Source organism: Lactuca saligna, chromosome 5 (assembly GCF_052625555.1).
Source record: "Lactuca saligna cultivar CGN05327 chromosome 5, ASM5262555v1, whole genome shotgun sequence".
NCBI lineage: Eukaryota > Viridiplantae > Streptophyta > Magnoliopsida > Asterales > Asteraceae > Lactuca > Lactuca saligna.
Window position 1 is genome coordinate 170431603 of NC_136421.1, and position 72089 is coordinate 170503691.

A 72089-nucleotide genomic window follows, 5' to 3' on the forward strand; every position below is an offset into this window, starting at 1 on the left:
TTGATGTTTGGCAAGGTAATAAGCTTTGCAATACACTAGGGTAGAAACACTTACTAGTTAGAAGCTTGAAATGAGCTAAAAGTATAAGAACACTAGTGTGTGTTCTTGGTGTTCTTGGTGTTTTGGAAATATAATCAAAACAAGAAATTTGATGGATTAAAAGATGTATAATCACTAGTTGTTATGATATAACAACAAATCAAGCCAAGAAGTACTTACGTTTTTAGGAAATCGGGTGAAAACCGGGATGGTAGTTGAGAGTGTTTGGAGTTTGCTCTTGAGATTGTAAGTAACAAATGAGGTATTTTGGGGAGTAAAATCATGTGTAAGGCATGAGTTTATGGTTTTGGAATAATTTTCGGCCCAAACATAAAAGTTTGGCCGTGAATTCCTTAATTACGTGGTACTTGCGGTTTTGGAATTTCAAGACTCGAGACAACACTTTCTTTCACTCGTTCGTTTAAAGAATAATTACTAAAATAATCAAACAAACTTTAAATTTGCTAAAAACAAATAAAAATGAACTTGACTTATCATTTGAAATGATTGACTTTAGGGTTTGAGCGAATGAAAATTTCGGGTTGTCACATCATCCCCCCGTTTAAGGGAATTCGTCCTGAAATTAAATTTTAAGCAATTAATTTATTACAAATAACTAAGTAAAAAGATGAGGATATTTCAGTTTCATCTGATCCTCTTTGTTTCGTTTTCTTGACCTCTCGGTCCATGATCTCTACTGGTTCTTCCACGAAGTTGAGGCTCTTGTTGATCTCGATCTCGTCGAGTGGGATTACAAGAGTCTCGTCGGAGAGACGTTTTTCCAAGTTCGATACGTGGAAGGTAGAATGTACGCAACTGAGTTCGCGCGGTAAGTTAAGTTTGTAAGCTATAGGGCCGATTCTTGCGAGAATATCGAAAGGCCCAATGTACCTTGGATTTAGCTTTCCATGTTTTCCGAAGCGTATCAAGCCCTTCCATGGTGAGACATTAAATAGAACACGGTCACCCACCTGGAACTCCAATGGTTTCCTACGTTTATCAGCGTAGCTTTCAATCTCTGGAGGCTTTCAATCGTTCACGGATCTGAACGATCATCACCGTCGTTTCCCATATGATCTCCGGACCTGTGAGAGTGCTGTCAGGAACTTGTCCTTTAGCTAACTGGGTATCTCCCACCTCAACCCAGCACTAAGGGGATATACACTTTCGTCCATAGAGGGGCTCAAATAGAGCAGCCTTTATGCTCGTGTGATAACTGTTGTTGTAGGAAAATTCAACAAGGGGTAAATGAGTATCCCATGCTTTCCCAAAGTCGATCACACAGGCTCGCAACATATCTTCCAAGGTTTGGATTGTTCTCTCACTTTTCCCGTCTGTCTTTGGGTGGTAGGCTGTACTTATGTCCAACCTAGTTCCTAAGGAACTTCGTAGCGACTGCCAGAACCTTGAAGTGAATCTACTATCTTTGTTCGAGATAAGGGATAAGGGAACACCGTGTAGTCGTACAATCTCCCTAATGTAAGTTCTTGTAACCTTCTCCATCTTGTCTGTTTCTTTCATCGGCAGGAAGTGTGCAGACTTGGTCAATCTATCGACGATGACCCATATGGTATCAAGTCCACCCGTTGTCTTGGGCAACTTGGTTATGAAATCCATAGTAATCCGCTCCCACTTCCATTCCGGTATCTCCGACTATTGTAGTAGACCGGAGGGTTTCTGGTATTCGACCTTGACCTTGGTGCAAGTAAGGCATTTACTCATGAAGATAGCAATCTCTGCTTTCATGTTAGGCCACAATTATAACTTTTTAAGATCCAGATACATCTTATCTGAACCTAGGTGCACATAATAACGAGTGTTGTGCACCTCGTTCATAACCAAGTCTCTGAAACCACCTAGTTTCGGGTTCCAGATCTGGTCCATCAAATAATAAGCTCTGCCACCCTTAACCTCCAAGTTCTTATCCATCCCTCTCAGGGATTCACCCACCACGTTTTCAGGCTTCAAAGCGTCGAGCTGAACCGCCTTAATTTGTGTGGACAAGTGTGAATGGATAGTCATAGTCAATGATTTGACTCTACAACCAGAATATTCCTTCTGACTTAGGGCGTCAGCTACTACATTCGTTTTACCTGGATGATAACGAATTTCGCATTTGTAATCAGTGAGTAGCTCGACCCACCGTCGTTGTCCCATGTTGAGCTCCTTTTGATCGAATATGTGTTGCAGGCTTTTGTGGTCTGTAAAGATAGTGTTCTTCGTACCGTATAGGTAGTGTCTCTAGATCTTCAGAGCAAACACAACTACTCCTAGTTCAAGATCGTGGGTCGTGTAGTTGACCTCATGTGTCTTCAGCTGTCTCGAGGCATAGGCGATGACCTTACCTCGCTGCATCAGAATACATCCGAGCCCTTGATTCGATGCAGTGCAATAGACTACGAAGTCTTCTATCCCTTCAGGGAGGGATAGTACTAGTGCGGTGCACAAGGCTCGTTTGAGCGTTTGGAATGCTCTCTCATGCTTCTCTTCCCAGTCAAAGGCTACACCCTTCTACGTCAGTGTTGTAAGAGGTTTCGCTATGCAGGAGAAGTTCTGAATGAACCTACGATAGTAGCCAGCGAGGCCTAGAAATTGACGAATTTATGTAGGCGTCTTCGGTGCTAACCAGTTCTCAATGGCTTTGATTTTGGAAGGGTCCATGTGTATTCCCTCTTCGCTAACCACGTGCCTTAAGAATTCGACTCGTCGAATCCAAAATTCGCATTTCGAGAACTTCGCGTAGAGCTTCTCTGAACGTAATGCTTCGAGGACTTGTCACAGATGTTGACTATTCTCCTCCTTACTACAAGAGTAGATAAGTATGTCATCGATGAAGACGATGACGAACTGATCCAAGTAAGGACGACACACCCGATTCATTAAGTCCATGAATACTGCGGGTGCTTTTGTTAATCCGAACGGCATCACTACAAATTCGTAGTGCCCATAACGAGTTCGGAAGGTTGTATTTGGAACATCCTCCCCTAGCACTCGTAATTGGTGATATCCAGATCTTAAGTCGATTTTTGAAAAGAAGTTCGCCCCTTGAAGTTGATCAAATAAGTCGTCGATTCGAGGCAACAGATAACGATTTTTGACAGTAAGTTTATAGAGCTCCATGTAGTCGATGCACATACGAAACGATCCGTATTTCTTCTTGACGAACAAGACTGGAGCTCCCGAGGGTGAGAAGCTTGGTCTTATAAAGCCCTTGCTGAGCAGTTCGTTAAGTTGACAGCAATTCTTGCATCTCTGCAGGTGCTAGACGATAGGGCGATTTAGATACGGGGGTAGCCACTGTAACTAAGTCGACGTGGAACTCGACTTGACGTTGTGGAGGTAATCCCAGGAGATCTTCTGGAAAGATGTCGGCAAAGTCGCGTACTACTGGAATGTTCTGAATGTCCTTCATTCTTGGCTCACATCCACCACATGAGCAAGGAGTGCACGACATTCATTTCGCAAGAATTTTTGAGCTTGGATGCTCGAGATGATACGAAGGTTCGCGTCGGGTTTGTCACCATAAAATATTAGGGTTTCGCTAAACGGTAGATTTAGGCGAACAGCCTTTTCATAACACATGATGTTGACACGATGAGAAGTCAACCAATCCATGCTGATAATGATGTCGAAACTTTTAATTGAGAGCGGCATGAGATCGATCGAAAATGAATGGCTATCTAAAGTTAGGGTACACCCTATGAATATGCTGCTAGTGCTCTATGTCTTGCAATTAGCCATTTCTACAGTGAACGGTTCTTTAAGTGCTCGTGATTTTTGCTTAAGTAAATGAGCAATTTTTGTTTCACGAAACTTTTCTCCACTCCACTATCAAATAGAATGCATGCATAAGCATTATCGAGGAGAAACGTACCAGTGACCACTGTGGGGTCGGTTACCGCTTCCTCATTGCCTATGGCCAGAAGTCGTTCCACTCCACCGAAAAAACCTACCTTCAGGAAGTTCCTTTTGTAGTGGACTACCTCGCCATATCCGTTGCAAGCGTGGACCACTCCTGCACCAGGGACTTAGTTGATTGGCTTTGCTGGAGCTTTACAGAAACGGGTAGTGTGCCCCCTTCTGTTGCAGTTCAAACACTGCTATTCCCAGCAGGCACCAACGTGATGGAAGTTGCATTTGTTGCGCTTGGGCAAACTTCCATCATAGTGCTTTACTAGAGCAGCAACGGCAGGTGCTATCGCAACATGTACTGCCACGACCTACTACTTTTTGGCAGACTCTGTCTTCTTTTTGTCATCCTAAAACTTCCGCTTGGAATCAACGGTTCTTGTGGGTTCTGAGATGGCCAGGGTAGCTGTTGTTGCGGTCGGGGTACAAACCCCATGGTCTATGAGCCGCTGTGCCAATCGCTTGACACTATCAAATGTAGTGGGGTGTGATGCCAAGGCATTTCCCTGGTACGGTGGCACCAGCCCCCATATGTATCTCTCGATCTTCTTTCCCTCTGTATGGACCATGTTGGGACAGAAGGCCACCAGTTCATAGAATCTAGCGATATAGGCGGTTACGTTGGAACCCTTCATTGTTAGGCTCCACAGTTCTTCCTCCAGCTTCTGGATCTCGCCCCTCGGGCAGTACTCCTCAATCATGAGGTCTTTGAAGGTATCCCAACCCATAGCATTAGCCGCTATGAGAGATAGCGACTTAACATGGCTATTCCACCATGTTAGGGCTTTGGTTTCAAAGGTGCAAGCAGCGAACTTGACCTTGCTCTCCTCTGGACAAGAGCAGATTTCAAAAACCGATTCAGTTTTCTCGAACCATTACGAGAGGGCAATGACACCGCCAGTCCCCTTGAAGGATAATGGCTTGCAATTGGTGAAGTCCTTGTAGGAGCACTCTTTCAAGAGCACCGGGATTTCACCATGAGTTGACATGACAGGGGTTCCTCCTCTAATGGAATCTGATGAATGATATTGAGCCATGGCTGTAGCCATAGCCGCAGCTACGACAACATTTAGAGCTATCGTGTCGAACTGAGGAGTAGGTGGTTGAGGAGGTGGAGGAGGTGGTGTTTCGTTATTAGGGTTTCTCCTTGGATTTCTGTGAGGCGGCATCTTTGATCTATAAGTTTATGAAGATGAAAACATTGATAAGAATTTAAGGGAATAATTGATGAGAGTGACTCATGGACTAACTCCTCATAGCCCAGCAATGCGATTGAATGTAGATTTAGAACTAATAGATTATCACATTTGGATAATAATTCCCATAAGATTAGGTACCTGCCACTATTACTAGAATTATAGATGTAACAAGTTCGGGAAAAATGGCCAACAGTAGGAGGCCTTACATCAACCAAAATGGGAAAATTTTGACAGAATTACAACCTAACCAAGACCTAACAGGCCTATGATTTACAAAGATAAGGAATTAGACCAAAGTTTTACATAACTAGGTTATATCCAAAAGAGAGAAGTTGATAAGAATCTATCGGCAACGAGAACTACCAGAGTGAGTTCTTGATCCCGACAGGAGACGTTCTATGTCGCTCATGCGCCTAGTAGCTCTTGCTTGCTGAGCTTGAAGTTCTCTGATTTCAGCTTGGGTTTCAATGAGTTCCCTTCGAAGAGCCGCATTGTGAACTAGAGCCCTTTTGTGAGCAGACTCTAGTTGGCAAATGCAGACAGTGTTTATGCCAGAGTTGGCGTCAATCTCCAATACTCGATTGATAGTTGATTGACCCAATATTATGTTCCGAGAAATCCTACGAACCATGACAGGTAGGACCCTGTTAGCAGAACCTCCCTCAGTGAGGTTGTAGAAACTTCTATCTCTATTGTAGGGAATGGGTTGACCTTGTTCCTGGCTCCATGTATTCAAGTGTGTTGCCCATATAGGTGTGGGTCCTTGAAATGCGGGTTGGGGGTTGTTATTCGGGGCTTGACCTAGTTGAGGTAGGTTGTTGACTTCGGGCTCGGAGTCAGATCCATCCGAGAAGCCTTCTGCTTGATGATCATCCAAAGGGATTTGATGCTCATCATCGGACTCTGCCTCAAGCCATCCAACATTGTCGTTGGGTGGAAAGTACGGGTCATCATGATGATGGAATCTAGCCATGTTATCTATGCGAGAAAAGGGGTAAGGAAATAAATTAATAGACGAGCTAACTAGACAATTATAAGGTGATCTTTATTAGTTACTCCAATACTTTTGTAGAGCATACCAATAAAGACCTTTAGTTTTCAGATAAGTAATTATAGTAACACAAAATACTCCTATAGTATTTTAAGTTTAATGTTATGTTCTTCTATTCTTATTGTGGTAGTGTTGGTAAGTTTTTAGACTTGTTACAACCTCACAACCATCCTTAGGCACATGCTAGTCACTCCTCGGATAATGTAGTTGATCAGGCTACATCTTCCCAGGGTTAACCATATGTCTCTAAGTCTACTTGTGCTTTCCAACAATCGTAATACTTTTGTTCTGTCCTAGTGACACTGATTTTAGTATGAATGCAGGTATGTATACTTAGTTAAATATTTTATTATTTAGAGTATAAACTCTTTATTAGAGTAATTTAATCCCGCTTGTGTTTATAGTTCGCATATCTTTTATGGGTTGATGCACTCAATTCACTATAAACAATGCTCTGATACCAATCTGTCACACCCCAAAACCTGAACGACGTAATTGTTCGGGGGTGGAGGATGTCATGTATAATGTCACAACAATGCACAGTAGTAAACAAGCAACAACATCATCCATTTCATTAATAATACAATTGCATACAAGTGTGTTCTCTCAAGTTATATAGACACCAAAAAGTACATCAAAATAAAAATAGGAGTCTTGAACAAGCTCCATTTTCTAAAAAACCTGGCTCCGGTATGTGTCTACTGGTGACCTGAGAATACAAGTTATTTTGAAAGCGAGTATCAGCTTTAAAGCTAGTGAGATCATAAGTATATTAGTGTCTGAGTTTGTATGAAAGCATTTGTATGATGTTTGTAATATGTAATGTATATGTTTTGTAAAGTTTGTATTTGTTTGAACTATCTTAGAAAAGCCTATGTTTCCTACTAAGAGTAGCCTTCTACTAAGGGATCTACTAACTGTGTGCGTCTCTTGTAGGAGTGTGTAATTTCCCAAATCCGACTATCATTATCCAAAAATATAGTTTTTACATTACCGTGCATCGTGTGAATGTTCACGAAGTGAATGTAAAGGGAAAAATATTATAGTAATGTAGTGTTGTATTAACTAACTATTTCTATACTAACTACCTTAAACCAATTGTTATTTAAAGTACCATGTGACCAGCCTGTACCCTGCTACCGACTCCATAGTAAAACGACGATGTAATACGTCGTAAGAAATGACATTTGGCACCCGTAGACTTGCAATTCCCACTATAGCAAGCAACAAGGTGTAGGATAGTCAATCAAGTATAGGTATATACGCAAACTCATACGCTCCCCAATTAAGGAGATTATGGATAGAAAAATGGTCATGGCAAGTAGTGCCATGAACCGTTTAATGGCTCACATAACTGAATGTAAAGTATATGTAATGTATGTGCTAGTTGGATTGTGTGTTGTTTCTCTGTCTAGCATGTATGTTTGTTTCTCATCACTATGTATTATGTTTGCTTCTCATCACTATGTATTACGTTTTTTTCTCATCACCATGTATTATGTTTGTTTCTCATCACTATGTATTATGTTTGTTTCTCATCACTATAAGTTATGAATCATGTATGAACTGACTCCTTGTATGATTCATTGTTCTAGTATTAGTATTAGTAAAACCCTAAACTACGCCTATTGTAGTTTACTAGTAATATAACTTCTACGTATGAACATGGGAGAATACCACTGCTACCCACGGTATTGAATTGACTGGAAGAACCTTTATTACTATATATGTACACATGATATATCATGAATAGTTAAACGACCTTCGGACGGTTACCCGATATCCTACCAGACCACATCCCAACGGGGAAAAGGAAATAAGGCGGGTTAGCCTTCCTAAGTCCTTCAAACATTAATTATATAACTATACATATCTAGGCATGCAATTGAAAATATAAAAGTATAAAAGAAGTTTCGTAAAATCATTTGATATGTAAAAGAGTTTTTAAGTCAGTTTGAAGTAAAACAGTTTAGTAAAACAGTTTGAAAGTAAGAGATTCACTTGTTGATAGATATTAATCACATGTGATTGAGATAATAACTATCGTAACTTTACTTATATTCCCCCATAAAAACATTTATAAACATTTAAAAACATTTAAAAGGTTAACAAAGGGGTATGAACTCACATGTAGTGAGTGGATTGGAATGAAGTGTCGGATACGATGCTAGGTGACAAGTGGGGACTTGTACACACAACGAGCCTAATTATCATATAATCAATATATATATATATATATATATATATATATATATATATATATATATATATATATATATATATAACTAAGAAAAAATTGCAAAAATGGTCCCTATAGTATGCATTTTTTTGGGGTTTTAGTCCAAACCCCGACTTTTTTGTTTTTGTGGTCCTTTTGTGCTAGTTTGGTTGCGGATTTGGTCCCTCAGTAAACTGAAATGACATCAATACCCTTGGGTATTTGTTTTCTATTTCTAAAATCATTTTTTAAAAGTTTTAATAGTTATTTATTTATTTTAATAATTAAAAAAATGAAAGGGCTCTCTCTCTCTCTCTCTCTCTCTGTCTCTCTCTCTCTTCCTTTTCACAAAACAAGAAATTAAAAATCAAGAAGTAATCACCCCTTTTATCTTCCGGTCTTCAAGAAACAATCAAACCAAAAACTAAAAAGATGTCTAGAATCATATCCATCAACAACAAGCATCTGAATTCTTTTTTGAAAATAATCGTTCCTAGCATCATAAATCTAATTTCTCCCTTCTCAAACACTCAATTCATACAACATAAATTAACTCATACACTTCAAAATCATGTCATTGGGATGAACCCACCAGGAAAATCAATTCTGGATCAACAATTAAAACCAAATTTCTCAAACTCATAGGGTACAACCAAATCCTGCGACTCAAGTATGTGTGTGAGTGAGTTTGATGTGAACACAATCAAGAAAAGATTCAGATTATCAAGCTTACCGGAACTTTGATCTAGATCTCGGTCTCCCCTACCTCGTTTCTTAGGCAAAGATTCTGATTATCGCCACCATCTTCATAAAAATACCGGAGAAGACGAACCAGATCTTCAACTCCATCATCGTCATTCCCACCACTACCACCGGAGAAGAAAAAACCTTAAGCTCGTCACCGCTACCAGATCTGAAAACGAGATACTCGGATCTCAAAACGAGGTCCCCAGATCTGAAAATAATCATCTCCTTGAGCTTGTCTTCACTAAAAGAGAAGAACTACCAGGCGGCGGCGGCGTTAGGGCTTGCTTTAACAGGAGGAGCTTGTCATCCGATCCGAGGAGATCGGAGACCCACGCACTCAATCTGGTTTTTTTCTTCTTGAAGGTGTTCATCTAAAAATCCTTCATCAGATTTGATTTCGTGTGTGTGGAGAAGAAGGAGATGGTGGAGGATAATAGAAAGAGAGACAGAGAGACAGAAAGAGAGAGAGAGACAGAGAGACAGAAAGAGAGAGAGAGAGACAGAGAGGTGGGATCATTTTTTATTTTTTTAATTGTTAAAATAAATAAATAAATATTAAATTTTAAGAGTAATGAAAGAAAAATGAAAAATAAATACCCCAAGGGTATTATAGTCATTTCAATTTTCGGAGGGACCATTTTCACATACAAACCACTCCAAAAGGACTACGAAACCAAAAAAGTCATTGTTTGGACTAAAACCCCAAAAATTTGCATACCACATGTACCATTTTTGCAATTTTTTCTATAGCTAATTAGGCACTTTATCTCTAATAAATTAAGTTAAGACACTCTAGAACATGGGAACACTTTGTTTCAAGTGTTAAAGATCACAAGGGTTGCAACCAAGTGTTGTAGGGCATAGCTAGTGTGTTTGGGGTTCAAGGAAAACTCCCTAAGGGAGTTTACAGTTCTAAGGTCCTCCAAAAAGGAGTTTACAGTCATAAACTCATGAGTTTACGGCCGTAAGCTCATATCCCCTTGACCACTTGATGTTTTGAGGCTTTACAAGACCCTTAGAAGCATTTCTACTTGATGATTAAGCCTTTGGAAGAGATTGGGGCACAAATCCCCCCCTTTAAAGAGTTCACGGTCCTAAGACCATTTTCTTTTGGGTTTACTTTCGTAAACCCTTAAGGATTATGGTAATTTGATGTTTGCTAGTCCTAAACATAACAAGGAATGATTCTAGGTTAGGTTCCAAGGCTTATGAAGACTTAAAGCACACTTTGGAACTTTTGATTAGGGTTCACGGTCCAAGAACTTCTTGGGCCGTGAACACCTTACTCTTGGTGTTCTTAGGGTGTTTTCTTGATGTTTGGCAAGGTAATAAGCTTTACAATACACTAGGGTAGAAGCACTTACTAGTTAGAAGCTTGAAATGAGCTAAAAGTCCAAGAACACTAGTGTGTGTTCTTGGTGTTTTGGAAATCTAATCAAAACAAGAAATTTGATGGATTAAAAGATGTATAATCACTAGTTGTTATAATATAACAACAAATCAAGCCAAGAAGTACTTATGTTTTCTAGAAATCGGGTGAAAACCGGGATGGTAGTTGAGAGTGTTTGGAGTTTGCTCTTGAGATTGCAAGTAACAAATGAGGTATTTTGGGGAGTAAAATCATGCTTAAGGCATGAGTTTGCGGTTTTGGAATAATTTTCGGCCCAAACATAAAAGTTTGGTCGTGAATTCCTTAACTACGTGGTACTTGTGGTTTTGGAATTTCAAGACTCGAGACGACATTTCTTTCACCCGTTCGTTTAAAGAATAATTATTAAAATAATCAAATGAACTTTAAATTTGCTAAAAACAAATAAAAATGAACTTCACTTATCATTTGAAATGATTGACTTTAGGGTTTGACCGAATGAAAATTTCAGGTTGTCACAATCGGATTCGATAGATTTTAAGAATCCGATTTTGGTCGAGGTTAAAAATATTATAAAAAGATAACAAAATAATAGACCTTAGTCTAAATTAAAAAACGTCATCAAAAGTGATTTTCGAGGTTCGTAGCTATTCCAAACGAATCAGTGCACGGTTTGATTCAGGAAAATTAGAAAAAATACTGATTTTTGTAACTTTAAAGAGGCGTAACTTTTTCACACGACCTTCGTTTTGGATGTTCTTTATATCCATGAAGTCAGGAGAATATAATCTATTAAAATATATTATCCATAACCCTTAGAAATATCTGGTGCAAAAGTTTATTTTTTTAACGCCACAATTAGATTTAATCTGTGTTAATTTTTGATTTAATCTTCAACGATAGGCAGTCTGAGCAATTTAGGATGCTATAAAAGAAATTATAAATATAATATATTTAATATGCATTATAAATATGAAATTACACGTAATTGTTATTAATAACTAGCAGTTCACGGTGGTTTGACCGTCGAACTCCGAACAATTTTTACCAATTGTTACAACAGGTTGGTGTTCCCGATGCGTTTCCAGTATTTCAACATTCCATAATTTGAGTTCTTCTTCAATTATCCTTTCGAGCACATGGAAATCGTTTTCAGCACCAAAATCCGCTTCTTCCAGTTTCTCCAAATCGTTTCTTGGTTCACTTGGTTTTCCCTTAAATTCCCCATCTCCTAGCTCGAATTCCTGCACTATTTCCTCAAGAAAAGCATCAAGATCATTCAGATTCAGACGAGACGTAACAATATAAAAACTAAAGCCTAAATTATATATAGAATTTAATCAACAAATAAATAATCCGAACTAAACGCAACAGTTCTCCCCGACAACGGTGCCAAAAACTTAATGTATATATATATATATATATATATATATATATATATATATATATATATATATATATATATATATATATTAGATTTTAAATTTATAAATCGTAATCTATCATAGCTAAACTAATACAATTACATGCACTATACCTGATCGTGTAGCAGTATAGATTTGGTAAGACAATGTGCCAAACACATGGAGAATGGGTATTCAATTTAGCTATATTAAAATGATTATTAAACTATAAACAACCGTTTTTTTTTATTCAATTCAACTAAACTAGCAAAATGAAATAGATTTAGAGATAAAAGAGATAAAGATGTTTTCACATAGATTTCTATTTCACCTTCATATATGAACGATTCCAACTGAGTGCATTGAATATTGGTTATTATTTAGTGATTTCTAATGTATTAGTTAACTTGCTCAACTATCTAAATTGTATAATTATAAAGATAACTAATAAAATAATAATGAAATTAACTATATAAACAACTATAAATAAGTTCTTATTATGAGAGATTTGATCTTCGAATTAACTTCAATGGCCATGATAGTCGATTATTAGCATAAGTATTTCACAAATTCTTTCTTGTACATTTTGGTTTACGGTTTTCTTACTTACCCTAGGTTTTGTTAAACACTAGTCCTTACCGTTTATTGTTGATAAATGAGTTAAGATCCAAGTTAATACAACTAGACCAGATTTATAATTTATAAATGACTCAACAATAGATAACAAAAATAAAAAAATTTAACACATAAGAATTTTATCAAACAAACATAAAATATTAAACAACGCCAATATTCAAACAACTGAATCACACCAAACCATTCGGTGAGATCTAATCTAGTGAAATGTTAGGGTTTTGTCCCATAATCGATAAAAAAAAATAGAAAAACATATTAAACGTTTTACAAAACGCGATCATTAACCAAACCGATTCAAATTGCTAATGCTTCTTCCATCTATTCTTTAAATGTTCGCAACAAATTGCTTCTCCACCTTCAAAATTAACCCAAAAGGGTTTTTGGATGATTAGAATACCTTTTGACCTATTGGGGGTAGCCGCCAAAGGTTTTACACAAAATTAGGTTTGTAAAATCGTCTATTTATTGGTGTTTAATATGACATAATTTCACGACACGATGGATAAGTGTTTGCGGAAATAAACCTAATTTGCATTCAAGTAGGTCTCGATCTTCTCTTACAAAATCCGATTTTTTAAATTTTGGGAAATCGTGGCGCTACCAGGTGCTTGTTGCGGCGCAATTTTAGACCTTTTACATTTTCGTTCTTATTTGCTGCATTTCAGTTCCAAATTCTTTTTTTCACACCAAGCCACAAGTTTACCTATAATTATTCAATTCAAAGCATTTTAAGTGTCTTTTATGTTTAATTATATAAAATAATCCCTAAATATTAAAATAATTACCCTAAAATGTAAGGCTAATATAGGAAATATTATATTGAATCACCCATCATTTCTCAACACACACAGAAATAGTGTGAAACATCTTTTGGAGCTCTAGGACTATGTTCACAGACGAGGCAAGCCACTTCAACCGGCATATTGAGAAAATAATCGTACTTGTTATTTTTAGCTCTTGTTGTGTTAGCTAGATGAGCTTCAAGGAGAAGTTCCACAATGGCTCAACTTTTCATAGCAAAATTTGAGTACAATTCTCAAATTCTAATGTTTGTCTATATTTTGAGCCATTCAATTTATCCTTCAAGAGGATGGTTAGAAGTGAGAAGTTTGAAGTTGAAGACTTTCCATTTAAAGACGTTTCGAAAAGAAATGTACTTATTAATGATTTGTTAATCATCCATTATAAAATTAATCACACAATTTTTTTTATCAAAGGCTAAAATCCATATTTTTCTTCTACTTGTGAAAAGGTATGTTGACATCATAAAGATAAGTTATTTAAGTAGTTAAATTTTATTACCAATTCTAATTCCATTCTCAACGAAACGCTTACATTCTTGTTGGATTTATTGACTTTTATAAAGTAAACATTAGCATGTGTGATGTCCCCAATTTTACAATCAACTTAAAACTTTTTCTTTATGCATATTTAAAATAAAGTATTCTTCAATTACTATAGAATTTGTCCTAAAAACATTATTAATGTGAAATGATATCAATATCAAAAGCTTCTAGTAGTATGAGCCTCTACTACCTTTCATACATACTCGTCCCAAAACTTGCCTTGCTGTCCCTAATTCACTATATAAGAAGATCACATTGCAGGTTAACACATTGAATAATGTAACATATTTATGGATTTTATAACTTCTGGAAATGATTATAGTAATTTACAAGTTCCCTATACTCTATGATACTTACATCATGCTAGATAACATAATACTATCTATAGGGGATGACTACTTCATATTTTGAACTTCGGATAAGCAACTTTCTTTTCTTAATATGCTTTATCTTCTGCTATCTCAAGGGCCATCTGAAATTCCCGTGCCTTTGGTTTTGGTGGCTATTTTGCTTTGCAACTTCTATTTTATTTTGGGCCATCGCTCCTAAGGTGCCCTAGTTCTCCACATCTATAACACATGCTTTGGGTGCAGTTTCTAGCATAGTGGCCAGTCTTTCCACAGTTGAAGGAAGCCACATTATTGCTGCATCTCCTAAAGTGTTTCTTCTTTCAGTTTTTACACCGCTTCACCTCATTGTTATCCCTATACCTATTGTTGTTATGTCTAAACTTTGAGAATTTACTCTTCTTATTAGATTTAGAGAATCCTTCACCATTTCTCTTCTCGCCAACTTTAGCCTTGTCAGCAGTTTTTCCCTTGATCATGTCTTCAACATATTTAACAACCCAGATGAGTGCCTCAAGAGTGGGTTTCTGACATACTTGCACAAAGTACTCGCATGGTAGTCCCTTCACATACTTATTGTTTATTATTAGATTTTTGGGTACAAGATGCAAATTGAACTCCATATTATTTGTGAAAGCATTAGTATACTCACCAATGGACATATTGACCTTCTTCAGTGTCAACAACTAGTTCTACTAATCTAGCATCTTTTGAGCTGAGGAAAACTGACGTTTGTAATTAACTAGGAACTCTACTCATGTAATCTACAATGGCTCGTTAGGGCTTATGATCTTTCCTAACGTATTGTACCATCAAACAACCCCACCCCTAAATTGTCACACAACATAAGTGGTTTGCAACTTGCCCTTGCAACCACACATTATGAAGGCTAACTCCATCTAAAAAACTCACTCCATAACTACAATTGGATCTTCATTTCTGTTAAAAGTCGACAGATTGCAAGTCTTAAAGTCCTTTTACTAGCATTCACTCCTATGGATCCCTTCCTCTGGATGATTCCTTCTAACCACTAGTTGTTTAACAATCAGTGTAGTGACTTCTCTCCTATTCCTTTGGAGTAGTTGTTTGGTCTCCTCCATTTTCTCAGCTAGAATTTCCTGAATCATAGCTTGAAATCCTACCATCGTGATCAACTCGGTGGCTGGCATTACTCCTGCTGCTTGCTCAATCATATGTTGAGGTTTAGGCTATTGATTTTTGTTATCATTTCTTAGTTCGTTACGTGTTCTCACCATAATTATTTATACACCAAAAGCAGGTGTTTAGTGTACGAAGACACAAGTATATTATGATAGAGAAGGGTTTAGTTATGTTTAGATGCATAATCCTACACACATAAAATTTCCAAATTAAAACTATATGCCATTTCTAATACATTAATTATACATTTAGAATCCTACACACATAAAATTTCCAAATTAAAGTTAGCAACAAATCTTAGATGTAGTCATGTAATAGAAATTTAGGTAGGCAACCTAATACATGCAATAATATAAATTTTAAGGTCACACCTTATGATATGATGATTCAAACACACAACACACTGTCTGATGCCAAAACCATCATCAGCTTGATCAACGTCAACATGAACCTAGTGATATTAGTGATTATATATATATTAGGTAGATATACATTGTATATATAGAATAGATGTTTGATCCATAGTCTTTGTGATTTGGATTAGACCTTTACATATATTAGTATACATCCCCAAAATAGTGGGATGTCCTTTTCTAAAACAATATATATAGTTCTATTAGGCTTAGTTACTAATAGAGCTTGGTGATGTCTTTGTGACTTGTTCTTTTTGTAAGAACCCTATTTCTTAGTAAAGGTGTCTTTGTCATCATTTTATTCTTTGTTATTTTTTTATTCTTCATTATTCGTTCTTGAGTGTATCCGATCGATACATACCTTCAATTCGTATCAGAGTGATTTTATGATACATTCAAGTTATTATATCTTCCTCTTATAATCCAAAGTCATATACTGTTTGCAACATCCCTCCTTTCGATGAACACAACTTCACTGCATGGATATCAAATGATATGGATGTTCTCAAGATCATGGACTATGACAAGCTTGATATCAATAATAAGGGTCCCATCCTCTAGATGCACTAACCCTCCAATGACAATGCATATTTTATTGGACTAAAGTACAAGTCTGTGTCGGGATAGAACAAGGAAGAGAAAAAGTATTCCTGTAACAACCCGAAGTTGTTCATCGCCAAAACCCGTTCTACCCGAAAAATTTGCCGTTATCAAATTCGTTTCGTTTTCACTTTGGGTTAAATTATTTAAACTTATCTGTTTATTATAATTTAATGAGTGTCTAAACCACTTAGGAACTCATGTAATTAGCCCAAAATATTAAATTCATAAGTTTTAGAAACGTCCCCATCGAGTGACGGAAACTTAATCGAGTGCGACCTAAAGCTATGTTTAAGGCCGGTATCGGGTAGAATTCTACCATGTCCAAGTTTTAGGACCTATATAAACGTGTTTGAACACTCATTTGAAGCTTTTTCTTCCTCTCTCTACTCTCTCTCTAACCTCTCTCCTAAATCCAAGTTTAAGGGTCCAAAACTCAAATTTAAGGCCTCAAATCCCTAAGGTACCTTCCTAACCTTAATGTATAACATATTTGGCTTCCAAATTAGGGGTTTAATCATGAATTAAGGCCTTGCATATGAGTTTACGGCCCAGAAACATGATTAGGCCGTAAACTCATAATAAGTGGGTTTTTAAGCCCTAAAACCCATCCTATGCAAATTTGGACTTTAGATATGGCTTAATGGCTTCATGAAAAGGACTTATAACATTTAAAACATGAATTTTAAGACATTTGAAGGAGTTTACGGCCAAGGCACATGCTTGGGCCGTAAACTCATATATATGGGGTATTCTTGACCTTAAACCCCTCCAAATCACTAATATGGCATAGATATGAATTATAGAATATTGGTATAAGCATTTGGACACTTGAAACATGATCTTTGAGGGATTATTGTGAGTTTACGGCCAAGGCTTGTGCTTGGGCCATAAACTCCATGAAACATGGTGCAAATCCATTTCTAAGGTGTTAGAAAGCCATCCAACACCACCAAAAGCCTTGGAATAAATCAAAGGACCAACCAAAAATATTTTAAGGACTTTAAACATAACAAAACCACACAAATGAGAGTTTACGGCCATAGAACATGCTCCATGGCCGTAAACTCCCAAAAACATGCCAAATGGTGCCCAAAACTCATTTCTAGGCTTGTGGGAATTTTTAGAATCACATGTGATTTGTCTTAGCATCATTTAACACCATTTTCATGAGAATTAAGGAGTTTACGGCCAGGAGCCTATGCTAGGCCGTAAACTCCGATAAATTAATCATTTTGATGATTTAAATCCATTCCAAGCCTTTAAATCCAAAACTAGAAAATTCCCTTAAGTGATTTGAAGCCATTTTTGCCCTTAACTCACCCCACCATGAGTTTACGGCCGTAAACTCATGGGTAGAGGGTCATGTGGCCGTAAACTCCCTAAGGAGTGTTCCTTTGATGTCCCAACTCATTATCCTAACTATATGTGTCCCTAAACGCCACCCGGGTCCCTCCAAACACTTGTATCGGGGTGTTTTCGCGACTAGAAACAATTGTCCTTATCAAATAACCAATCTATGTCCTAATTAGATACAAATGTGTATCTTTTAGGAACCTCGTGTATTTACAAGCCCCGGATCAACTCTTAGCATACAAATCGTCAAATTTCTCGTCCGGTGAGTTCATACCCCTACCCTTTTTCACTGTTTTCTATGTTTTCAGGGGGGGAATACAAGCAATATGTACAAGTATATTTTGTACTTAAAAATGATTTTCAACTTAATGGTTTTAGTTACGAAATATCTTGACATTCCAAATAATTGTGATATCTAACGTTTTGAAATGCAGGTTCAATATAGATTTCTTTAAAAGTGTTATAACTATGTTCTTTTTAAATAAGAAATCATACTAATCTAGTATGCATACGAATACGAATGTAATCTAATACGAATACGAATATGAATGCAATCGAAGACGAATGTAATCTAATACAAATGTAATCCAATACGAATACGAATACAAATACAAATGTAATCTAGTACGTATACGAATAGGAATACGGCTACGAATACGACTACGACTACGAATATGAATACGAATGCGAAAATACACCTCTGGACCTCTACTGAGTTTCGAATATATCCGCCTCAGAATGTCGACAGAGCTTCGAATATACAAATAATGTACTCATTTGGAAATAGCAGAACTTCAAAAATACTGTAATGTACGCTTCAGTTTGATTCCAAATATTCGAAAATACAACTAAGTTAGTAAATAATAGTCATTTGAATGTAGAATGACTAAGGGTTTAGAACGCGTAACTAATACTACTCACATGTTAATTACTATTACTTCGAAATCAGACCTAGGAGCCAACCACCACACATAGGAAAATATGGGATTTTCCTGGGTTAACATAACAGTTAATAAAGAATTTAGAAACGAACAAACAATTCAACATATAGGAAAATATGGGATTTTCCTGGGATAGCATAACAACCAGTAACAAACTTAGATACAATTAGACAACTCAACACATAGGAAAATATGGGATTTTCCTGGATAGTACAACAACACATAAATGGATAAAGTAACAAACAATTCAAAACATAGGAAAATATGGGATTTTCCTGGAATGATACAACCAACTGTTTTCGAAATTCTAACAAAGGATAACCAAACCGTCTTCATAAGAAAATATGGGATTTTCTTGATCAACAACTTTTTCAGAAAGCAAAGGAAACTCGTTCTTTTCAAAACTAAACTGCTTATGAACTCACCAGCTTTATGCTGATTTTCAAACTGCTTGTATTCTCACGTCAGCATTAGACAGGTACATCACAACGTTTTGGAGAAGACGGAGCGTCCCGAAGACTCGTCTTTACTTTTGTTCATATCATATATGTATAAAACACTTGTACAACTTTACTTGCAAACAGATGTAAACAATATTATGTAATGTAATGTTTTGTGATTACTTCTTTACTATGTGCATTGTATTTGATACTCAACTTGGAGTCAACCCCGGAAACGTTTCCGCCGTAGGTTTTCGGGGTGTGACAATTCCAAACCTCGACGTGAAGGAATAGATTTCTATTGGAAACTCTCTTCCATATTATATGTATTGATTGGTTCAAAGATGCTCAACTGCACAAGAGATGATGAAGACCTTATAAGCTAACTTCGATAGGGAAGGGATTTCTGATGATGAGGTTACCAAAGGTAAGTGTCTTATTGCTCAAATTAACAAGTCTCATGATGAAGTATCAGGGGACAACATCAATACTTTTGATGCTAACCTATCTCAAGCCATAAATCATTCTAAATCTTAGGACTGGGACTCAGCCCCAATGTATTAGGTAAAAAACATTGCGAACTACTCTTCTATTGAAAAAGTTGAAATGTTTGATCATCTGCATCTTGATCTTTCTATCTCTAACAAGGAATAATCTTCTCTCAAATTTGAACTAAAAGGGTCTTAAAGAATAACTCTCCTTTTCTAAGAACTCTCTTAAACTCTTGAATAAGGAATATTCTCGAATCTCACTGACCAATAACTCATAATGTCAATATTTAAACTCATGTCATGACAAGCCCTTGGTTACATTGTGAGAGCCCACTCGGCCTGATTCTAGCTTATATCGACTCAACTCAACCAACTAAGACATGAAGATTACTAGGGCGGACCTCATGATATTAGTAGCCTTCTGTCAAGTCGTGATCCCTAAAATCTCAAAAGAAAATAGGGTTGTCCATTCTCACATCGTGAGACTTATGTCTCACATCATGAGCACAGTCTGAAGCAAAAAGCCAAATGTTTAGGTCCTTAGTGAACTAAGTCTTTTACATTAACTTTCCAGAAGGTCTACTACATGTCCAAATCTCATTTGGGACCAAAAAGGTATAAAAGGACATCCAAATTTCATGCACAGATTCAAAACCCAACCATTCACTAGATCTAAACTTCATGGCACTCTAAGGACCCTTGAAACCCATAAATTTGCCAACTTTGTGGTTTCCAATGACTCAAAGTTGCCCAACAAAGAGAAAAGTGGGATAAAACTTAGATCTATCCATATGAAACTATAAAGGTGGAAGTTTTGACACTTACAAGGGTCTAAAGATAATATGAGGTGATGATAATGTTGATTCCTTACAAGCTCCACCAAAAGAAAACTTTCTTGTTCTTATTCTTCTCTTCTTCTTCAAACCAAGAAAAGCTCTAAAAAGCTCAAGAATCAAGCAAGCAATGAGTGTTAGGGTTTTTGGAGGTGAAAGAGTGTTAGTGGCTGAAAATGAACCCCTAGTAATGGCTTAGAGAGGATTATATACAAAGGAAACCCTAAAGGATCATAGGTCTGGCCTGCTTCAACTCTCATGTCGTGAGTCTATATACCTCATGTCGAGAGATCAGTCTCGGAGACAATTTACACTTTAACCAATGTCATGTCATGACCACTCGAAGGTCACGTCATGAGACTCTATTTCTTCCAAAAATCTACCTTTTTCCCACATGAAGCCCTAAATTGGCCCATCCAAGAAAATAAGTGTCACAACAAACGTGGAAAAGTTTTCAACGACTTGTTCATTAAGAAATCAAGATCTTAAATTATCCTTGGTAAAGTGTATGTTGATGACATCATTTTCGGATCCACTGATGAGAAGCTGAGTTCTGATTTGTTGAAGTAATCACCAAGAAAATTGAAATAAGCATGATGGGTGAACTAACTTACTTTTTCGGTTTGCAGGTTAAACAACTCACAGATGGAATCTTTTTTTCAAGCAAAATACATTGTTCATATACTGGAGAGATTTGGTTTTTCTGATAGCAAACCAACAAAGACTCTAATTTCCTCATCACCATCTATATCTGCAGATCCAACTAGCACTGATGTGAATGCAACCCTGTATCGAGAAATGATAGGATCACTACTGTATATCATTTCCAGTCGCCCTGCCATCATTTATGCTACCATATTTTGTGCTCGATATCAATCCTATCCAAAGGAATCCCATCTTCTTGTTGTAAAAAGGATCTTTCAATACTTGAAACATACACCAAATCTTGGGTTATGGTATCCTTGTGATTCTGATTTAAAGCTTGTGGGATTTACTAACTTTGATCATGATGGGTGTGGCATTGATTGAAAGCGTACCTCAAGAGGAGCTCAAATGCTAGGAAATAGACTTGTGAGCTAGTTTATTAAGAAGCAAATATCAGTGGCTTTCTCTACACTAAAGCTGAATATGTAGCTACTAGAAGTTGTTGTGCTCAGATTATTTGGATCTACAATCAACTCTTAGATTATCGCTTCAATTTCTTAGAATCCCATTTTCTATGACAACACCACTGTCATCCAAATGAGTCAAAATTTGGTGCAACATTATAAGACCAAGCACATCAATATTTTTCATCACTTTATCAAGGATATTGTAAACCCAAATTAAAAAAAAATCACATTTTAAAAACACACACATTCATTCATAATTGTTATAAAAATATCATTGTATCACATAACAATCCATAACATTGCATCCCACGATCATAATATGTAAAAACTCCTCATGTGTGTACTAATCAAGTTGGCACCTTCCCGCAATCCTCATTGGTACCTGAAACACATAACACAACACTCTAAGCATAAATGCTTAGTGAGTTCCCCAAAATACCACATATAATACATAATAGCCACTCGAGGCCATAACTCTGTGGACCCTTCGGTCCTAACTTTGTGGACCCTATGGTCCTAACTCTGTAACTCTATAACATACATAGCATAAACCACATAGAAATCTCATCATGCAAAAACATACAATTACTCTATCACATAACTCTAATTAGCATTCTAATAAAGTATAGTGAGAAGACTCACCTCGGGTAACTCGGTAATCTCAAACTCGGTAAAATTTGGTCTAGCCTCCTCGTAATCACATTGACTTAGCACTCTAATTAATACAACTCTCAAGGCTAGACTATACCCTCTCTTAGCACTCTTAGAAGGGTAAAAGACCATTTTACCCCTCTCATGGCTCAAGGACCCTAACATTGACCAAACCCTAAAGTCAACAAAAGTCAACTCTTTGGGTTACGCTGCGCGTACCAAACCTATACGCTGGGCATACCCGGTGACCTCACAGAAATGGGGAACGCTACCCCCTACACCATGCGTACTGGGATTACGCCTCGCGTAACTCCCAGTTTCAGGCTCCTTCGCTTTTGGGGTCTTAAACAATTAAGACACGCGTCCAACCTTTAGATCTGACAATCCCTAAGCCTCTTAATGCATAAAGTTGGTGACTTTAAGCCTTTTCATGGCTTGACAAGTCACTAACACCCATAACATTTCATTTCCAACCCTCGAAAGCTCATAACTCAAGCATGACCCCATAACAACGACCAAGTTGGGATTTTTATGGATCTATAACACAAATATCACTGAAATGGGACAGATCTAGGTCCATGGAGTCCATTACACTCATAAAGTCTCCACCTTTGGGACTTTTAACCCTAGAATGGTCCATGCAACATCAACCAAATAAAGAGGAAAGTTTTGAACATTATACCTCTAGATGAAGCTCCTTCCTCTGAAGATCTTAGATCCAAACTTGCACTTCAAGCCCTAGCCTCCACAAGCTCCTCTCCTTCTTCTTCACTAACACACGAAGCCACTTTTAGCTCCAAAACACTCACACTTAAGCCAAGGACGATGGAAGGCTCTCTTAGGGTTTCACTATCTGATATGGTGGCTGTGAAATGATCCTTAGCATCCCTTATATAGTGCACAAGCCAAATATTAGGGTTTGCATCTGGGCTTGCTACGCCCAGCATAACCCTATGTACGCCCAGTGTACCCAGGTGATTCCGCGTCCAACTTAAGCGCATGAGTAAGCGCAACGTACTCCCTAGTACGCCCAGCGTACTCATTTGCTACAAGAACTCACTCAATGGACTAATCTTGACAACTTGACAAAAGGGAAGGGTTAAATAGCTTTACCTGAATTTCGGGATGTTACAGATATAGTTCAAAAAGGCAAAGTGGAGCTGTTCTACATTCCATCTACTGATCAATTAGCTAACATTTTCACTAAGGCATTGGATGAGAAGAGGTTGAATAAATTGATTGTTGATCTTGGCATGCTTTCAATGACATAATTTTCTTTTTGTTTTCTTTGAATATCTTGCTTTTATTTTCTTTCATAAACACCAAAAAAGTACAAGTACTATATTTATTTTTCTTTTACCAAAGGATTTTACATAGCTTGCTTAACTTTTATATCAAATGTTTACAAGTGTTTTCTTTCCTTTCTCTCTCTGTTTTTCTTTCAGGTCTATCTATTTCTTTTCTACAGTTGATTTACATCATTATTTGTATGAAATTAGAAAGAGCTGGGGCCTTGAAGAATGTTCTGAATGCTATGATTGTAAAGGCGGAAGTTGGCATCAAGTCTTCTTCTTGTAGCCAATACCCTCTTTCTCCTCCACTCACTCTTATGGATGAAAGAATTCATCATCAATATAATGAGTCTTGATTCCATCTATTGAATCATAATCTAGTAAAACCTCGAGCGCCTTCATGTTAATATTATCAACTTGATGGTTACACATATTAGATCCCATTAACTTGTTGGTTACAAATACTAGTTCATGTTCTTCCTTTGTTTTTGGTAAACATGAAGCTTAGAATCTATCTACAATACTTCATCAATTAAAGAAATTCACTCTCTTTGTATATTGTGAATTGTGTTTTGTTTTAATTCTTTTTACTATGTTTGTGTATTCTTTTATAGAAAGTGTTTAAGGGTAGATATCTTGAAGAAAGGAAACTGATTCATGAGCCTTTAAATCAAAAGATTTTTAGTATCGCTTTTTAGGATTCTCCTGAAAAGGCTACATCTAGGTCTTCTAAAAATATTGTAGATTCCTTATTTTAACTATTCATCTGTTGACCATTTCTCACGTTATCATCTCGTTACCATTTTTGTCTTGTACCATCTTAAAATGAATTGGTGGTGAATGTTAAATTAGAGACTGCAACTTAACTTTATGATATAGAGGATAAACCACTTCTCGTTGATAAGTTTATGTTGTTTCCGGTTCATGCTGATCTCACCTGAGCATGATTGAAACACCCTATTATCTCTTTTAACTTCTTCTCAATAAAACTTAGTGATTCATTGTGATATACCACACACTGACTAGAGTTTCAATTTTTTTTGATGGTGGGTAGTCTATATAATATAGGCTATCACACACATTAATTCCATTTTTCCCTTAAATTCTTCTTAAAAGCATTATGATTCAACTTAACATACCATACGCTGATGAGATATTGAAAAATCTATGATGATGGTTAGGCTATGTACCATAGCTTATCACATCCAACAATCCATTCGCACCATACATTCTTCTTTAGAATTTTAAGATTTAACGCATGAAGCCCGACGCTAATGAGAATTTGAAAAACTCTATGCCGATGGGTATATCATGTCCCGTGATTTATTACATGCAACTACCCATTCTCTCCCAACAATTCTTCTATATAATGAAGTTGATGATTCACTGTATTTACCATACACTGATAAAACTTTGACATTCTTTTCCGATGGATACATTATGTACTGAAATGCGTTATACATATCATCCCATTCTTGCCATTTATTCTTCTAATAAATGAACTTAAGAATTCAGCGTATGAAGCCATGCGTTGATGAGAGTTTGCAATACTATGTTAGTGAATGATAGCAAAAACACAAGTTATCAGGAGACATTTTAATCTTACTTGTTCACCAGCTGCAACCTTGATCTACTAATAATGCAACTATGATATGTAGACCGTTTCCTCTCATAATACAATGTTGTTGATGTTAAAAGGGGGAGAGATCATATTATCATAAGTATTCATCTTCTCAGGGGGGATATTTTCAAGACGCCTTCATTTTCTCAAGGGGAGATAATTTCAAAATGTCAGAAAATTCTTATTCTCAGGGGCAGCATTCATTATCTCCTTATTCCAAAAGCTGAAAAGTTTTCCAATGATGATTTTGATAATTCCCTTGAAGATTAGTTTTGACTTCGTCATATAAGGGGAGATTGTAAGGTCACATCTTATTATCTGATGAGTTAAACACACAACATGCGCTATGCCAGTACCTACATTAGTATAAGCTTGGTCATCGTTAGTGTGTACCTAATGATACTAGTGATTATATGTATATTAGGTAGATATATGTTGTATATATAGAATAGATGTCTAATCTGTAATCTTAGTGATTAGGATCATACATTTACATTGATTAGTATACATCCCTAAAATAATGGGATCTCCTTTTCTATAACAGTAAATATTGTACTATTAGGGTTAACCCCTTATAGAGCTTGGTATCATCTTTGTGAGAATCCCCTTTATTAGTGAAAATATATTTGTGATCATCTTGTTCTTTGTTCTTTGTTTGTTCTTCATTATACATAATTGAGTGTATCCGATCGATACAATCCTTCATAAATCCTTTTATACACAATAGCAGTTAAGGCACATATCCTAAAGTATTCTAGTACTTGTGTCAATTTAGGTATATAACCTAAAATAAAATAGACACATACCTCATGATCATCACTTAGCATTCAAAGTTGAAGTCTAGAATTCCTCAAAACTCCAAGCTCATGTAAACTAATGCTCTGATACCAACTATGATATCCTCAATTTTACAACCAATTAATTTTTTCTATATTCTTATTTTAAAAGAGTATTATGTTATTAGTGCAAAATTTGTCCCCAAAACATTATTAATGTGAAATGATATCAACATCAAAAGCATTTCCAAAAAAACATTTTTCATTAATATTTAAAAGCTTAGGAAGTCATAACTGATGCAGAAACATAAGCATAAACTAGTCTTTTCAGGCCTTACACAAATTATTTATTGGCCTAAATCTCATTAAATCTCTCGACAAATTGAATCAACAATATATCCCAAACCTTCGTACCATTACATGTGATACAAAGAAACTAAGGGGATTAGGCTTGGGAGCCTCTTGAGTACATAGGATTTTAAACCTACAATATTATAATTAATTTGTATGTATATTTCTCTTCCAACAAATTACCCGATTACCCATTCCAGTTATTCTCACCCCTAATCCTAAGATGATGATCTCATGGGACCTATCCTAAAGGATCACTAAGTAGTCAATATCGCTTTAATATTTCCTTACCAATATATGTAAATAAGGTAACCATTGGGTAAATAGATTAGCCACATGAGTATATAGTTCATCAACATCTACAAGTCTTAGACCTGCCCTTGTGTAATACATTTATCACCTACCGGTCGAAGGCCTGCTCATGTATGGTCCGTTTAACATCTATAGATCAAAGATCTACCAATGTTTGGTTGATTAACACCTAAAGGTTGTAAACCAGTCCGTGTATGGCTTATAAACATCAATCAGTTTCAAGAATGTCCATGTATCGCCAGAATTGTCAAGAATAGTCTGTGATTGTCTTCTATATCCTAATGTATGGCTAATCCATAGTAGTACAACAATATAATGATGGTTACCACCTCACATCATATTTTATTTTCCTTAAACCTTCACTGCCCAACATACTTTACAAATGATAAAATAAACAACTTAGTATTCTATCAAAATAAATATTTAATAAAGTAATCCATATTCAGCACAAGTATTGCAAATACAGATAGTAGAAAAACATAACATTCAAGCAGTTAAATACATCATATCTATGTGTAAAATGAAAAGTAAATATGCATTCACTTGTATGACTTGTGATTTGGGCAACGCTTCGCCTAGCACCATAGCTTTTCCATTCCAATGATCTAGATTTGAATATCACTCAGTCCAGTCTTACATATTGCGACTATAATAACGATAGCCTAGATTCCTCAATAATCCCAATGTCTACACCAAGATTGATCAAATAAGGAATAACCAAGAAAGATCGTATCAAAGGAAGGGTCCATTTCGTATACATAGTATATTGTATGGAAACCCACTTTAAACATCTCTCTAAATCTAGCCTTAACATCACCCCCATAAGTAGATCAATCAGTATTATGACATGGAATCATTAATAAATCTTGTTTATAGGTTCATAATAATGATAATGAACCTAAATATAAGTTACACTCAAAGCAAAATAAGTGTAGCTTAACTTACAGAGTTTCTAGTGAAAACTAGAAAATTGCACAGGCAAACATTGGACCTAAAATCTCTTCTTCCTCGGGCTCCTAGATATGTTAGAACCTCGCTATTGTACTCCAAAAGCTATGAAAATCATATTCTAAGAGAATAAAATTGATTTAGAGAGAAAGCATGTGAGAAAAAGGGCTGGAAAATTACTTCTATTTATAGGGATATATAGGGTGTACCGCGCACCCTTCTAAGGCATGCCATGCCTAAGGATGACGCAATTCCATCAGTTTCTTGCCATGTGTCATGTCATGATTTGCACACATCACCCCCTTCTAGAACCTACCATGTTTCAACATCTTGTGGTTCCACGTGTCTTGCTAAGTTGGTGCCACATAAGTTAGTTGGTGGAAGTGCCTATTGCTCTCTTTGCCACGTGGTGCCTCTTGGTGGTGCCACTTCATCATCATCATGTAATTTCCTGAAATCTTCGAACAAATATAACTTTGTCATACGTGCTGCATTTTTGACATTATTGAAATCCATGAAATCCCCTCGATGACCTATACAACTTTCATAATGTCTCAATAGCTAATTATCACTCTATTTTAAATACATATTTTTATAGAGATTAGACTGTTAAAGTCTGTGTGAAAATCATAACTTTTTCATATGAACTCCTTTCTTGATTGTCTTTATATCGAAGGGTTCATATTTACGTGATCTTCAACACTTGGTTAGATTATTTTGGTTAACACACAACCAATCTAAATTTCAATTTCTGTGTCATACAAGAGTATAATTAAACTTTGAAAAATCATAACTTACTCATACAAATTTTGATTTAGGCATTCTTAATATGTATGTTCTTTCTTTTTCGATTACTAAGATTTTCGTTAAGATCACTTAGGATAATAAGCAAGATATCTATGATTCGCTTTTTATGACTAGCAGAGCAGTGTCAGGTTGATCGTGAAACTATGAAGAACAATAATTTCTTCATATGAAGTCGGAATTAAGCGCTCTTTGTATCCATGAGATAATCGCTACGAGTAATTCAACTTTAGCTAAGATTTTTTTATTATATCTTAAATGTCTAGCCCGAAATGGTGGGCGTTATAATTATCCCCCCTTAGGATGATTATGTCTCGGACTCATAAGAAATATAAGGCTAGATAATTCTCCCACAAGTCAATTTTCCATCCTAAGAAAGGATTGTCAATGCACTGTGCTCCCACAATCCTAAATCATGTTTTTATCTTGTTTGGTACTCGAGAAAACATCATTATTCATCCTTTCTGCAAAAAATGCAACTAATATTTCCTTCCAAATGATTATCAAAATCTTGGAATTCTCAAATACTGGTAGTGCTCAAACTTGCACCTGCTCTTCATTACATGGTGGACCTTCAGTCCTTGCCTTTGAGTTACAATCTCTACCATCATCGAAGACTGTACTCCTTCTCAAAATGGGTTAAGATTTTTACTTTGGCTTCCATAATTGACCGAATGGTCACACTCTACTAACGTTCTAGCGTATGACGTAATGGTTAGAATCAGATCTCTATGAGTCTATATATATATATATATATATATATATATATATATATATATATATCATGAAAGAGAGCTTCCATCATGTTGTGATGTTGTACAACAATATCATAGCAGGTAGAATTTCTAGCTATAAGTTGCTTAGTCTTTAATGACACCTCCAATACTTCTGTCAATCGCTTCGACTATCTTTTGACAAAAGTCAGATACTACGTCAAACATGGTTTTTTGAACCGATTAATTTACTTCACAAACTTATCTTAATTGTACTCGTTTTGTTATGACCACTACGGTTGGAACTATATTTATTTCCTTATTCATCACCAAAACGATGGTAATGACGAAAATAAATGAAACAAACTCAACTACTAGCGTCTTAGTAACCTCGCGACATTTCCCACTACAATTACGAGTCTTGTGCTTCTGATGGTATAGGTCGTTACTACTTTTCACACCTACTCATAATCGTCCCAGGAATTGTCATTTAGTCCCCAATTCACCATACAAGAAAATCACATTGCAGCTTAACACATTGAATAATATAACATAATTAGGGATTTTATAACTTTTGAAAAAAATTATAATAATTTTCATGTTCTCCATACTCCATTCCTATTACATCAGGCTACATAACTTAATAATATCTATATGGGATGACTACTTCCAGATAAGTATCTTTCTTCTCTTAACTTGATTCAACATCTATTGTGTCTAGGGTCATCTGAAATGCCTATGACTTTGGTTTTGGTGGCATATTTGGATTTGCAACTTCTATTTTCTTTAGGCAGTGACTCCTGAGATGCCCTACTTCTCCACACTTGTAACACAGGCTTTTTGTGTAGATGCTAACGTAGTGTCCAGTCTTTCCATAATTGAAGCAAGTAACCTCATTGATACATCTCCCAAAGTTTTTCTTCTTGTATTTTTCACATCACTTAGCCTCATTTCTATTCCCATTCCTATTAGTGTTGGGGCCAGACTTTGAGAATTCACTCTTCTTATCGGATTTTGAGAATCCTTAACTCTTCACCTTCTCACGAACATCAGGCTTGTTAATGTTTCTTCCTTTGAACATGTCTTCAATAGATTTGTAAACCCAAATGGCTACCTCAAGAGTAGGTGCCTGACGTATTGGTACTGAGTACTCCCATGGTGGTCCCTTTAAATACTTATTGATTTTTGTAAGTTTGATGAGTATAAGGTACAAATCAAACTTTATATTGTCTATGAAGGCATTGGTATACTCATCAATGGACATGTTTCTCTTCTTCAGTGTTAGGAACTGGTTCACTAACTCTAGCATGTTTTAGGCCTAGCAGAACTAGCATTTAACGTGAACCAAGAACTCTATCCATGTCAACTGTAGTGTATAATTAGGGCTTATGATCTTTCATAACTTAGTCCACCTGTGAACAATCCTGCCCCTAAATTGTCGCACAATATAAGTTGTTTTTCAACTTTCCCTTACAACAACACATTATGAAGGCTAAATCCATCTCATAAATTCAATCCGTAACTCCAATTAGATATTCTTTTATTTTAAAATCCAATGGTCTGCAAGTCGTAATGTCCTTGTACTTGCATTCGCTCGCATCGATCCTTCCCTCTAGATGGTTCCTCTTAACCACTCGTTATTCTACTTAATATACATTTCTATTGTAGCTTCCCTCTTCAAACTGACCTTAATTCAATACCCGTTCAAGAATCCGTTCAATGACTTCTCTCCTATTCCCTTGGAGCAGTTATTTGTCTCCTCTATTTAATCAACTAGTATTGCCTGAATTATAGCTTGAATTCCTACCATCATGATTGGATCAGCTACTGGCATGACTCTTAGTGTACGCTCAATCATACATTCAGGTTTATGCTGTTGATTTTCATTATCATTTTTCAGTCCTCTACGTGTTCTCACCATAATTCTATGTCCACCAAAGCAGGCGTTGAATGTATTGAGATACAAGTATATTATGATAGAGAAGGTTTTAGTTATGTTTTGACACATAATCCGCCTTATCACTCCAAAACGTCATATGCCAATTAGAATATATTAACTATATGTTTAGAATCCCAAATACATAAAATTTTTAAATTAAGGTTAGTTATAGACCTTAGATCTAGTCAAGTAATAGCAATTTAGGTTGGTAACCTAAGGCATGCTATAATATAAATCTTTTAGCACATAATAGCAATTAAGGCACATATCCTAAAGTATTCTAGTTCTTGTTTCAATTTAGGTATACAACCTAAAATAAAATAGGTACACACCTCATGATCATCATTTAGCATTCTATGTTGAAGTCTAGAAATCCTCAAAATTCCTAATATGCTTAAAGTATTGCTTTGATACAAACTATGACATCCCTAATTTTATGGCCAATTAAAAACTTTTTCTTTATGCTTATTTAAAATGAGTTCTTTTACTAGTATTGAATCTTTCCAAAAAACATTATTAATATGAAATGATATCAATATGAAAAACATTTTCAAAGAAACATTTTTCATTAATATTTAAAAGCTTTGGATGTTATAACCGATACAGAAATATATATACAAAAAAATAAACTAGTGTTTATAAGCCTTACATCAAATTTTTTGATTGCCTAAATCTCCTTAAATCTCTCGGTAGAGTCAAACATCAATATATCCCTGAACATTCGTATTGTTACGTGTGATACAAATAAACTGAGTGGGTCAAGATTAGGAGCCTGTTGAGTAGATAGGTTTTTCAACACACAATGTTATATTTGACTTTGTATATTTGCTTCCAACAAATAACTCGATTGTCTATTCCTGTTATTCTCACTCCCTGGTCCTAAGATGACTATCTCTTGAGACCTATCCTGAAGGATCACTAAGTAGACAATATCGATTTGGGATTCCTTAGTAATATATGTCATAAGGAAACCATGGGCTAAGCAGATTACCTACATGCATATATAGTTCATCAACATATACAAGTCATCAACCTGCCTTTGAGTGGTTCATTTATGAACTACAGGTCGAAGACCTGCCTGTGTACGGTCCATTTAGCATCTATATGTCGAAGACCTGTCTATGTTTAGTTGATTAACACCTATAATTTGTAAACCAGCCTGTGTATGGATTATAAACACCAACATGTTGCCTGCCTGTCCGTGTTTCACCAGACTTGTGTAGAATATTCTGTTTTTGTCCTCTATATCCTATTAGATGGCTAATCCCTAGTAGTACAACAATACAATGTTAATTTCAACCTGACATCATATTTTACTTTCCTTGACCCTTCACTACCCAATATGATTTAGGTATGATAAAATAAATAGCTCAATATTCTATCAAAATATAATTTAACTAAGTAAGCCATATTTAGTACAAGTATTGCAAATACATATAATAGGCACACATAGCTTCTAAGAAGTTAAATACTTCATATATATATATATATATATATATATATATATATATATATATATATATATATATGTGTGTGTGTGTGTGTGTGTCTGTGTGTGTCTGTGTATGTGTGTATGTATGTATGTATAAGATGATAGTAACTATGCACTCACTTGGATGACTTGTGATTTGGATAGCGATTCGTGTAGCACCTTTTCTTTTCCTTTTCAAAGACTTAGATTTGAATACCACTAAGTCTTAGTCTTACATCGCGCGACTATAATAACAATATCCTAGATTACATAAGAATCTCAATGTCTATCTCAAGATCTATCGAATAAGGAATAACCATGTAAGATCATGTTAGAGGTAGGGTTTGATTAGTCTACAGAGTATACCGTGTGTAAATCTCACTTTAAACACCTCACTAAATTTAGCCTTGATATCGTCCATAAGTAGATCAATTTGTATTATTACATGGAATCACTGATAAATCTTATTTATAGGTTCATAATAATGACAATAAACTTAAACAAATTTAGACTTAAAGATAAACAAGTGTAGCTTAACTTACAAAGTTTCTAGCAAAACTGGAAAATTACGCGGATACACCAAATGCTAATAAAATATGATTCATTGAGAAAATAATCGATTCAGAGAGAAAGGATGTGAAATATGAGAGGAAAAGGGCTGGAAAATGACTTATTTTTATAAGGATAGAGAGGGCGTGTTGTGCACCCTTGTGGGGTGCACCATGCTTACGAATGATGAAGTTCCATTGGTTTCTTGCTAGTTTCCATATGTTAGGTCACAATTTGTCCACATCACCCCCTTATAGTTCTTACAATGTGTCAACATCTTGTGGTGTCATGTGTCAACATCTTACGGCGCCATGTATCTGAAGGGTTTTGAGCATTCTAACACTCCTAAGGTGTACATGCAACCCTAGAAACCTTGGATCTATGTTTTACTAAGATACATGTAAATTTGATTTTCCAAGGTTCTTAAACTAACTAGCATGGCACGAGGAACTTTAAAACATAAATCCTAGTAGAAGAACATACCTTTTTGTTGCTTGGATTGCTTGAGAACCTTATGAGCCTAGCACCTCAAGTGTGATGCCTCAAATGTCTCACACAACACCACAAAACTTATAATAACTTTGAGAGAAGTTCGTTAACACTCAAAATCGGCTAGCCCTATTGTTCTTCTTAGTTTCGAGTTTGCTTGCTATGGAGTTTCTTATATAGTGTGCCACATGTAGGGTTACTCCATGTAAACCCTAATGTACACTCCTTTTAATATTCCATGAACCATGGATTTATAACCTCCCATGAACTATCCATGGATCACCTTATGGGTTTTAGCCCAATTCAATAAACCATGGATCATTATCCCACTATAAAAGAATGGATGATTTACACAATCAGACCCATATATTTAGTTAGTCTCTTTTTGATCACTTAATTAATTCCAAATTAATTCTTGATCAATACTAATTAAATAATATTATTAATACATTAGAACTTATAATATATTAATAAACCATAAGTTTCCTTTCTCTCATTTAGTCTATCCAAGTGTTGCAATGCCATGCAACCCAAATGGACCATGCCAACCGGGCAAGTACATTCCAAAAATAGTTACGAACTTAGACACTTAATCCCATAGTATCCCACTTGGATAAGTCTAATAACTATATCATCCTTTAGCCCTATGTTCATTGCATGGTGAAGATGTTAAACCCTACCCAGTCCCTTCATGAGGGGATCTGATAGGTTCTCATCCAATGATACCTTTTTGCCACGAGGATTCCTTCTTCTATTCTATGTCTGATGAAATGGTATTTCCTGTCGATGTGTCTGTATCTTCCGTGATTCCTTGGTTCCTTGGCTAAGGCAACTACACTTTCACTATCACAGAAAATTTCTATAGGCTCCTTTATAGCTGGTACAACTCCAAGGTCTCCAATGAAGTTCTTTAGCCATATAGCCTCCCTTGTTGCCTCTCTTGTTGCTATATACTCTGATTTGCAAGTTGAATCAACCACTGTCTCCTGCTTGGAACTTTTCCAAGTAAATGCTCCTCCGTTTAAGGTAAAGACCCAACCTGAATGAGAGCGTAAATTATCCCTATCAGTTTGGAAGCTAGCATTATTATACCCTACGACTCTCAAGTCATCACTCCCACCGAGGGTAAAGACCTAGTCCATAGTCCTCCATAGGTACTTGAGAATGTTCTTTACCGCAGTCCAGTGAGCCTTGCTAGGATTCCCCTGATATATGCTAACCATGCTCAATGCAAAGGCCACATCAGGACGAGTACAAGTCATAACATACATGATCGAGCCTATAGCAGAAGCATATTGTACTTGACTTATCTCAGCTATCTCAGCCTCTTTAATTGGGCTCTGGGTCTTACTTAATCTGGCGTTACTCTAGATCGGTAACTCTCCTTTCTTGGAATTCTGCATGCTGAACCTATTCGACACCTTATCCAAGTAAGTACTCTGACTAAGTCTAATTAGTCTTTTACTCCTGTCTCTCAAAATCCTTATCCCTAGGATATAGGCAGCTTCTCCAAGGTCCTTCATAGAGAAACACTTCCCAAGCCAGGCCTTTACTTCCTGCAGAGTTGGGATGTCATTTCCTATGAGTAGTATGTCATCCACATACAATACCAAAAAGCTAACTATACTCTCATTAGCGTTGACATATACACAAGATTCATCTTCGCTCCACAAAAAGCCAAACTCTTTTACTTTCTCATCGAAACAAAGATTCCATCTGCAATGTGCTTGTTTCAATCCATAAAAGGATTTCTCAAGCTTACACACTCTATTAGGGTACTCTGTACCGACAAAACCCTCTGGCTGACTCATGTAAACATCCTTAACCAACTTTCCATTACGGAAAGCGGTTGTGACATCCATTTTCCATATTTCATATAATGCAATGCAACAATGGCTAGCATAACCCTAATACACTTAATCTTCGGTATTGGTGAAAAGGTCTCATCATAATCAACTCCTAGAGTTTGAGACAAGCCATTTTCAACCAGTCTAGCCTTATAAGTGTGTACATTACCATCCATGTTGGTCTTCTTCTCCAAGATCCATTTGCACCCGACTGTCTTATGACCTGGTACATTATCAACCAAGTTCCAAACTTGATTGTCATACAGGGACAGTATCTCAATCTCCATAGCCTCTTTCCATTTGGCAGCCATATGGACTGCCATGGATTCCGTGTAGCTGTTAGGTTCATCCAGATCTACCAGTGTATCATCAATGATAAGTGTATCACCTTCTGTAGTAATATGGAAACCATAGTAATACTCAGGTGCATTCCTAAATCTCGTGGAACGCCTCAAAGGTACATACTCATCAGTCGGATCAACAGAAGTTTCCTCCTCAGGTTGACTGCTAGGGTTTGAGGTTCCTTCACCAATTGACTCTTGAATTTATTCAAGGTCAATTTTCCTCCCACTGTTTCCTTGGCTTATGAACTCTCTCTCGCGAAAGACTCCCTCCTTGCTATAAAGACCACATTATCACTGGGTCTATAGAAAAGGTAACCAAAGGATTTCTATAGGTAGCCGATAAAAATACACCTCTCACTTCTAGGTTTGAGCTTATAGTGAGTCTCGCACCTCACGAAAGCCTTGCAACCCCAAATCTTGATGTGGTCTAGATTGGGAACTATTCCAATCCACATCTCGTGAGGTGTTTTGGCAACCTTCTTCGTAGGGACTAGATTAAGGATATGGGCAGCAGTCTCTAAGGCACACCCCAAAAATGAGATTGGTAGCGAAGCTTGACTCTTCATGGAATGAACCATATCCAACCAGGTTCGATTACGCATCTCAACCACACCATTAAGCTGTGGTGTCCTAGGAGGTGTCATCTGTTAGACAATCCCACATTTCTTAAGATAGTCAAGGAACTCTATACTAAGATACTCACCACCTCGATTGGATCGAAGCATCTTAATGTTACTACCCAACTAATTCTCCACTTCCTGTTTAAACTCTTTGAAATTTTTCAAAGGTTTCTGACTTACGCTTGATTAAGTAGACATATCCATATCTAATATAATCATCAATAAGAGTCACATAGAAGCGGTTAACATCCCTTGTGGTGGTTCTGAAGGGTCCACACACATCAGTATGTATGAGATCCAACAAACCCTTACCCCTAGTACAAGTACCAGTGATGGGTGACATTGTTATTTTCCTAAGCAAACAAGATTCGCAACTATCATCTAACTTTATGTCAAATGACTCCAAAATTCCATCCTTTTGGAGTTGGCCTATGCGTTTCTTGCTTACATGTCTAAGACGACAATGCCATAATGATTCTTTATCCAAGCTATTAGAAGAATCAATAAACAACACATTATTTCCTAGGTTATCAACAACTGACACATTTTCATATACACCATCACAAGGTAATGCTTTAAAATAAAGCACATTATTAAAGAAAGCATTAATACCATCACATTCATTATCAAAAGAAAAGGTAAACCCTTGTTTGTACAAACCATGAAAGGAAATAATATTTCTCTCCATTTCAGACGAGTAACAACATTTATTCAAATCTAACACTAACCTACTGATTAGCAAAAAATAATAAACTCCAATCTTGGTGATAGGTGAAGCTTTCCTATTCCCCATGATCAAGTTTATCTTCCCATGCTCTACATTCTCACTTCTTCTTAGTCCCTGCAAATCAAAACATATATGAATACCACAACCTGAATCAAGGACCCAAGAATTAGAATAAGGTGAGTTATTAGATAATATATTGTAAATACCTGCATGGTTAGGTTTCACTTTCCCATCCTTCACATCTTGCAGGTACTTTGGGTAGTTTCACTTCCAGTGCGACTTTTCATGGCAATAGAAGCATTCAACCTCTTTTGGGTTGGCAGAAGGAGTGACAGAACCTTTCTTGGTTACACTTGAAGAGGAGTCATCAAGGTAATTTCCCTTGGTACCCTTCGAAGGGCTCTTCCACTTCTTCCCTTTTCCTTACCTGATTACCAAGACAAGGGCCGCTGTAGGAGAAGGAGTGGTAACAACTGATTTAACCTTATGACCACTTTCGGCGGTCTTCAAGAGTCCTTGAAGTTTGCTGAGTGTAACTTCCTCGTTCATGTGGTATGTCATTCGGAATTGATCAAAACAAGAAGGTAAGGAGTGAAAAATGATGTCAATTGCCAACTCCTCGGGGATGTTCACATTTAGCTTCAGCAAACGGTCCACATACCTTTGCATTTTCTGTATGTCGCCCATGATGGGTTCACCGTCCTTTATTCGGGTTGTTATCATGGAGGAGATGATGTCATACCTATCTTGGCAAGCACTTTGATGGTATCGGTCCATAAAGTCCCAGTGCATCTCAAAAGGGTAATAGTCCTCATAGGACTTTTGGATCTCGGTTGTCATTGTGGCTAACATAATACATGCCACTTTAGTGGTATCTCTCTCATGAGTCCCGAATTCAGCAATATCCTCAGGAGTAGCAAACAACTCATCAAGTTCCTTAAGCTCCTTGTCAATGACATATTCCTTATTCTCGTAACAAGTAACCATCTTGATGTTCCGGATCCAATCCATAAAGTTGGAACCATCAAAGATGACTCTCCCATAAAGGTTCATGAGAGAGAAGGAGCCAGTAGGGTTTGAGCTAGAAGCAACATTGTTGGAAGACATCTGAAAAAGAAGAAAGAAAAGTTTAGATTAGATATCAAGATATTCGTTAACAAGACAACCAAATTTAATATTAAGGCTAGGACCCAACACAATATTTTATAACTTAGAAGAGGGATTTCATAATCCAAGCTATAAAATATTTGAAGGTAGGTGAATAACGATTCACTAATTTCCACCATAAAAAGGTGTGAAGTAACTGTAAGGTCGAACCTTGAAATATGATTATGTTTAAAATAAACTCAGCGTCAGCACGTGTATCAGTCAGCTCTAACATATTTCCGATGTGTCTATATTAGCTTAGTTTACTCAATGTATATGTATTTGATGTAACAGATTCAGTATTTATCTTGTTTCCATAGTTATCATGTATAAGTTAGCTGTAATATCCCTGATTTGTAGGGATTGTCTATAATTGCTCTATATAGTCTTTTGTACGGGTTTGTAAAGATGTGGTCTTTTACAAACCCTAATTGTCGCTTTGTGCACACGATAATCTCTTTGTGAGATTATCTTTCTTAGTGAAAGTTTTCTTCGTGAATTTCTCTTGTTCTTACTCATTGTCTTTGTTTGATATATCGATTGATCTTAAGGTCTCTTCAATTGGTATCAGAGCGGGTTTCTTTTATCAAACAAATGGCTTCATCTTCTTCTTCATCAAACTCATCAAATAATCCCTCTGCTAAAATCCCTCCTTTCGATGAAACGAACTTTGCTATGTGGAAAATAAAGGCTCTATATGCATTAGAGTCTGTTGATGAAGATATGCTGGACATCGTTGAAAAAGGTCCTTATGTTCCGATGTATCAGCCTCTCAAAAACAATGTTCCTGATGGTACTATGAAGAAAACTCCCAAAGAGAACTGGACGGAAGATGACAAGAGAAAACATGGTCTAGATGTTCGTGCTCGTGCTGCAATCAGCTATTCTCTGCCATACAATATCTTTGGGTTGGTTCAAAACTGCATCTCAGCAAAGGAGATGTTGGACACTCTGACTGTATCCTTTGAAGGAACTGAAGAAGTCAAGGCTACTCAAATAAATGATCTTAATCGAAGGTATGAACATTTTTTTGCTAAGAAAGGTGAAACCTTGACTCAAACTTTCAACAGATTCAATACTCTTGTTAATGATCTTCGGAGACTAGATCAGTTGAAGCATAGAACTGTCCTAGTGCAAAAGTTTTTGGATTCACTGGGTGCAGGTTGGGAAAATCATGTTGACATGTTGAAAAACAGTGAGAAGATAAATTCTATGGATCTACAAAGTCTCTATGGAAATCTTCGATACTATGAAGAATCAAAACTTCAAAGAAAGGAACTGATGAAAGATTCTCAGCGTGAATCCTCTGTAGCTTTATTCTCCAACAAAAAGTTGGTGTCAGATTCAGACACTGAGAGTGATTCAGATATTGACTCATATAAAACTGACACTGATGATCTTGAAAAGGTTGTGGCAAGTGCAGCCTTGATTGTGAAAACCTTTGAAAAATCAGGTCAAAACTTCTCTAAGTTTCAAAAGAAGATAGGTGGAAAGTTCACAAAAGGTTCAGGAGCTGATAAAAGGACTGGTGCTGATAAGAAAGAGAAGACTCAGTGCTTTAACTGTGGAAGCACTGATCACTTTGCAAAGGATTGTAAACAAAAGAAACAAGGATCAGACGAATACTGGAAGCAGAAGTACAACAAGCTGATTGAGAAGCTGAAAGCTGAAAACTTGGAACACAAAGTGCTTGTAGCTGAAGAAGAAAAATGGAAAACTGATGAAGAATCATCAGATGATGAAGTCAAGTGTCTAATGGTCAAAATGGTGGAACCAACTATTTCTGATAAAGACGAAAGCACTTTTGACACTGATATGTCTGATGCTGAAAATTCCATGAAGTACAACATTGATTCTTCTTCAATGTACCAGGTTAAAAACTTTATTTCCTATTCAATGAATGAAAAAATTAAAATGTTTGAGTATTTGGGCGTCATTAATTCTAAGAAGAATCAAACCATAAGAAACTTGCAAAATCAAATTGATCTTCTTAAAACTGATATTTCCATGAAAAACAGTATTATTGAGTCCACTCAGGAAAATCTCAGAATTACTAGTTTGTCAAACTCATCTTTGTCTGCTGAAATTGATGATGTTAAAAATCTTTTGATCAAAGAACAAACTGTGCTTCACACTTGGGCAAAATCCCATAAGAATGCTAATTATATCATTTCAGCTCAAATTCCTCATTCTTGTGAGAAAATTCTTGGGGGTAATTTTGCAGAAGCTGAAAAAGTTTTTAAAACACAAGAAAAGGGATCTGAGGTTTATTCCATGAATGAGATGAGAAATAATTTCGAAAATAAGTTTGTCAGTAACTCTTTTATTAATCAAAGCTTAATTGATAAATATTGCATTACCAATTCTGATGGTATAACTGAGTGCAATGTTGAAATTACCGGAATTGATCCTACCTCTTATCCTGGACATCTTGTTAGACCAATCCCTCTAACTGAGAATATTATTGCTTTTCCTATCTCAAATGGAGTGTTTCATGCTGTTCATGAACAACTCAAGCACTGCCCTGATTGCAATCCATCTGTGAATGAGTCAAAATTATATACTGATAGTGTTACACCTAACACTGATCAAACTTCTCTTGATACTGTATTCAGTCGTGACTCAATAATAAACAAAAGAACTCAAAGCTCTCTTGATGAATCTTACATGTCAAAATGTGTTAAATCAAAAAATTTACTCATCAAGAAGAACTTTGGTACTAGAGTTTGTTACAGATGTGGTAATTCCTCTCACAAGATCAGTGAATGTTCTTTTGATAAATCATCCTCAAGAGCTGAGAATATTAAAATTAGGAATGAAAAATGGTCTCTTAAGTCAAACTCTTTAAAATGTCTTCCTAAGGAGTGCTATAACTTATTATCGAATAACTTTGTGAATGACCCATTTTTGAATGGGTCAGTGTGTTCTAACTAGTTTCTCAGTACTGCAGGGTCAAGAGCATCTTTGGTATTTAGATAGTGGTTGCTCAAGGCATATGACGGGATCAAAGTCTCTCCTGGAAGATTATGTTAAGAAAACTGGTCCTGCAGTTACTTATGGAGACAATGGAAAGGGATTCACTAAAGGATATGGAAACATCAAATGCAATAACGTGATTTTTCAAAACGTTTCATACGTAAAGGGTCTCAAACACAACCTCATTTCTATCAGTCAGTTATGTGATGCTGACTATGAAGTTCATTTTACAAAGAAGGAAGGAAGAGTTATAAACACTGACAAGAACATCGTTCTCTCAGCTCGTAGAAAAGATGATATTTATGTTCTTGACATGTTCTCGAGTGACAAGACACTGATGCAATGTTTCTTTACAAAGTCTCAGACGAATCTTAGTTGGATTTGGCACAAAAGGTTCTCTCATCTAAATTTCAAGAATCTATCCAAGATATCCAATCAAGACCTAGTTAGAGGGCTCCCAAAATTCAGCATTATAAAGGACAAGATGTGCTCAGCTTGTGAACAAGGAAAACAATCCAAGTCCTCTTTCAAACCCAAGTCGTGCTCTAGTATATCAGTTCCTCTTTATCTACTTCATATGGACCTGTTCGGACCTATTCCTGTTCGTTCTCTAGGTGGAAATAAGTATACTCTGGTGGTTGTTGATGAGTTCACTCGATTTACTTGGGTAACCTTCTTGAAGAAGAAAAATCATGCTACACAAGAGATCATCTCACTAATTCGTAAAAATGAGACACTGACAGGTCTTAAAGTTAAGCAACTAAGAAGTGATCATGGCACTGAGTTCCGCAACTCAACTCTAGAAGAATTTTGTGACATCAAAGGTATTGGGCAAAACTTCTCAGCTCCTCGTACTCCTCAGCAAAATGGTGTTGCTGAACGAAGGAATAGAACACTGATTGAGGCAGGAAGAACCTTAATGATACATGCTGGTCTTCCTATGTCATTTTGGGCTGAAGCTGTCAATACAGCGTGTTTCACTCAGAATCGATCTTTAATTCACAGGGTTCACAAGAAGACTCCATATGAAATGCTGAAAGGTCGAAAACCAGATGTATCCTTTTTTCATGTGTTCGGATGTATTTGTTACATTCTCAATCAGCGTGACCCAAGGTCCAAATTCGAACCTAAGGCTGATAAAGGTATTTTTGTTGGGTACTCTTCTATTTCGAAAGCTTTTCGTGTTTTTCATGTGAATAGGCAATGCATTGAAGAATCCATTCATGTTAAGTTTGATGAGGAATCATACACTGATGAAAAGGTCTCTCATTCTCCTTCTATCTTTCAAGAACTTCTCTCTTGTCCCTTCGATGAAGTATCTTCTACAGAAGATAAGACTGATTCCTCTGATCCTATCATTCCATTTCCATGCTCCTTGACTCAAGATATTGCAGCCACTAACAATTCATTAAGTGCTGATGAAACCTTTGAAGCTGAAGATTCTCCTGAAACTGATAATGTGTCAGCATCTATATCTCCTGAATCAGCATCAGTTATTGAACATCGAGATCATCCTGTTGATCGAATTATAGGGAATATTCATGATGGTGTCCGAACCAGATCCAGTGCACTTAATAACTTTTGCATGTATGTTAACTTTGTTTCAATGATCTTACCTGATAAAATACACGCAGCTCTTCAAGATGCTGATTGGATCAAAGCCATGCAAGAAGAACTGAATGAGTTTGAAAGGCACAAAGTTTGGACTCTTGTTCCAAGACCATCCGGGAAAACTATAACTGGAACTCGTTGGGTCTATCGTAACAAGGTTGATAAAGATGGAATCATCACTCGCAACAAGGCAAGGCTTGTAGCTCAAGGGTTTACTCAAATTGAATCCATCGACTACGGGGAAACTTTTGCTCCAGTTGCTCGCATTGAAGCTATCAGACTGTTTCTTGCATATGCATCTTACATGAACTTCATTGTCTATCAGATGGATGTGAAAACAGCATTTCTACATGGTGTGTTAGAAGAAGAAGTATTCCTAAATCAGCTCCCAGGCTTTGTGGACAAAGATCATCCTGATTACGTGTATCGGTTAGACAAAGCGGTCTATGGGCTGAAACAAGCTCCCAGGGCCTGGTATGAGACGCTGACATCATATCTGCTTGAGAATGGATACAGACGAGGAGCAATCGACAATACTCTCTTCATCAAAAACAAAGGATCAGACATGGTTCTTGTTCAAATTTATGTCGACGACATCATTTTCGGCTCTCCAAATGAGACACTAAGCAAGGAATTTGCAGAGATCATGTCTCAAAGGTTCGAAATGAGCATGATGGGGAAGATGACCTTTTTCTTAGGTCTTGAAGTTCAGCAAAAAAAGACAGGTATTTCCATTTGTCAAAGTAAATATATATCTGACCTGCTTGTTAAATATTCTCTCAGTGACTGCAAACCAGCCTCTACTCCAGTGTCCAAGACTGATAAGATAAACGCTGATCCAGCTGGAACTGATGTCAATCACTCTCTGTATCGAGGAATGATTGGATCTCTCCTATATCTCACAGCAAGTCATCCTGATATTATGTTTGGCACCATTCTCTGTGCTCGATTCCAAGCTAATCCAAAGGAATCTCACCTCATGGCTGTTAAACGTATCTTTCGATACTTAAAGGGAACTCAAAACCTTGCTTTATGGTATCCTCGTGACTCAGCATTTGAACTTTATGGTTACACTGACTCAGATTATGCTGGATGCAATTTAGACAAAAAGAGTACATCTGGTGGATGTCATTTCCTCGGAAATCATCTCATCAGTTGGTCCAGCAAGAAACAAACATCAGTAGCCATCTCAACTGCAGAAGCTGAGTATATTGCCGCCGGAAGATGTTGTGCTCAGCTCTTATGGATTCAAAATCAGCTTCTCGACTATGGATTCAAGTTCTCAAAGACTCCCATATATTGTGACAACACCAGTGCCATTCAGATCACACAAAATCCGGTTCAGCACTCCAAGACAAAGCATATTGAAATCCGACATCATTTCATCAGAGATAATGTTGAAAAAGGAAAAGTTGTTCTTGAACATGTCAAGACTTCGGAGCAACTAGCTGATATCTTCACAAAGGCACTGGATTCTCAATCAACTGCTTATATTATCGGAGAACTGGGAATGATTTCCTTATAATTAAATTTAACATTTAATTGTGCTAATGTTTGCAATTGTCTTATAAGCTGATGTACATTGTGCTAATGATGACGTTCTGATGATATTTGATACTGAGCACCTTGGTTTGATTTCTTATCTTGATCTCTTCTTCAAATCTTCTAAACAAAAGTTGAATGATTCACTGTATTAAACCATACACTGATAACGACTTGAAACTCTTTGCCGATGGTTAAATCAAAATACCAAGATTTATCACACGCAACCACCCTCTTCTCACCAATCTTACACTGATTCTGTGATTCAGCGTGCCAAAAACACACGCTGATGAGGGTCTAAAATCTTTGCCGATGGTTAGATCAAAATACCAAGATTTATCACACGCAACTACCTCTTCTCACCAATCTTACACTGATTATGTGATTCAGTGTGCCAAAACACACACTGATGAGAGTTTACAGATCTTTGCCGATGGTTAGACCAAAACACCACGGTTTATCACACGCAACAATCCATTCTCTACCCCCCTCTTATTCAGTGTCTAATGATTCAGTAAGATAAACCACTTACTGATGAACTCACAACAATCTGTGCCGATGGTTAGATAATGTAACTAGTATCTATCACACGCACCAATCTGCTTGCTAGCCCAGTTTATGCAAGTTGTACCTTGAATTGATGGAGAATTTCTCAGCACATAACCTTTGTGACTATGAACTCAGCGCTTCCGCAACCTCTGATTGACGCTACACCTTCAGTCAACGGCTCTTTTCTCCAACGGCTATTTTCTATTCTGACAGATTGTTACACTGCGCCGTTAATTTTCGTAAAGATAATTATTACCTTTTTCAAATAAAACACATAAAAGGAAACCCCTCTTCATTCCATACTTAACTCACTTTATCCCTTGGTTTAATTTTTCCTCCCCAAACCTTTCTCCCAAAACCCTAGATTTCTCAAATACTCTCCAATGGCGGCATCTCTGTTCACCTACTCATCAACATCTCGAAGAGTCACTCCTGCCCCAAACTCTCCTCCACTTCCAATTCACATCAAGGCCACCAATGTAGTATTCAACCCTGACATTCCAGAGGTTCATCGTGGTCTTGGACTCGATGATTTCGTCAATTTCTTGACTTCTTGCCGCCTCCGATACGCAATCAGTGACGTACCATCCGAGTTCTTCCCTGAACAAGTATGTGAGTTTTACTATACTGCAACAGTTAATGAAGAAAACAATGCCATCACCGGAACAATTGGCCATGGCAGACACTCCGTCTTTATCACTGCAGAGCTTCTCAGCGCTGCTTTACGATTACCTCTGTTCGAACCTTTTTCTGAACCCCCAACTATTGAAAGATGTAAACGCATGTTTGATCAACTGGGCTATGATCATTCAAAGGCTGGTACTCGATCAGCCCTTATTTTGCGTCAGTGCATGACCGCAGGATGGAAGTTTTTCACTGGTGCCTTGTGCAAGTGTGTGGGCCATAAGTCTCGGAGTGGTGATCAATTGAGTAATTATGAGCAACAAGTCGTCTGCTCTCTTCTTCTCAACAAAAGACTGGATTATGGGGCACTTTTCTTTGATCAGCTTGTTCAACTTCTACGTGCAAATGTGCGTGCTGATCATGTTCCCTTTCCTCGCTGGATTGCCCTGGTGTTCGACAAATTCTTCGCTGCTGATTATTTTTCTCACTCTGGGAATCCAATCCAATGCCCTCGCATGTCCGTTCGCATGTATCAGGATGATCCTTTGGATTCAGACATTGGGATCTCAGATAGGATGAGAGAATGGATTGCTCATCCATACACTATGCCTTCTCTCTCAGCTGATACTGATGACGGAGGTGCTGATGGTGATCATGTGGATCCTGCTGATCAAGAAGTGGATCGTTATGATGGCGGTCATTCTTCTCAAGGGATGCCTCTCTCTCCGGGGGAGCATTCATCCCCAGTAGCTCGCCACTTCTCTCCAAGGATGCAATCCAGCTTTCCAGTTGCTCCAGGAACATCCATGATTCAAATTCCTGCTTCCGCATTCTCTGAACTGATGTCACTGACTCGGGACATGAGTCAGCGTCTGCTTAATATTGAGGCTGATGTTCAGCAAATCAAGGAGGTTCTTTTACTTACTCCTGCTTCTCGTCCCATATCCGATGATGTTCAAAAAGGGGGAGATACTGATGATCACATTGATGATCACGCTGATGATCATGCTGATAGCGATCAACATGCTCATGATGATGAAGATCAAAATGAAAAAGGGGGAGATACTGATGATCACGCTGATGATCACGCTGATGATCATGCTGATAGCGATCAAAATGCTCATGATGATGAAGATCAAAATGAAAAAGACACAGCAACTAGTGACAACAGTATTCTTCAGCATGACTCACTCAACCCCGTTGAAGAAGCTGATCCTGCGGGACATGATAGTCCAGCAGCTACTGAAAGGTTATCTGATGATAGTGAGCATAATGATGAACACGAATCTGATTCTGCGGGGCATAGTAGTCCAGCAGCCACTGAGAAATTATTTGAAGATAGTGATGATGACGAAGAGCGTGATAAACCTGATGATGAATGTCAAATTTTTGACATGAACTTTATTGATCCTCTCATTCCAGATCAGCAAGAAAGCTTAGATGATCTTGAAGAATCTATTCCGATACTTGCCGATCCTATTGCTGATTCAATCATTCCGGTCCAAGGAGAAGATTCGGACATTGCCAGTGAAGAATCCCATCCGTTGTCTCGAAAGCGGAAAGTAGAAGATACTGACTTGGATCATTCTCAAACTGATACTTCTTCAACTGTGAAGAGACCAAAGTCCATCGTCAGTATTTCAAATCTTGCCACTGAATGGAACATGTCCCCTGATCAAGTTAAGCAAATTCTTGATGAAGCAAATCAAGCTCAGCTTCTAAAGAACATTGCTCAAGCTGATGAATCTCTCATTCAGCACGAACTTCAGGCCAATGGATCTTTTGAAGCTCAAATGCAAAAGTTTCTTGAATTTCAGTCCAGGGCTCAGTCTTCTCAACCTCCTCCTAGTTCTAGCAAGCCCAAGACTGACAGTGTTCTTGACCGGATTGATCGAAAGAGATTTGAAGATGTTCTCAACCGGCGGATGTGTGGAGATAAGATCATCAAATTCAAAGCTTCTAAGCCTCGGAACGAAGAAAGTTCTTACATTGCTGATCACTCGTCAAGGTCCTCAGCACTCTTATACTGAAGTTGTTAAGAGAGATGAGCTGATCAGGTATGGGTATTCGGAATGGATGGAACTGCTTAATCTTGCATCCAACCAAACCTCAGCTCATTCTTCTGAACTGACTTGTGCTCTTCACTTGCTGATTAAGAAAGTTCAGCGTTTGGATCTTGTTCCTAAGGAACGATCTCAGCATCAAGGTCAAAGGTTGTCAGCTCATAAATCTCGAAGAACCAAGTTTCATGTCGATGGCGAAGATGTGTTGGTTCTAGACTTTGGTGCTGGTGCAATTAACAATTCACTTCCTCTGAATGTTGATCCGGTTCAGCATCAATTCATCTCAGCTCCTGAGCACGGAATGTTTTATCTAGATAAAAACAGGAGGATGTGCTTTCAAAGAACCACTGAGATCCCAAAGGCTCCAATCACTCACCTTGTTGGCTTAAGGCAAATGTGCATGAGTCATCAAGATCTATCCGGAGAATTTCACATCCTTATTGCTATGGAGCTGCTGAACAGAAGACAAGAGTTGCTGGACAGTCCTTACTGGCCAGTTAAAATTGAAGTTGAAGCTGAGTATGAAGAATTTCTCTCAAGAGGTGTATTTATTTAGTTAATTTGAACATCATCATATTGGGGGAGATTGTAAGGTCGAACCTTGAAATATGATTATGTTTAAAATAAACTCAGCGTCAGCACGTGTATCAGCGTCAGCTCTAACATATTTCCGCTGTGTCTATATTAGCTTAGTTTACTCAATGTATATGTATTTGATGTAACAGATTCAGTATTTATCTTGTTTCCATAGTTATCATGTATAAGTTAGCTGCAATATCCCTGATTTGTAGGGATTGTCTATAATTGCTCTATATAGTCTTTTGTACGGGTTTGTAAAGATGTGGTCTTTTACAAACCCTAATTGTCGCTTTGTGCACACGATAATCTCTTTGTGAGATTATCTTTCTTAGTGAAAGTTTTCTTCGTGAATTTCTCTTGTTCTTACTCATTGTCTTTGTTTGATATATCGATTGATCTTAAGGTCTCTTCAGTAACCATGCAAGCTACTTGGTATTCTTAATGCTTATCACTTAACTGATGTGTCAGTTAACCACACACGCTCTACTGATCTATGATAAACCTTAAGCCACCCTTTTCAAACCTTGTTAAGTCCAGGTTAGCGTACCAGTTAACCACACACGCTCTACTAACGACTTAAACAAAGTGCAAAGTGTAATTTCATGGGTTAGCACCTTATTCAGATTTTCCTAAAGTAACTAAGATTGAGAATTTATAAAAACATTTAATTACTTTACAATCATCATACTTTTAATGAGGATTAAAGTCATTGTCTTACCTGTTCGACTAACGAACCTCCACTAGTCAAGGAAGGGGTGGGTGAGAGTGGACACCCATTAAGTTGCCATTTTATAGGCAACAATCTTATATCCCCCTTATAGACCGACTTCGTGAATGAAGCCTACTAACGGTAAAACGACTTGTTCTTTTATATATATATATATATATATATATATATATATATATATATATATATATATATATATATATATATATATATAAATTTAACATATAATATTATAAAGTATAAGGGTTGAGTTTTAACTTTTAAAATTCTAGGGGTTGGAACTAAAGTTTTTAAAGTGACTTTACATGTTCCAAAACTTTAGGGCGACTTTTGTAACTTTTCAAAACTTTTCATCTTTGATAACTTATAAGTTAATGGTTTATTAAAATGAGAGACCTTTCATTTTATGTAACATATATGTTTATTAATGGACTGTAAAAGAAAGACTTTTGGTAATCCATAACTTGAGGACAAATTATGGATTCCATTAAAATACATCAAGCTCAAGAATTAAACTAACAAATAATTCATATGATCTTCTAAACTCACAAGTTCATGAATGTCATATCAACAATTTCAAGAATCATAAACTACTCATACAAAACTTGAAATTTTTATAATAGCCATTGTAAATGGATTAGCATAACCATTACACCATCAAAAATAAGTTTTATAAGACCAAAACAGTTTAGGGTAATGTTTCTAGTACATTTCCAGCATCAAAACTCGAAAAACTGCATCCAGGGCCTCCTACTCGTCGAGTGCACGAACCTACTCGACAAATAGAATGAATTAACACATGGACTTGTCGAGCCCCCCCATGGACTCGGCGAGTTCACTCCGCAGATAGCATATTTTTGAGTTTTTTCAACAAGTTTGCATCAAGTATCAAGAAAACAAGCCTAGACTTTGATACCACTGAAGGGTTTTGAGCATTCTAACACTCCTAAGGTGTACATGTAACCCTAGAAACCTTGGATCTATGTTTTACTAAGATACATGCAAATTTGATCTTCCAAGGTTCTTAACCTAACTAGCATGGCATGGGGAACTTTAAAACATAAATGCTAGTAGAAGAACATACCTTTTTGTTGCTTGGATTCCTTGAGAACCTTGTGATCCTAGCACCTAAAGTGTGATGTCTCAGACAACACCATAACACTTACAATAACTTTGAGAGAAGTTCACTAACACTCAAAATCGGCTAGCCCTCTTGTTCTTCTTAGTGCCGATTTTGCTTGCTATGGAGTTTCTTATATAGTGTGCCATATGTAGTGTAACATCCCAAAATACGACCCAAAAATTTTTGTTTAATCATTACTAAAATCATTATATCAATACCATAAAATAAAACCCATACGTCAATATCTCCAAAACCATAACACGTATCACAAGAAAACTGTAACAAGACTAAATCCAAACATATCAATGAAAAGCTAAATCAACTCCCAGGACAAACTGAAGCTGTGGTGTGTGCGATGCCATCATCCCGAGCTCTTCCCTTTACTTACGGAAGTACCTGAAACCAAAACTGAAACTGTAAGCACGAAGCTTAGTGAGCTCCCCCAAACTACCACATACCATACAATAATGTATAACACATACTGGGCCTTACCCACAGCATCAGACCAGGGTTCGGAAACTACATCAGACCGATGTCCGAAACTAACCAGGGCCATGCCCTCTGCATCAGACAGAAATCCAGTCTTATCGAGTCAGAAGCTAAAATCTTAGATCCAGATCTTATACCACGTCTTAAGCCATAACGTTGCTTACTTGATGGCTTACAAGACTCCCTTAAGCTCAAACTTCTAAAAATAACCATTTATGACCTAGAATGTGGCTAAATCTCATGCATGGCTTCATGAAAGCCTCAAAAATGGAAACTTTACTGATATGGGGACACTTTGAGCTTCAAGGATAGCAATACCAAGCTCCAAAATTGAAGTTGCATGATAAAGGTTCTTCCTTTAGACCTAAAAGGTCCAAACTTCCAAAACTCCTAGATGTAAGCTTACAAGAGGAAAGTTGGAAGCTTTATACCTCTTTTGAATGCCAAATGAAGGAATGATCCCAGATCTTTGAGCTCAAGGTACTTAAGTTCTCCTTCTTCCACTTCTCTTCTTCTTCTTCCCAACTTTTCTTCACAAAAATGAGCCAAAAGATCAACCACACACACAACAAGGAAAAAGGGATGAACTAGGGTTTTCTGCGGGTAAAGGATAAGTGAGAATGCCAAATGGGAGGCTATAATGAGGTTTAAATACGTCTTAAACCCTAAAATTAGGGTTTCGCCACCTAGCCGCGTACGCTGGGCGTACCTCTAGGTACGCTGCGCATACGCCTCTCACAACCCGCGCAAACTAAAGGCACTATGCATCGCGTACGACTTATGGGCAGCTTACATCTCGGCCCAAAATCATAAAGGTCTAATCCAACCAAATATGACAATTACCAATCGAAGCCCACTAGCATTCAAGAAATTAAATTAATTAATACCTCAGAAGACGATCGCTACATGTAGGGTTACTCCATGTAAACCCTAGTGTGCATGGCTTTTCATATTCCATGTTCCATGGGTTTATAACCTCCTATGGATTATCCATGGAGCACCTTATGGGTTTTAGCCCAATTCAATAAACCATGGATCATTAACCCACTATAAAAGGATGGAAGATTTACACAATCAACCTCATATATTTAGTTAGTCTCTTTTTGATTACATAACTAATTACAAATCGATTATTGATCAATACTAACTAAATAATATTATTAATATATTAGAACTTATAATATATTAATAAACCATAAGTGTCTTTTCTCTCATTTAGTCTATCCGAGTGTTGCAATGCCATGCAACCCAAATGGACCATGCCAACCGGGTCAAATACATTACAGAAATAATTATGAACTTAGACACCTAATCCAACAGTATCATGGTCACGTGGTGCCATGTGGGCTGGTCGGTGGAAGAGCCCGACGCTCTCTTTACCACGTGGCACCTCCTGGTGGTGCCACGTCATTAGTGACATATAATTTCTTGAAATCTTTGAACAGTTATAACTTTCACATACGAGCTCTATGTCTAACATTCTTTATATTCCAAGAATTCTCTTGACGATTTCTACAACTTTCATTAAGGTCTCAATGGCTAACTCTTAGTCCATTTTAAATTTTTATTTTTATAACTCCGTTCAGAAATCATAACTCTTTCATATTAACTCCGTTCTCGACCGTCTTTATATCGGCGAGTTCATATTTACTAGATCTTTAAGTCTCGTTTAGAATGTTTTGGCTAACAGTCAACAAATCTAAATTTCAGTTTATGTGTGGTACACTACTATACTGAAACTTCAAAAAAATATAACTTCCTCATACAAAATCAGATTTAGGCGGTCTTTATACGCACACTCTTTCTTTTACGGTTATTATGAAATTTATTAAAATCACTTAGGCTAATAAGTAACTTATCTTCGATTCCGTTTTTATGACGCGCATAACCGTGTGAGGTTGATTGTGAAACTTCGTAGAAACATCACTTGTTTATATGAAGTTGGATTTAAGCGTACCTTGTATCCACAAGATAGTCATTATGACTACTATATATTTAGCTAAGATTTTTTTTCGACATCTTAAATATCTAGCTCAAAATTACGGATGTTAATACATATTTAATCACTTCTATGATTAACTTACAAGGGACGAAAATGTCACATATCATATTGAGAGACAGTATGGGATCCATTTTTAACATTTATTATGTCTGACACAAGATTTTCAGGTATTACGAATAACACATCACATATCTAATATATAATTGACGTGTCTGGGTAATACATAGAAGACCATTAGTTAACATGTGTATTTTAAATAGATAGTGTATCATTTACATTTAAGAAAATATGTTTTTGTTATTCTTTAGTTAAAACGTTTTAATAATTATTTCGCAAATCTAATTACGTCTTCCTTTAAATTTATAAAAGTATTTTATAATTTATATTTTTGCGAAATACTGTTTGCATGTCTTAACAAATTAACAAAATTTTAGTATCTTAATTTTAAAATCATGTATTCAATTAATGTTATATAATTAAACACAACCGCATGTGAAGTAAAGGTAACCATTCCTTAATCCACAACTATGCATCACTCACACTTGCTCCGTAATCGACACACAATGTTCAGGTTAAACTCCAATCTTAATGGTTCTTGCATCGTTGACATCGATATTCAACATTTATAATTTTTTTTTGACTAATTTTGGTTTCCATATCTTAAATAAAGAAGAATGTTTTACATAAACGTAGCGCGTAAACCAACAATAAACTGTGTCACAACCGCTTTTTGGATGACAAAACTAATTGTTTAAAAAGACAACATTTATAAATATTGGAGTCATAACATTATTATGTATGATCCGTTGGATTCTATTGAGTAACTCCACAGCTTTTGGCCTAAGAAAACCGAAAATATTTAATGCAATAGGTATAAATGTGTGTTGATTTTCAATGCACGTTTTCTTAAGTTTTCCACTTTGCTTGATGCAGTGTTAAAACAGCTTCCCCCCACAGTAAAACTCGACTCTCAAGCCCACAAGAGGGGACACCCGTGTTAGAGCCACACATACATGTGTTCCTGTGACCCATCCAAACACTAAGAAATCAGCTGGTCTAATTTATTTTTTACTCTGATTTTCAATGTAAACTAAATCTCTATTAGTTATTACGTTATGATGGAATATTATATGATAGAAAATTATATTAAATGGGTTCTATTTTTCGACGGATGATTAGCATATTGAGGATTCCATGATTACCATATTGATTTATTTGGGTTGCATTTTTAGAGGCCATGTTCCCGTCCTTTCTGCCATTAGATAGATCCGTTTATTGCAATATGCCAAGCTTTTTGGTTGATTGTGAAATTCCACATTTTCTTTCTTTCCACCACTATTTCTGATTCTGTTTATTGCAATGTGCCACTCTTTTTGGGTGGATTATGAAATTCCACTTTTTCTTCCTTTCCACCACTAATTCTGGTTTCTATTGGCTGCTAGAACTCTTAATTAATTCAAATTGAAAAAGGTAACTGTATATCCATTATAATCACGTTTAACTTCTCAAAAGTTGTTATCCATATTCATCACAGTCCACTAATTCAGATTTTCATCATTGAAAACACGAACTTATGTATACTAGTTTATTCAATGCATTTTATTACATAAACTCTATGTTTATGAGCATTTCAAATACCCAAAACATTGTATAAGATTTATAAATTATGTTATATCGATATAAATACTATTTTTTTCAGTATAAAACCTTTAATTATATATATATATATATATATATATATATATATATATATATATATATATATATATATATATATATATATATATATATAAAAGTGTGTAATCCGTTGATAACTCATAGTTTTCCGTGAATCCAATAACTATAAGTGCAACGTTAGATCAAAATTAACTCATTAAGAACATAATTGACATCTTACCAATCTCATTTAATGTTTACTTATTTGTGTTATTGAAAATACTAATAAAATGTTTAAAAATTAACATAATATATCAAACTTTTGGATTTTTTTAAAAAAATAATAATTTTCAATATTTTAAAAGATGCAGAATTAAATTTTTTTTAGGAAACATGATTTAATTTAAAACTTTCAAAAAAGATTCTTTTTCAAAAACAACATTTTCTTTAAATACAATAAATTATTAAAAAAGAGTAAATTTAAAACAAAAAACTAGAAAATTAAAAAAAAAAAACTATAACTTTTTTTACCAAAAAAAATCAATATTTTAGGTGCATCTATGCATATTTTTTCAAGTGTATATATCATATTTATTATACTATAATATTCATAAGTAAATCATAAAAAACTAATTATTATTACTAATCTATAAACATAATAGAACAAATATTTTATAGGATACAAAATATAATATAAAAAAATGATATAGAATTTCAAAGCATTTTGATATATTTGTGTTAAAATTTCCATATTTTCTTCTATTTATCACTTTTCACCTATTCAATATTTTCTACGAATTCTTCCAAATCTAGAAAAAAAGCTAAATGATTAATTCAAGAATACTCACAAAAATTAATATGTATATATCATGTATGATTTACATGTGATTATATAATGCAAGATTCACATGTGATTATATAATGTGCTATTGACAATTATATAAGTGAGAACGAGAGCATAAATCTTAGCCACATGTCTCATTTAATTAAAAGGTTCAATATAAAATCAAATAATTATAACAAAAAGGGAAAATTAGTAATTATTGATATTAAATAAAGGCAAAATCTCCAGAAAAATCCTATAATTGTATTCTAATTCATGAAAAAGTCCCAAACTAATTTTTGTTTACAGAAAAACATAGAATACCGGCTAAAACTTCGAAAAAACCATTTTTGCCCGGCTTCAAAGATTTACCTGGTATTCTGTCATTTTTCGTTAGTTTGCTAAAAATATTAGGATTTTTTTGAAAATTACACAATAACCAAAATATTGGGAGTTTTTTAAAAATTACTATGAAATTAATGGATATTATTATTAATAAATCATTTATAACATATAAATTTTTTTTATTACAAACAAAGGAAATACATTTTAGCTAATTTTTAGGAATAGAATGGTCCGCTATGTACTTCTTTATTGTTTGTTGACCATTTCAAAATCCTTATGTTCCTCCTATGTATCGTTATAGATGTCATAGTAAGAAGTAACTTGTTAGGCTTTACCAATACAAGATTTGATAATATTTATTAATACACAATGAATAACTATCTACTTGCTATTAGACATGACGTTATATGATCACATGTTATTAGAAAATATCATTACACAACGATTGTTGAACATATAGATATTTTATTATGTTCTTTAACCTAATTACCACCTAACCACTATACATAACAACCATCAAATTACACACATCTATTGAGAGTGAAAAGTAAACTTTAAATGGCAATCTACATAAATAATCACCCTTCACTTGTTTCCATATGAACTATCATTCATGAATCACATTTCGCATTTGATAAATGTGTGTTAACTGATGGTTGTTAACATGTGAGGCATGGATGTTGAGTGGTAGTTAGGTTAAACAACATATATGAACACCAACATCAAAGGAACACTATCCGAGTACATCTCACCATCATGTCTACAAGAATGCATAGGAGGAACGTAAAGAGTTTGAGTGGTCAACAAGCAATAGATGAGTACTTAGACAACCAATTTAATCCTAAAAATTAGCAACAAATGTATTTCTTTTTTTATAATAAAAATATTTTTTGTCTTTATAAATGATTTGTTAATAATAATATCCATTAATTCCATGGTAAGTTTCAGAAAAGTCCCAATATTTTGGTTATCAAGTAATTTTTGGAAAAGTCCCAAAATTTTGAGCAAACTAATGAATATAACAAAATACCGGCTAAATCTGCGAAACCGCTCGAAAAGGGTTTTTTCAAAGTTTTAACCGGTATTCTGTGCTTTTCTGTAAACAAAATTTAGTTTGAGACTTTTTTCATAAATTGACCTAAAATTTTAGGATTTTTCTGCAGATTTCCCTTAAATAAATGAAAATAACAAAATATTTAATTTATCAACTTTGAAATTAATGCTATTAGATTCATTTATATAATCGAATGTCTATGAAAAAAATTTCAATTCATCATCTAAAAGCATTGAACACTAACTTTCAATCATCAAGATGTCCAGATTCACCAATCTAAAATTCATCCAAATATCTAGATTCAACAATCTCAACAAAAAATTGTTACAAAATGTCTAGATTTATCGATCAAAACATCTTCTACTATTCATCAATCATCAAAACTTCATCATTAGAATCTTCATCAACACCACACAATGTTTAGTGATCGACGTTGCTTTAACAGAAACATACATTATCAAAACTTCGCAAGCTTATTGTTCAGGTAAATAAATCGTAAAAAACCTAATTTTGTTTTTATCAAATTTTTGTAATTTTTTTTCTCAATCTACTATTTTGTCATCGAAATTGATAAGATTTGGTTTGTTTTTATTTCTTGTGTTCAATTCTTCACATTGTTCTCACTATAGTTGAACTTAAATTATATGCACTAAAATTGTTTGATGAAATGGTTCAGAGTTTTTTTCCATAATTTTTGATCTCAATGTACCGGTTTATCGTTGATTTTGATATGATTATGTTTGTATTATATGTGTTCAATTCTTCATGTTTTCCACTGATGGTGCAAAACAAGTGACCCCTAAGAAATTTTAAGTTCAATCCAAGCTATCAACAAATTCCGTTGTGATGCTAAGGTGAACATTTATGAGATTAGTAGTATTCCGAAGTTATGTAATTTCGAGATTTCTAGAATGTTAAGTGTTATTGGACTAGTCCTGTTTTGCCTTTATGTTAGTTGTCTCTTGTATAGTACAATCGGCAAGATTAACATCAATGATGATGTCAGGCTATTGATCTCCAGTTCATGCACTTTTTTACTTTTGTCTTACGTACCTCCTTTTGCTATATAAGGGGTACATACCTTGACCCAATGTAACAGTTAGAGATTCACTTATCAATCAAAAGAATTACTTAGTCAATCATTGTCTCTAGAATTCTTCTTATTTACTATTCATTTTTCATACTTTACTATACTTATGTTGATCACTTAGTTGAGTTATCTTCTTCAAGGCTAGACTGGTTTCTCCTAACTTGAATGGATTTAATATTACTTGCAACCATTGTCATTATTTAACTCAAGGATTGATTTTTCTAACATTTTTGCGCGCAATCGCCTATTCCCATAATTGCTACCAGAGCCTAAGTGGTTATCATTTGAATCTGTAAGAATAAATTATATTTGATTGTAGATTACCTTGGTATCTCAATCATTTCTTTGTTTAGGAAAAAATTTCTTCAATATACCACTTCAACTCTTATATCTAACAACAATAGCTGCTTCTAATCAATATTAACAAATGTATTTAATGTAAATAAAAAACAACATGGGTTGCCCATTGCGATTCGTCGTTGCTATTTGTCAAAGAGTATGATCACTAGAAAGTTAGAATGGAGAGATTTTTGGTTGGCAAAGAAAAACGTGAAGAAATATGGAGTTATGTGAAAGAAGTTCCTCTTATTCCTGTTAGGCAAATGGTTAGAGATGTTGCTACTACTCTCATAGGCCAATATGAGCTCTAACATGCACCTCTACGTACCAATGACATTGAGAAACTCCATGTATATCATATTGTGTTTCCGAAATGGTGTTTGGTGTTCCACCGTCTCTCTTTTAGAACATTTAATTGTACAAATATACAAAATATATATGGGACACACTTTAGGATTTGTTTGAAGGATTGGAAAACATGAAGGACAAGCATCTGAAGTTTGTGGTGAATCACTTTGACACTTTCACTACTACTCCTAGTGAATATGTTGCCTATGCATCAAATCGGTACATAATCATGGTGAACAACATGACTACACAATGTTTTTCGCACTCCTACTAATTACAATATGAAATTCATTAATAGTCTCGGAAAAAGGATGGGAAAATGTCAAGTCTTGTCTTCAGAGTAATGGATCTCTGAACAAATTGAAGCTCTATCAGCTATTTGACGAACTGCAAGGTCACGAGTCCAATGCTGCTAAAACCTTAAGAGAAATCTCTGGATGTCCTCTTATTCTTTTCAGTTACGTTAATCCAATTCTTCCGAAACCAGTCTCTCAGATCCATTCAGAGTTGTGCCACCTATTCTTCATATTCAACCTACTCAACCTATTCCACCTATTCCGAATTTCCCATAAGAAGAAAACTTTGATCCAAAAGTTGAAGATGCCGACCTAACCTTCCTAATTGCTCTTGAAAACCTCAATAAATTCTTACTTCAGTCACACCCTAGATTATGTGTCACAAGTGTGGTCTCAGAAACCACTATGCTGAAGACAGCTTGACTAAAATTCCTTAGAAACCAAAGGTGAAAGACTCTGCTTACTATGCTTGTCGTGTACAAGAACTAACAAAGATTGAAAAAGAATTTGCCACTATAGTTTCTTGGAATGTTGATAGATATTGGTCATCAGGTGATACGGGTGAAGGAAAATTTGGAAGAAATTTGTGTCTTATAGCTATACAAACCATTGAGTGTTTTGAAGGCTAGTGATCTTCTGGTTCAAAAGATGGAGATGAGGATGATGAGCCTAACTATTGCTACATGGAAACAACCGAACCACCTGGCAGAAGCACCATCTAGTAGGTAAAAACCATGATTATTGAAAATAAGTTTGATTTATCTATTTGTGAACCTTATCTAACTCAAATCAAATCATATATGATAGTGATTCTTAAAGTATATGACTTTACCATAGATGTGAGTGAGAAGTTGGACCATGAATTAACCAAACTTAGATTACGTTTTGAAGATCAAAAGCTTATGATAGAGTCCTTAGAACATAAACTTGTAATATTTAGGGATTAATGTATTATCCAAAATGACAAATGCGCCATTCCAGTTAGTGAAAGAAATCTTATTGTTAATGATATTATGCATCTTACTGTTAAGATTGATGGTCTGCATAATTCCCTTGATATGATTGTGTGTCACAAGTGTGGTCTCAGAAACCATTATGCTAAAGACAACTTGGCTAAAATTCCTTAGAAACAAAAGGTGAAAGACTCTGCTTACTATGCTTGTTGTGTACAAGAACTAACAAAGAGTGAAAAAGAATTTGCCACAATAGTTTCTTGGAATGTTGATAGATATTGGTCATCAAGTGATAAGGTTGAAGGAAACTCTTGATGAAATTTGTGTCTTATGGCTATACAAACCATTGAGTGTTTTGAAGGCTAGTGATCTTCTGGTTCAGAAGATGGAGAAAGGATGATGAGCCTAACTATTGCTACATGGAGACAACCAAACCACCTGGCAGAATCACCATCTAGTAGATAAAATCCATGATTATTGAAAATAAGTTTGATTTATCTGTTTGTGAACCTTATCTAACTCAAATCAAATCATATATGATAGTGATTCTTTTAGTATGTGACTTTACCATAGATGTGAGTGAGAAGTTGGACCGTGAATTAACCAAACTTAGATTACGTTTTGAAGATCACAAGCTTATGATAGAGTCCTTAGAACATGAACTTGTAATAGTTAGGGATTAATGTATTATCCAAAATGAAAAATGCGCCATTCTAGTTATTGAAAGAAATCTTATTGTCAATGATAATATGCATCTTAATGCAAAGATTGATGGTATGCATAATACCCTTGATATGAATGAATCAAATGGTTAAATGACTCACATTTTTCTTCATCCTTTGTCGAAAGCACCTGGTCTCAGAAGCAAGTTTCAAAACTTGTGCCCTGAAGGAATTTTAAAATCTTTCATTTAAGGGAGACATTATGTACCATACATATTTGGATACTACTATCTGACCATCATCGTCCCTTCAAGTGACTTCGGAAGGATATAAATCACTGATTCCTGAGTTCAAACTAATCACTATTACATGTCATGATTCCATGCAACTTCCACATCTAATATCCCTGGACATGAATCAATCTTTGTAAATTCCATAAGGCGTTGGGGTACTGGAGTTTATCTTCTGAAATCTAGTCCTCCAAACAACTAATTTATTGAGGAAATTATTCCTAAGATAAGCAGACATGACTTTGATAGACGTAATGATAATTCTTACTCATTTTGGGTGTCCCTTGATAGTGATGTAGATAATGCAATTGGGTTTGATGACGAATCTTCATCCAATTGCTTCATTTCAAACTAAAAAGTTGTTTCTAAGTCTACCTTAGTCGCGATTAATCCATGTTTCAACAATCCATCTGTCAGGCAGTTTTCTAAGTCAACATCTGACTCTAAGAAGAAGCCTTGGCTGAATAAGAAGGATATTGTTCATCTGAAGAGAGGGGCTAAAAAAGCTCTTCAAAAAGAAAGCAGGTCTAGATAGTGTTCTAGGTTCCTTGAGAAATCCGATAAGAAAACGCATCAGAAAGTTACCAATATATAGTTACTAGGAATCATAATATGTTCGTTCCTGTTAAATTCTTAAAAGACCATCTATTCCTGCTAGCTCCGATACTCAGTACACTATAGTAAGAAATTGTGTAAACTATGTTAACGTTGAGACCTCACCAAAGAAAAGTAACTTTCCATAAAAAGTATCTTCGCCAATATTTACTGCTACCCTGGATGGCAAAATTTTTAAACAAAATTTTTTTTTTTTAAAATCAAATGTATGTAAGATTACAATGAATAAGGGAAATATACTTGGAACGCTTTTGTTAGGAAATCCTAAAAAGGTTTATATCTGAAATGTGAATGGAAAGTTAAAGGGAATGACATTTGAAATGATTCTCAGAAAACAGTTTTTCCTGAACCATCTCAGAAAACGATTCTTCTGAAGAAAGCATTATCTAAGCAACCAAAAGTGGAATATGAGTTTTGGATCAACGAAAAGACTTTGACATTCTACGTACTCCCATAGGAATCTTGTAAATAGCCTTCTGAGATCCAAATTATCCAAATTTTAAAAGCCAAGTCGAAGCCCATGATAAATTCCCTAAGTCTAACTCGAAGCCTAAAATCTCCAAAACTTACTAATTTTCCAAGCTTTTGTGCTTCAGAACAAGATATAATATATTATATTGATAGTGCTTATTCCATGAAGATGAATGGGCAGAAGAATTTTCTATGTGATGTCAAGTTAACTCTTAATGCTGGTTACATTACATATGGCAACAATACAAATTCCCAGATTCGAGGTTATGGCATCCTAACCAACAAAAACTTATTTTCATCAATTTGGATTATGTGACTGATCTCAAGCACATTCTCATCAATGTAGCCCAACTCATTGATGTAAATTAGAGGGTTGAGTTCCGTAAGAAGCATGGTTGTGTCATGACAGATGATCGAAAAGAATGTCTCATCAACTCAAATCGGGATAAAAATATGTATCATCTAGATATCAATATGATTGTCGGCAAGCCTCAAATGTGTCCTGTTACAAAAGTAGTTTCTGATGTCAGTTGGCTTCGGCATTAGAGGCATGCTTAATTGAATTTATGATATATGAATGATCTTGTTTCTAGAGAAATGGTCTAAGTCTTCCTAGTCCTCAAGTTTAAGAAAGATCATCTTTGCACTATAGGTGAATGTGGGAAGCAATCATACAAAAGGTCATCCAGTTCTTATTGCAAAATCAATTTTCCGAACCACTTGAACATTTTCATACCAATCAATGCGGACCGTCTGCCCTTGAAAGCTTACATCTCAAGAAGTACATTCTTGTGACTGTTGACGACTACACGAGATTCACTTGGGTTTTCGTTTGTAGATTGAAGTCAAAAACAACTTTTGAACTCATGAATTTTATCAAAGGATTAAAGTTCTGAAAAAATTGCCTTTTCAAAGAATTCGATGTGACAATGGATCCAAATGATGCGTTTTATAGGTTAAAAATCTATGCATGAGGTGGAAAAATACTTAATTTTTAAGACCACATGCATCCTATTTAGATATATGTTTTATCTATTAATAGCAATAAACCATGAACATTAAGAACCCTAGTAAACCCTAGGTAATTTTTAAAAAAACAAGAGAGTTAGGGTTTACATAACTTTTGATTATTATAGAAAATAACCAACTAAAATTCTTCTTAAAAAATCTCTAGAAAGCAAGCACTGGAAATCTTATGCCTCTAATGGTTTATACCCAAACCATAATAACAAGAAGACTTGAGAAGAGAGTAGATGATAAGGAAATTTCATTCTTCAACATTCTAGGATAAGGAAATTTCATTCTTCAACATTCTAGGTAGTGGGAACCCAAAAAATAATTAGTAAAGGGGTCATATTTATAGCTAAGGGATCACAAAGATAAGCTATTATTTGAAATTTAGAATAATAATATTTTAATCTATTAAAATCCTTATCCCTATTAGTAATAAGGAATATTCTTAAAAAAAAACTAAAAAGGATCCATGAAATCATTCAACCCTAGAAACAATCTAGAATTGCCTTTATTTTTTTTACTATTAAACAATTACAATTCAACCCTTGCACTTTTAATTAATTCCAAATAATCCTAAAATTATTAATTAAACAATGTTAGTTCTAATTAAAATATTAATATCATAATATATTAACAAATCATTTATATATATTTATTAATCGTATAATAAATCAATAATCAACCCCCCCTCTCTCTATAAAAGTCATTTTACACAATTACTTGTTTTAAGGGCAACCAAAAAGGACTAGCTTCCATTTGTAGCTTTATAACAATTTAGTTATGATCTTAGGCAAATTAATCCAGTAGTCTTCCACTTAGATAAGTCTATAAATACAATTGTGTGTATAACCAAATAGCAAAGAGTGCTTTCCAAAGTCACTGCAGAACTACGATCCAGTAAAACATCGGCTCTAAGATAAGTGATCAAATATTCCTTCGTTCTACAAGATATCATTTGGATAAAAGACATAGATCATAATCAATCTCATAATCCAAGATTCTATTTAATGATTTCCTGATTTATGAAGCCTGAATTCAGACTACTCATTGAAGACATCAATTTAGTTTGGGCTCGACAAAGCACTTTTGACATCAACAACAAATTATTGAGGGGGCCCAAAGATATAACTTTTCATGTTAAGGCAAATGGAATGGATAAACTTTGACTTATATACTTGTATTTTTTACTCACCAAATCATACATGACACTACGTTTTATGACGTCATGTTACATATGCGTTTTCGCAATACATGAAACGTCCTAAAAATAAGGCCTATTTTCTTTCATTTTTAAATTAATAAAACCAATATCCCAAAAATATTATTATACAAATCCAAATAAAACAAACGTATCCATTGACATATCAGACTAGAGTAAATTACAAAGTGTGGAACGAGGTTGTGTGTGCTCTATAATTACCCCAGACTCTTCCCTTTGGAATTAGAAGTATCTAAAACATAAACTGAAAATCGTAAGCACAAAGTTACTGAGTTCCCACCATACCACATACCATACATAAATAAACACATAACAGACCCCACCCAATGATTGTAATGGGCATGCCCACACTCGCATAATGGGCCTTATCCACTGAGTATAATGGGCCCTGCCCAAACTCGGAGAACATGCCCCGCCCACTCAGTATAACGGCCCCCCTAAAATCGTATGACGGGACCTACCCACTGAGTATAAGGGGCCCCTCCCAAACATGTATAACGGCCCCTACCTAACATATAAATCATATAAGAATATACATGTATAGGAGTCACATATACATATAGTATCCTAGCATAACTGATCGTAGGCCAACATTGCCGCCTTAGACCGACCAAACATGGTAAGGACACTCACCTCAGATTGCTGAATCTCATAGATAAAGCTTTAGTTGCTGGTCCACTGAAATCCTCATGCTATCAATAAAAACATCATCCAATTAATATTTAGAGTCCAATTCATAACCATCAGTTTATAATAGGGTAAAAAGACCGCTTTACTGAAAACCTGGTTATCCTTGTAATGTGTGTGTTAGTTCACCAACCCAAAATGTAATGTAAAAGATGTACACTGAAAACATGATTGTTCTTGTGAATTGTAAAGTTTAGTTATTTAAATTGTTGCACGTTTCTGGTTCTGTACTACTACTGTTACCCTAGGAAAATCCTATATTTTCCTAAATGTGTGTGAAGTGTTATTGAATTTGAAAGTAATGTACAAGTATCTACCATACTTAAAGTGTGTGTGCGGAGTCTCCTGAAAGTCTGATTACCTTTAAATGTGCATTACTTTTAAAACATAAATAAAACTAATAAATACGTGCAAAGTGTTCATAATATTGATTGCGAGTCCTTAACCATACTTCAGACTAGATATGACTCGAGCCGTGGTCAGTATCTTTTTATGACTTTTGTCACCCTTGAACCTTGCGGTTCGACTGTAGCTAGCAGCTAGGTGAAGGATAGACAGTCCCGTATAGATCGATACACTCAAGTCACGTTTTCCCTCCTGGAGATTCTAGTTACAGCGATAGTCCTCCACTCCCGTGCCAGGGGATGTGTTACAAAGGACGTGTCTCTAATCTTTAATATTACTCTTTACTCTCGCATCTAGGGAGAGTAGTATCTATGACTGACTAAGTTCTAATGATACCTGTCCCTCACACTCGATCCTAAGGGGTGTTTTATTAAGGACAATACAAATGTTCTATGATTTCCATCAGTAAAAGTGTGAATAATCAATTGTGAAGTATAAAGTATAACACTATATAATTAGAATTGAAATACATTTGAAGAACAATTCTATAAGTTAAACCGTTTGTTAATATGTTTTCAATTCTTAAAAGTGTATGGATTATGAAACCATTTAAATGAAATAATGAATTTAAGTACAAGATATTCTTGTACTTTTGCTTGTATTCCCTCCTGAAAACATTGAAAACCCATTGAAAAAGGGTAGGGGTATGAACTCACCAGACGAGGAAAGGTGTCGACTAGAATGCTAAACGTCGGATCAAGGCTTAAAAACGTGTGAGGTTCCTATGTAATATGAAATGATACACAATTATATCTAATTAGACTTTAAATCACTAATTATATAAGCTTTTACACTCCAAGATGCGAAAACACCCTAATTAGGTGTTAGGAGTGGTCCGGGTAGCATCTAAGGGTGTGTAGGGCATAGATAAAGAGTTTACTCTTCAAAAGTAATCCCTTAGGGGAGTTTATGGTCCTATGACCATATTCCCATGATTTTACGGCTGTAAACTCATGGGTAGTGTGTTCTTGGATGCTAAATGTTCTTACAATGCACACAGGAAAGTTCTAGGGTTGATTCTATGGCTTAGTAAGTGATTGGGACTTGAAAGTTCCTTGGAAAAGGAGTTTACGGTTTATGAACATGCTCTTGGGGAGTTTACTACCTTAAACACATGAGTTTACTACCTTAAAATCATGTTTGTCCATGAATCATGCGTTTTTGTGGTTAAAGGTTCAGCATACATGGTTCTAGGTTCAATTCCAAGCCATACAAGGTGTTAAAGGCACTTTAACACCCATTTGAAGAGTTTGTGGTCTAAGAACTTGAGTTTATGGTCTAAGAACTTGAGTTTAGGGTCTAAGAATGTTCTTGGACCGTAAACTCTAGTTTGTCCCATTTATGTATGTTTTGGTGCATTTCTTGAACGGTTATAAGGTTCTATGCATTCATGGAGGTTCATTGGAGGTGTTTAAGGGAAAACTAACACCCTAAAAGGTGTTTAAGGTCTGTGAATGAGGGTTTACGGTCCAAGCATGTTCTTGGACCATAAAATCATGTCCATGCCTCATTTGGTGTGATTTTGGGGTCCTAAGCTCATGCATGCAAGTCTAAAGGTCTTATCTAAGAACTAGAAGTGATTTGGAGGAGTTTTGGGGCTTCAAAACCCTCTCAAGGATAGTTCACGGTTTTGGGAGGGTCCCCAAACCGTAAACACATGTTCATGGGTGTTTTTGGGTGATTCAAACATAGATTTGCATGCCAATCAAGTTAGATAACAAGTTAGGGTAGATTGCTTACCAAATTGAGGCTTGAAAGGAGGCTTTTGGACCAATTTCGAGTTCTAGAGAGAGAGTAGTGAGAGAAAGTTTTTAGAGAGAGAGTAAAAGCCTCAAAATGATGTCACTCAATACTTTATATAGGGGTTGAGTTTGTGGCCCGGAGGAATTCTACCCGATACTGACGATAAACGGGGCTTTTTGGTCGTACCCGATTTAATTGTTTTATAACTTGACGGAATAAATTATTATTTTTCTAAATAATAACTTAGGGCATTTCCACAAGTTTCTAATACGTTTTCGTAATAATTAAGTCATAAACAAACTCAAAATGACTTAATTTAGAAACGAAACGGAAATAATTTAAGATGACGAATTTTTAACGACGGAACAGTTTACGACGACGGGACGACTTCGGGTTGTCACATTTTGCGACTGATGTGATCCGAGGATGTGTGCTTGAGATTTTTTTAGTCAAGTTTTTGATAGATTTGGTACCTATCACGATGGGGGATGTCTGTGTCATCGTGGGAATGGACTGGTTGAGCCGATTCGGAGCCATGATCAACTGTGAGCGTTAGCTGGTGACCATCTGAAAACCTAGTGGGGGAGTACTTACCATATTCGGCAAGGGTACCCGATCTGGGTCAACATTTTCTTCGGCTGCTCGGGTGAGGCAGAGCTCGAAGCAGGGTTGCATGGGTTTTCTGGCGTGTGTGTCGGATACGCGGGATGTTTTTTTAGCATCTGAGTACTGTCGCTGAGTTTCCGGAGGTTAGCGAGTTTCCAGATGTTTTCCTTGAGGAGTTACCAGGTGTGCCTCCCAAGAGGCAGGTGGAGTTTCATATTGGTTTACTTCCAGGGTGGGACCTATCGCCAAGGCACCCTATCGCCTTGTGCCGCCAGAAATGTTGGAGTTATTCTCTGTCACACCCCGCTAAAGCGAAAACGCAAGATATGACAGCGATAATGGTTTCATTGAAAAAGATAAAGATACACAACCATAGTAGTATTTAAAAGTTTACAACCCATAGCTTAAAAGAAACAAAGTACAAGTTTTTCCAAAACAACATTGTTCAAAATATAACTTCATAATAGCTTCAACACGATGCAGCATGCTCTATGATGATGAATCTTTACATCCACTTACTAATTATTTCCTGAAAAAGCATGTAAAACGAGCGTCAACTATGAAAATAGTTGCTGAGTTCAGAAGTTTATAAATCGAGCTTGAATAAAGCTTTTCGTAAATACAAGTACATTGCTTTAATGAGAAACAAAGTAGATTGCTATTAATGAATACAAGTTTATTGCTATAATGTGAAACGAGTTTGTATGTGTATGAGCAAACAATGAGTCTCAACCAAACCTATGACTGAAGCCCTATCGAGATCTATGCTTATCGTTCCATAGATGAATATGGTATCATGCACTCCAACGATTTGGGCAAGTGAGGAGTAGTCAATTCCTAATAGCTATATCCATAATGACCATTGGCTCAAAGAGTTAATGGTTAAAGATAAGGGAAGGGCCCTAGTACGATAAGTTCTCATATTCCGTGTTGCATAGACATACATAAAGAAACATAGCAATACAATATCAATCATGTTTGATAATAATCAATTTAAATACAACATGCAAACAATAGTTTTTCTGGACATGCTTTTCCACCCCAAAACATAAAAACTAAAAATATGGGAGTGCGTGAATACTCACAATATGCAAAATATAGTAATCAAGTTTATGTGAGTTAATTAAATATAACGAACATAAATAGTTTAGGACATGCTTTTCCACCCCAAAACATTTAAAAACCGAAAATAGGGGAATGATGAATACTCACAACGTTTCGAGTAGGTACAAGTTGTACTTCGGAATGCACCAACGTCTTACTACCGGGATCCTACGACATCAAACACACACTAGTGAGTTTCCATGTCGACATCTAATGCTAATATACTAAATTTTACATATAGTGAAATGCCAATTTATGTTTTAGTATTGGATTTTATATTAATTGGTTACACTTTTTCTGAATTAATGAAATTCTACAAGTCGAACGATTAATTACAACTTTAAAATATATATTTTCCAAATTTTTAGGTCTTTATAACAACATAAATTCACGAAAAATAGCATTCAAAGGATAAAAATTCTCAACCTTTTTATTTAACTGCTATTACACAATACTAAGCTGGGAAAATTATAAAAATGGATTTCCAAGCTGTTTAATTATATTTTATGATTTTTGAGCATTTATTCCAATAAAAATTGAAATAAATAGAAAATAGTTTCCAAAATTACCCAAACTTTTTAATTAACTGTTATTGTACATAAAGAGGCTGGAAAAAATATAAAAGATATTTTTCAGTGGGTATTTCTATTTTTCCTTGTTTTATTTATTTAAATAATCATTAATTGAAGAAATAATATTAAACAGTTAAAATAAATTACCAAAATTTTTCGTAACATATTGTATAATCCGGTTTTGGGTATTTATGTGTATTTAAATGTAATTAACTTAATAAATTAAGAGAAAAATAGTTTACAGTGGAGAAAAATCCTCAAAATTTTTATGTAACCTCCTACTATACAACATGATGTTCTGCTAAATTTTCATCAACTTTGGATAATCAGAACTATTTTTCCTATTTTTAGACCATTATAATTACCAAAAATTGGAAAAAATAGTAAGGCATGATGAAAAATGTTAAAATTATTTTTATGAGTCACCCATCACAGGTAGGGTATGCGAAAATTATTAGATACAATTTTCACGCTCTCTAAAGTGGTTTTGTGATTTATTATATCCTAACAAAAGAAAATCGAAAATCATACCAAACAGCAACAACAATTGATGGAATTTAGTGAGGGGTCATTATTCACCATAAGGGTCATCCATGAATGTATTCCGGATTTATTGACCTCTGGAAGTATTTTATGTGATTTATGCCCTTGGTTTCTATCAATAATTTTAATAAATCATAGAAATAATAAAAGCTTTTCATATTTATCACATGCATGTGAGGGCTTTCAAAAGGAAAAATGTTCAAAATTTATTCAGAAGGGAAATAGGGGTATTGAACCCAAACATGTTAAGAAATGTTGCATGCAATGGTGCATGCGATATAAATGTGGCTGAAGTTCATGAATTTATGTAGTCCATTCAGTGGGGTTTTAAGCTACGAAATTTCAGCCATCATTCAATGGATATGTTAAGTTTCTAAAGTATTTTTCCCCAAATTTATGGTTGGGTTTAAGGCCATTGATCATGCAAGGCAAAAATGGTGATCACAGAAAAAGAGCTGTTTGCGCAACCATTTTGTAAAAATTGCCAAAAATCGAATATTTAATATTTTACAGTGAGACCAGTTGGGTTTGAAGGTTAACTCGTGGAACTATCCAATACAAAAAGAATATCATGATTTGGTTAAGTAATGACGGAGTTATGGTCGTTCAAAGTTGAACAAAGTAATTTGGCAGATTGCATGTTTGCTTTGAGTGCATTCTTAGGATATTTTGACAAGAACATCATGCATGCCTTTGGTAAGGTCCGATTTCTAGCACATGCATGGAGTGAATGAGCATCAAATATGTACTAGAAATGGTTTAAATGCTTTTGATCATGCAAGAACACAAAAGAAATGGAGAAGAAGATGTAATACTTGTTTTTGAAGTCACATGAACATATGTGCATCATTTTCACTCCTTGAATGGGTTTGATCCCGGATTTTCACCATTTCAAGCACATGCATTGTGTTATGGTGAGAATCTACAAACCACAAGGGAAAAATAAATATTTCTAGCCATGGAAAGGCATAGAATCCGAAAAGAAGAGAAAACTAAGAAGAAAAGGAAGTAGAATCATGAAACTATGGAAAAAGATGATGTTGTTTACCTTGGTTATGATCTTGAGGGAAGTAAGAACACTTAAAGGTCTTCAAAATCTCGAAATTTGGCAGAGGAATGAGAGAAATTTCGTGTGTTAGAGAGAGAGAGGAAGAGACTTTGTGTGTGTTAGGAGGGTGGAGTGTGAGTGAGTGAAGAGAGAAGAGGTAGAGTGAGGGAGAAGTTCTAATGATTGAGTTTTGGGAAGAGGGAGCATGGGGAGAGGGGAGATGGCCAGATTTTTGAGGCATCAAAGCCTCCTCTCTCCTCAATTCAAATTTTATAACATATCCCTCCTTAATTTTTATAAAAATCAAACTTTTATAAAAGTGATTCTTTAAGCAATTTGTTTGATTTATTTATAAATCTTATTTTTAACTAATTAATTATGATTAATGCATGATAATTTATATTTCTATTTCACTGGTATAATCCATAATTTGATTAATAAAATTTGATATTTGGAAGTTTATAGCCAAATTTTATAAAGTTTTTAAGCTTTAAGATTTATAAATTTGGATTTTGGGCTCTTTAAGGTTTTTGGAATATTGTTTGATGTTCATCATCATAATGAAGTATAATTAGAATATTTTAATTTTTTTTAGGGTTTTATACCCTTTTTCAATTATAACAAAGCTTGAATGTTTCATTCAAATTATAGCATTGGCATTTCCTATTGTAGTTAAGCAACTTACTAGAATCGTAAGTGTCAAGTATATTAGTCCTAGGTCTTAGATGGATCCTAGTTTATGCAAGATTTTGACCTAATTTGTACTACTAGGCCATGGCATGTTGTGCATGAATGGTTTTTATAAAAATGCATGAGTCCGAGAATGACCTGAATTGACAGTTGTCACATTCTCACAGCTTCAGGAGCTGTTGGGAAAGGGATTTATTCGGCCAAATAGCTCGCCGTGAGGAGCACCGATCCTCTTTGTCATGAAAAAGGATGGTTCGCACCAGATGTGTATTGATTACTAGGAGTTGAACAAGCTAACAGTCAAGAACCGTTATCCACTCTCGAGGATCGACAATATGTTCGATCAGTTGCAGGGTGCATCTTGGTTTTCAAAGATTGATTTGAGTTCTGGAGATGGATATTCAGAAGACAACATTTAGAACTCGTTATGGACATTACGAGTTCGTAGTGATGCCTTTCGGGCTCACCAATGCACCGGCAACATTCATGGATCTGATGAACCGAGTATGCAGGCCTATGTTGGATCGTTCGGTGATAGTGTCATCAACGATATTTTGGTGTATTCGAAGTCTATAGAGCAGCATGAGGTGTATTTGAGAGAGGTTCTCGGAGTATTGAGATCGGACAGGCTTTATGCCAAATTCTCCAAGTGTGATTTATGGTTACGAGAGGTCCAGTTCTTAGGACACCTAGTTAATCAGAATGGGATTTTGGTCGACCAGACCATGATTGAGGCGATTATGAGTTGGGAGGTGACGAGATCCCCCACCGAGATCAGGAGTTTTCTAGGTTAGCCATCTACTATCGGAGATTTATCAGAGATTTCTCCAAGATTGATGTTCCTCTCACCAAGTTGACCCGGAAGGGTGTTGCTTTTCTTTGGGGTCCCGATCAGCAGACCTCATTTGAGACTCTTCGTCGGAGGTTGATCGATGCTCCAATGTTAGCTCTTCCTGAGGGAATGGAGGACTTCATGGTTTACTGTGATGCATCTATATCGGGGTTAGTGCAATGCTTACG